General features: G+C 37.3%; 2 protein-coding genes across 2 annotated transcripts; one reads left to right on the top strand and one right to left on the bottom strand.

Annotated features, from left to right (window-relative positions):
- Window positions 1-37,543: 37,543 nt before the first annotated feature.
- LOC116521804 (vomeronasal type-2 receptor 26-like) lies at window positions 37,544-47,494 on the top strand. Its single transcript, XM_032236457.1, has 6 exons — window positions 37,544-37,716; window positions 38,110-38,398; window positions 40,512-41,369; window positions 44,476-44,703; window positions 45,917-46,043; window positions 46,584-47,494. The coding sequence occupies exons 1-6, from the start codon at window positions 37,544-37,546 to the stop codon at window positions 47,492-47,494; spliced, it is 2,586 nt and encodes an 861-aa protein (XP_032092348.1).
- Window positions 47,495-52,664: 5,170 nt separating this feature from the next.
- Window positions 52,665-68,048, bottom strand: LOC116521803 (vomeronasal type-2 receptor 26-like). The gene is made up of 6 exons (XM_032236456.1): window positions 67,534-68,048; window positions 58,551-58,728; window positions 56,755-57,612; window positions 55,518-55,745; window positions 53,883-54,009; window positions 52,665-53,575 (listed from the first exon to the last, which is right to left on the bottom strand). The coding sequence occupies exons 1-6, from the start codon at window positions 68,046-68,048 to the stop codon at window positions 52,665-52,667; spliced, it is 2,817 nt and encodes a 938-aa protein (XP_032092347.1).
- Between the last annotated feature and the right edge of the window lie 4,041 nt (window positions 68,049-72,089).

The following is a 72,089-nucleotide window of genomic DNA, read 5'->3' as shown; positions in this document are numbered from 1 at the left end:
ATTGGGTCTTTTCCTGTGTGAGATTGAGATTGTCTTGGCAACATTTCGGCGAGGTCTCATTCACCATCTTCAGGCTGGTGTGTGTGCGTGTGTGTGGGGGTATGTGTGTCTAGGTACAGGTACAGGTACAGGTACAGGTATAGGTATAGGTAGATAATAATCAGGTTATCTCTTAACGTTTTAGGGGATACATTCTACCAGCTTCCATAAAATTAAAATGTGTGGGCTTTGAATTTAAGAGCCAAATCTTAGAATGTCATCTGCAAATTAATTTTCACCTAGTATAATATTTAGCTTAGATGTTATACATCCTTTTTTCATTTATTTATTTTAATACTTGACATCAATATATTGATCTCAAGTATATGTACTATTGGTATTTTGGAAACAACTTGCTCTAAAGTCATTAAGTATAATAAATACCATCACTATCTATTTGACCATGTTGCAAGTAGCCGGGATATGGCATGCGTCTTTGGCAAATGATTTTTGGACATCATCCTCTTGATCAAAACTATTACTGTTTTTTCATTGCAAATGTATAGTGAACAACGTATTCACTAGTGATGTTTCCACAGGTGATTATTTCCCCTGTAATTATCAAATCAACCATAATTTTTCTACACCTTAAAAATCACTACAGATAAATAACAAGGTTTACAGACATCAAACACTCCAGGAGGTGGGATGAGAAAATGGACTAGCAAACACTTGGCCAGTTCCATTGTTCTTTCCTGTTCCTTTAGTCAAGTCTTGATTTATAGTGTATGATTGGTTACTGCTCCCCCCTTTCCAGATGTTGACATGCACTTCCTGACGGAAGAAATTATCCTGGAATGTAAAGAAGGATCTGATTCTATGTTTTACATTGTCCTGGGCTTTCTGGGCTTCTTGGCTACCATCAGCTTCACAGTGGCCTTCCTGGCCAGGAATTTGCCTGACAGTTTCAATGAAGCTAAGTTTATCAATTTCAGCATGTTGGTCGAGCATTTGTGTTTGTGCATCACCGCTTGCACGACCAGTGGGCAAGCGGTTATGTACATACTCTGTTTGCCTGAACGTTGGGCATGGGTGCCCACACTTCTCTTGCAAATGGAGCTGCACATGCATATCAGATGGATTTCACATCAATGTCTTTTCAATGAAGCTGGCCCATTGACTTTATGCATGGTGCACTCTCTTTTGCAGTCCACAGTGAGGAAGTGCTGGGATTCCATGAGTTTCTTCAGCACAGGAAACTCCCCTCTAAACAGGAAGATGGTTTTTCTAGGGATTTCTGGAAAGAGGCGTTTCAGTGTTTTTTCTCTACTGCTCCGGGAGAAACAATGGATGAAGACATCTGCACTGGAGAAGAGGACCTGAGTCAACTTCCCGGGTCAATTTTTGAAATGAGCATGACCAGCCATAGCTACAGCATCTATAAAGCTGTCCATGTAGTGGCAGAAGCCTTACATACTATGGTCTCATCTTCAGTAAGGAAAGGAACAAGACAAGATAAGAAAGAAAGGCAACTTCTTAATCAACAACCTTGGCAGGTATTTTTCCCTGAGATCAATAATATAGAAGAAGCCCTGTAGACAGAGTTTTGGTTTCTTCATATAATGTTGGAAAGTTATTACATCTTAGCACTTTTTTATTTGATTTGTGATATATTTATGGCTACCTAACTGGATGGAAAAGATTGTGGTCAACGTGGTGTGAATCAAGTTGGGTTTCAATGTCACAATTAATTTACTGTAAAAGACTCTTTATAGTGAAGAAAGGACAGATTAACAGAGAAAGTAGTTTTTTCAATATACAACATTGGTAGCTAGTGTATTGCAAGCAATAAAATGAGAATTCATGTAGGCACAGTTTTGCTTGCATCAGGCAATGGTGCTTAGTGGTTCAGACTCTGACTTCACTGCATAATTTTAGGCATTCAGACAATAAGAGTGCCATATTTTCCTTTGAGGACCTGCATACTGCACGAGTCAAAAAGAGGGCTGGAGAAATATTCACAGTCCCCTCACATCCTGGACATAAATTGTTTCATCTCCTACCCTCAAAACGATGCTATAGGGCTCTTCTCACCAGAACAACTAGACACAAGAACAGTTTTTTTTCCCCAAACACCATCACTCTGCTAAACAAATAATTCCGTCAACCCTGTCAAATTAGTTATTAAGACTGTATTACTATTACTGTTAATCTTCTCATCATTCCTATCACCCATCTCCTCCCACCTATGATTATATGACTATAACTTTGTTGCTTGTATCCTTACGATTTATATTGATTGTTTCCTAGTTTAATTTGATTGCTTATTTGTACCCTATGGCAATCATTAAGTGTTGTACCTTTTCATTTGTGATGAATGTATCTTTTCTTTTATGTACACTGAGAGCATATGCACCAAAGACAAATTCCTTGTGTGTCCAATCATACTTGGCCAATGAAGAATTATACTCTACTCTACTCTACTCTTCTCTACTCTACTCTACTCTACTCTACTCTACTCTGCTCTGCTCTGCTCTGCTCTATTCTATTTTATCTCACACCTTGTGTATAGGATTTCCTTAAAATAGGAAGGAAAACTGTTTAACTATTCCTAATAACTGGAATTAAGTAATTCTATTATAAGTTATTCAACTTCATTTCTTTTATTTACCTTTTATTTTTTTTTTCTTCATTTTATGATCTGGCAAAATAGATGAACTTGTTCATGTACTAGCAAACTATTGAATACTGTTTTGTTTTCTTAGTTAGAAAACATTAACTTTGCCCCAATCTTTTGATGATAAAAAGAGCCGAGTACTGCAGGTCACTTCAGCTGACTGGTATCTGCAGTTCGGCGGTTCAAATCTCACCGGCTCAAGGTTGACTCAGTCTTCCATCCTTCTGAGGTGGGTGAAATGAGGACCTAGACTGTGGGGGCAATATGCTGACTCTGTAAACTGCTTAGAGAGGGCTGAAAGCCCTATGAAGCGGTATATAAGTCTAACTGCTATTGCTATTGCTATTGCTATTGATGGTCCCAAAGGTGCTTTCTCAAGAGGCAACTGGACTTTCTGGTTCTCTGCTTCTTCAGTTCTCATTGAGAAATTATAGCTGTGCTTTCCTGCAGGATGCTTTCTGCCCTGTGTTCCTTCACAGGCACAGGCTGTTGGGATAAATATGTGCTGTCTGCATCTTAAACTGAAGAGCAAATGATTCCTGTAGTCTATAATTTTTTCTGGAAATCTATTCATATGCACACACCATTCAAAGGGTGTTCATCCCAAAATACATTGCTAAATATCTATGGAGATTCTCAGTCACCCTTCCATCATTTATAGTTTTTCATATAAGACATTTTGCTATAAGCGAAATGTCTTAAAAGAAAAACCATAAAGTCCAGTTAATTTTCTGTCATTATTCATTCAACTTTAATTGCTTCTGCTTGTAAAAAAAAAAAAAAAAAAAACTACCATATTTTTCGGAGTATAAGACACACTGGAGTCAAGGTGGCGCAGTGGTTAAATGCAGCACTGCAGGCTACTGCTAGATCAGCAGGTCAGCGGTTCAAATCTCACCGGCTCAGGGTTGACTCAGCCTTCCATCCTTCCGAGGTGGGTAAAATGAGGACCCAGATTGTTGGGGGCAATATGCTGACTCTCTGTAAACCGCTTAGAGAGGCCTGAAAGGCCTATGAAGCGGTATATAAGTCTACTGCTATTGCTATTGGAGTATAAGACGCACCAAGGTTTTGAAGAGGCAATATTTTTTTTAAAAAAGTACATAGGTAGATATAGGGATAGAGAGGGGGAGAAAGAGAGAGAAATACAGTAGGTAGGGAGAGGGAGATAGAGTGTACGTAGAGAGGGAGGGAGGGAGGGAGGGAGGGAGGGAGAGGGATAGTTAGAGAGAGAGTGAGAGTGAGAGTGAGAGTGAGAGTGAGTGAGAGAGAGAGAGAGAGAGAGAGAGAGAGAATAAATAGGTAGGAAGAGTGTGTGTCTGTGTGTAGGTAGGTAGGTAGGTAGGTAGATGTTTCCAGGTGTATTTATCCATGTGCTGGAGAAGGAAATTGATGACAATCTACAGCACCTAAGACTTTGTTTCTGCTGGCACAGTAGTTGCTCAATCTAATTCTCATCAATCAGTTAAACAGCTTTCCAAAAGGGAAAAAGGGGGGAAAAAAGTTTTTGCACTCTGCAAACCTCCCAAAAACGCCCCCTTTTTTCACAAAAATGGGCTTGTTTTTTTTAAAAAAGGCATGAATAGCCTGGGGAGAGGGGGGGCTTGCAGAGTGCTCCTTGGGAGTGTGGGGCCAAAAATGACCAAACAGAAGGCCATTTTTTCACAAAAATGGGCTATTTATAAGCCTTATGGAGGCTTATAGCTGGGGGCTTGGCCTGGCCGCCTAGTTTTTGCTCATTTCTGCCCTCCCCAGCCCCCAGGAGCTCTCTGAAAACCTCCATAAGGATATGCACAGCCATTTTGGTGAAGGGGGTGGGGTTTCAGGAGGCAAAAAATGCTGTATTCAGTTTATAAGAAGGGAAACCATTTTGCTGCTACAAATGCCATCGATGCCCAGAAGGAAAGATTTCTCATCCAAAGAGTCGGTGTTGTAACCCACCAGCAACCAGTGGAGCTAGCAACAGAGTTGGACAGTGACGAGGTTGGGAGGAACATGGGCCATCCTGGAGGCTGGGGAAGGCTCAGACAATGGCTTTGAATCAGAGGCAGAGATGGGGCCAAGGGCATCTGGCATTTCTGAGCTGCCTTCGGGGATAGACAGTAGTCAGGCAGAGGAAGAGCTGGAGTCTTTTCCCAGTGTGCGCATGCACAGATCTGCCAGAAGAAAAGAACAGCTCAGAAATCTGCGTCGACTTGGGAATAAAGCTGCAGTTGGACTGTGAATAGCCCCTCCCATAGGAAATAAAAGAGGAACAAAAAGGGAGTGGCTCTTGCAGGAAACAATTTTTTCATTCATTTCAGAAGTGTAAAGATCTGTCCATGAATCTTAGATATTCTGTGCCAAATCTTTCCTTGCATAGCATTGCATTTGGAAAATATTTACATGGCAGCTTTCCTCAGGTGTCTCTCAATAGGTGATATCTGGCTCAAGAATAGGTAGTATCTAGCTCAATAGTAGTAACCATGAGAAAGATATTGGAATCTTAGTGGGCTATCATTTAAATTTGAGCCCGCAATGTGCAATAGCTGCCAAAAACCCCAATCCAGTCCTAGGCTACATTAACAGTGGGACAGAAACAAGATCACCACTTTATGATGCTTGGGTAAATCCCCACTTGGAATACCGCACCCAGTTTTTGTCACCGTATTATTAAAAAGTTGACTCTACAAAGACTACAAAGATCAGCAAAGATGATTGGAGGCTAAAACATATGAAGAACAGTTACAGGAATTCTATATGTCTAGTTAAAGGAAAAGAAGGGCTAGGAGTGATATAACAGTAGTGTGCCAATGTCTTTTTTTAATAATTTTTTTTATTGTTTTTATTCAACAAAAACACAAGAAAAAAAGAATCATCTTTCGTTACATCTTGTAGAAAGCGTGTCAATTGGTTACAGATACATTTCGTGTGTTTCTTCCACAATCATTACATATACTTCATTCAAATTGAGTTGTACATTTTATAATTTATGTATTTTACTAGCACTGTACCACAATTTTCATTTGATTACAGTTACTTAAACGTGTTTTTATCTAAAATCATTTATATTTGAAGACACAACCACTTACTGGCATACTTTTGCAATCTCAATGAGTCTGCCATAACTTTACATCTTTATAACATATTCTAAAAGAAAGTCAGTTAGTAGGATATCTAACATTCCCTCTCCTCCCCCCCCACCGAACTCACAAATTAACACTTCTGTCCAACTTGCTTTTACTAGTATAACACACCTGTATATATTATTAAATATTATCCATTAACATTTCCTTGTTATTATTGTAGCTAACTAAAAATTATTTACTATTTATCTCATCTTTCCTCTCCTCAGACCCAAAGGAGATTATAGCTTTATAACCAGCTCTAAACATAAATTTATTAATAAGATTTATAGGTCTTTTCCCTAAGTCCCAGATTACAATTTATATCCAGTTTATTTTACTAATTAAAGTTATCATTTCATTATTATTATCATAGTTAATTACGTATTAACAATATAAACATTTAAAATCTAAGACAATATAAGAGATGTTAACATTTCTACTTAATAATCACCAAAAATATCCATTAACATTTCCTTTTTATTATCATAGTTAAAAGGAAAAAAAATGAATTGTTTGCTATTTGTATCACATCTCCTCTCTTCTGACCCAAATTAATTATACCTTCATAACAAGATCTAAACAAAAAATTGTTAATAAGATTTATAAGTCTTTTTGCCAGAGCCCAATTTATAATTTATGGCCCGATTATTTATCCTAATTAAAGTTATAATTTCATTATTAATATCATAGTAAATTATATGTTAATGAATAAACATTCAATGATAATCTAAAACAGTCTACAAAATACTAAAATCCCTACTCATTAATCATCAAAAATTAACTAACTTTTTATCATCAACTAGCATTATCAACCAGTATCTTTCCAGTAGCAAAATGGTCTTATCTCTCTCGCCAGCTGTTGTGTCAATTCTCTTTTCAGCCCCTTTCAGAGTTTTGAACTTCTCTCCACACTTTGTAGCTTAGACGATCTCTCATGTAGTTTCATTGCCCTTGAATTGTTATTAACATAAGCTTAACTTTGGTTATCAAACTTATTTCTGGATAGATTTGTCTTCTTAACTCCACCCTTTTCACTCTTTTTTTTCCTCCTGCATCTTGGGATTTGGGATAAAGCTCCAAATTTTCAAAGTCAGTTTTCCAGCTTCCCTTCCTTCCTCTTTCATTTACATTTATTCCATTAATGAGTTCTTCTATTATCTTGTCTTTGTTTTCTGTATTTTCATTCTCTTCTTTAATTTTTGGAGCTCCAACCCCATCATCTTTTACTGTGATACCCAATAGTCTGTCCAATTTCTTGCCAAATCTCTCAAATCCTTTTAAACTGTTTTGAAGTCCAGCCAAGATTATTTGAAATTTTAAGTTTTCCTCATCTGAATATTGATCCATTTTTCCAAAAGAAAAGAAAAAGAGGAATATGATAATCACTGCCACTCTAGCCTGTCAATTTTTTTTGAAGAATATATCTATATTTATTTAAAATCTTAAGCACAAGTTCTTTTGTGGTTTTCAAAGTAGAAGGGTTCTTGTCTTTTTCTTTCCTTTTCCCTCTCTTGCCAAAACATTTTCCAAGAGCACCTGTAAAACACTGTTCGTGCCTTTGAGTTTTTATCAGGTTTTATAAAAAAGTTCCAAACCCTTCCATTACAAAGTCAGTGAAGTCAAATAGAAATGTACAAAGGATACATTGTTTAAAAAAAAACCTTCAGACTCAGGCTTCCGAATGGCAGATTCAACTTTTTTTATACTTTTTCTTTAAGTATCTTTAATATAATTTTATAACAAATAGAAGGAGGAATTTAATAAAAAATTCTTTTTAATAAAAAAGAAAGGAGGAATAAAATTAGTTTAAGCTAAAAAAATTAAGGTAGTAAAGAATAGAGGAAAAAAAACCATCCATTCACTTCAAGCGGATAAACAGGAAACATTGCAATCACTTCAATCCACAAAATATCATTACAAGCAAGAGCAAAAAAATTTCTAAGGCAGTCCAATAAGGATTAAATTTGCCATTTTATTCTTACTTAGAGGACTAATTTATCTTAAAAAAATTTCTTAGGGCAATCTTCTGAAAGTAAAAAAAAAAAACCCTCACCAGATGATGAATGTATGTTGTTTGCTATTTTATTACATGTTGTCCTACTGTCTGTATTCCCCCCCTTCCCAGTTTTTGTGTGAGCCGCCCTGAGTCCCCTCAGGGAAAAGGGCGGCCTACAAATTCTAATAAATTCTAAACACATTCACTTCTTCTTTTCCTTCTGGAGCCATCTCCGACTTTGTCAGCCTGGGGGCTGCCTGTTTGCCGCCGGTTGGAAGCACTTCCCTTGGGTCGATCAGGGACTTTGCGGTGTCCCTGCGACAAGCAAGGTTTTGTCTTTCTAGTCACAATTTCTTCGGGACGGTTTAGGTCCTACTGGACTGTCCAGGGGCAAAAGTGTCATCGGCGGACTCGGACTGTCAAGTCCGCACGATGTATCATCGCGACGTTGGCTCCTCCTTCCAGCAGTGTGCCAATGTCTAATGGGCTGCCACAAAGAAGAGGGATCAACTTTTGCTCCAACACACAAAACAAGACAAGAAGTGATGGATGGAAAGGAGTCAAGGAGAGAAGCAACCGAGAACTAAGGAGGAATTTCTTGACAATTAGAACAATTAATCAATAAAACAACTTGCCTCCAGTTATGGATGATCAAGTTGTGGATGCCCAACACTAGAGGTTCCTCAAGGTCCTTTCCAATTCTTTTATTCTATTATTCTGTTAGGTCAGAGTTTGAGAAAAGTGTGCATTGTCATTATACTAAGTAAGGAGCACCTACATTTTCTATACATCTTGGCAGTTAAAACAATGTTTGCAGTACAAAATGAAAATAGTAGACAAAGTACTATGAAATGTTTAACATGGATTCTCTGTATTTTTTGGAATGAGAGGAAAAAACAAAACAAAAGCAAAGTTTTTAGGTACTTGATTGAAAAGAGAAAGAGCTTTAGCATTTGGTGACAACCCAAACATGATTATATATTTAGGTTTCTCTAAAAGTGAATTTATGATATGTGTTATTGTTCTTTATTTACTCCTTTTCTTTTTACACCTGATAACTGATTCAGCTGGATTCATTAACTTCTTTATATACATAATATCAGATGAATAAATGTACAATACTAATAGTAGATTCTTTCAATGTGGTAGAAGTTACAAGCAAAACAAGCAGGAGAGAACAGTTAGTTTCATTTTGGAGTTCAGAGCAGACAGAGACAAGACTAGTTTCAGTTTCAATTCTCAGCACAGACTCAGATTAATTTCATCATTGGTTGACTTGGTTGCTATGACTATTCATTGGCTGACCTTGTTCCAATGGTGGGATTCAGCCAGTTCGCACCACTTCGCGAGAATCCTACCACTGCCTTGTTACCATGTCTCTCCCAGTCATGAATATTCTAACATTTATTATGTGCTTCTAATACATACAGTTCTAGTGCATTAAATGGTACATTTGTTTCTTTCAACAGACTTGGATGACTGCTTTCAGTGTCCAGAAGATAAGCATCCCAACAAAGACCAGAATTGGTGCCTTCCAAATGATATCAGCTTCCTTTCATTTGAAGAATCTTTGGGAATCACTCTCACTCTTTTTGCCCTTTTTTTTCTTTCCTCACAGCTTTGGTGCTTTACATCTTCATTAAGCACCGGGAGACTCCTATTGTCAAAGCCAACAACCGGAACCTCAGCTACATTCTTCTCATTTCCCTTTTGTTTTGTTTCCTTTCCACTTTGCTCTTCATTGGACAGCCCACAAAACTGATGTGTCGCCTTCGACAAACAACCTTTGGCATCATCTTCTCAATAGCCATTTCTTCAGTTTTGGCCAAGACTATTGTTGTGGTCCTTGCCTTTATGGCAACCACACCAGGAGGTGGGATGAGAAAATGGTCTAGCAAACGCTTGGCCAGTTCCATTGTTCTTTCCTGCTCCTTTAGTCAAGTCTTGATTTATAGTGTATGGTTGGTAACTGCTCCCCCCTTTCCAGATGTTGACATGCACTCCCTGATGGAAGAAATTATCCTGGAATGTAATGAAGGATCTGATGCTATGTTTTACATTGTCCTGGGCTTTCTGGGCTTCTTGGCTACCATAAGCTTCACGGTGGCCTTCCTGGCCAGGAACTTGCCTGACAGTTTCAATGAAGCCAAGTTTATCACCTTCAGCATGTTGGTCTTCTGCAGTGTCTGGGTGTCTTTTGTTCCAACTTATCTAAGCACAAAGGGCAAATACATGGTAGCTGTGGAGATCTTTTCCATCTTGTCCTCCAGTGCTGGTTTATTGCTCTGCATCTTTTCCCCCAAAATTTATATTCTTGTACTGAAACCTGAGCTGAACTGCAGGAAGCACTTGAGGAGAAAATAAAAGTAAAAATTATCTTATCATCTTATCTTGTCTTGGCAACATTTGAAAACACCAACATGAAGATGGCGAGTGAGACCTCACCAAAACATTGCCAAGACAATCTCAATCTTACACAGGAAAAGACACGAATACAACAAGACCAGCATATGTGTGTGTGTGTGTGTGTGTGTGTGTGTGTGTGTGTGTGTGTGTGTGTAGGTACAGGTACAGGTACAGGTACAGGTACAGGTACAGGTATAGGTAGATAATAATCAGGTTATCTCTTAATGTTTTAGGGGCAAATACAAAGATACATTCTACCAGCTTCCCTAAAATTAAAATATGTGGGCTTTGAAGTTAACAGCCAAATCTTAGAATGTCATCTGGAAATTAATTTTCACCTAGTATAATATTTAGCTTAGATGTTATACATCCTTTTTCCATTTATTTATTTTAATACTTGACACCAAGATATTGATCTCAAGTATATGTACTATTGGTATTTTGGAAACAGCTTGCTCTAAAGTCATTAAGTATAATAAATAATAAATACTATCACTATCTGTTTGATCATGTTACAAGTAGCCAGGATATGGCATGCGTCTTTGGCAAATGATATTTGGACATCATCCTCTTGATCAAAACTGTTACTGTTATTTCGTTGCAAGTGTATAGTGAGCCTGCTGAGAGGAGGCTGACCACCACCACCCCATCATGTAACCCTGGCAAGTAGAGGTGCATCAAAGAGGGACCAGGATGGTTTGGCAGCCATACGAAGATGGCAAGGAGAACCCAGACTCCAGCTACCCTTATGAGGGTTAGGGCTCTGGGATTGGGACTGCATCTACATCACGTGAATCCCTCCCCAGCTGTGGAGGAGCTGGAGCAACCTACCTCTTCAGCCAACGTTCTGACATTGAGGTGATCAGGGTGGATATGGTGGTGCCCTGCCTATTTATCTGAATATGCATGCGTGGCTACCATGCATGCATCCACTTGGAGGGAAGAAGTGCAAAGTCCTTGACTTGCAACCGGTCTAAAGTCCTCAACCTAAAACCGTCCGCAAGTCCTCGACTTCCAAATAACAGCCCGGCAACCAAAGGCTTGCACCTTTTGGTTAAGACATGTGGCTGGAAGCGGGCTTCTTTCTGTGTTACTATTGGCCACTCTGTTTCACAGCTCTGGTATTAATAGCTGTCAAGCAGAGCAGGATGCTGAAGTTGTTACCTTGCTGTTTCTTGCTGTTCTGTTCAAATAAAGTTGTTGAAAGTACCTCAATGAGTCTGACTTCTCTTTCTCAGTCCAGTTTTCAATAACAATGGTTTAATTACTTACTGCGAAAAAAAAGTTTCTGTTGTAACTGCTGATATTTTTTTTTATTTTTTATTTTTTATGTAGGTTGGTTTTTTAAATTAAATTAAATTTAACATATTGCATATTTCCTTTTAATATTTTGTACATCCTCAACAGCTATGAGTCTGTGGTGGGATATCAAACAAACAAATAAGCAATATATAAATTAATATAAGGCCATATTGCTTTAAAATAAGATGGACTATTTTCCCCTGTCTTCATATAAATGCAGAAAATTTCTGTTTTCTTTTTAAGTTGTCATTGCTTTCAGTAATTAAAAACTGCTGTACAGTTGTTTACATGGCATGGTTTCCTAGGACTTGAATTCTCAATTGTTGATCTTTCCATTATCATTATCAATTCCCAGATCATTGTTTCAACTTCATCTCCTAGTGGGCAAGAGGTTGTTGTGGAGACAAGTGCAAGTAGAAATATTCTTAATGAGGGACAGCTTGGGAAACTTCCATTGGCTTAAGATCAAACACTTTTATACAATATGATGATACTTGCTGCCTTGGTCTTGGTGCTTTTCCCTGAAATGATATCCATGATTCCCAGTGCCATATGTAGGACTAACGACCCTCTGCCTTTTCTTCACAAGCAATACCAGCGAGGAGATTTCCTAATTGTGGGCATTTTCTCTCAGATCTACATCTACTATAGAATGATAGACTTCAAGAAACATCCATCTAAGGAGCTTTTTGGTACCACTGTGTAAGATGTTTCTACAGAGATATAGGAAAAGAGAAAGAAGAAAAATGAAAGAGAGGGGAGGGAGGGACAGTGTTTGTATGTAGGAAAATATATAGATGAACAATAGATTATAAATAATTAGATGAAGGATGGATGGAAGGATGGATGGATGGATAAATGATAGATGGTAGATTGATAGAAGATAGATAGATAGATAGATAGATAGATAGATAGATAGATAGATAGATAGATAGATAGATAGATAGATAGATGACAGACAGACAGACAGACAGACATTGCAAACAATAAACTGAGTTGACCAATACCATGCAAATTATTGTGGGAAGTATATATTTTCACAGAATGTATCATGCTTATTTTAGGGTCATAACTCCAATGTATCAGCACATCCTCACTTTAGAGTTTGCCATCATGAAAATCAATAAAGATCCCTCTTTTTTACCAAACCATACCTTGGGGTTCCATATCTATAATTCCTACTTTGATCCAACTTGGACATACCGAGCCTCATTGGAGCTCTTCTTTACAAAGGGCCAATTCATACCTAACTACAACTGTGATTCTCAAAACAGACCAATAGCAGTCATTGGAGGCCCTTCATCTGACATCTATCTATACATGACTGATATCCTTTCCCTGTACAAGGTGCCACAGGTATGTTTCTTCCTTAGAATTAAGCAGTAGGAGATAAAAATCCATATAATATTTTTTTATGTAAAAATCTTCAAGGAAAAGAAATATTGTGATTGTAATAAAATGGGTAGATTTTAGGAAATTCAGCTGCTAGAGACTAAATGTGAATTTTGGTGTGTTTCGGTTATGCCACAGTACCTTAATTCTTCAGCTTTTTGAGGTTTCAAGGGGCCCGGCAATTAATGGGGATATTATGCATTACCCGGAAGTAACATTGCATTGGTCATTTCAGAGAAAGAGTTGCTAAATCCATGGAGGAGTGTGGTCAACTGTATCTGGCAAAATCTATGCCTTCAAGATTGTTCTTTTCAAATGTTACTTAAAAAATGTTTGGAATTATAATACAATTATATTTTGCTGTATTTTTCAGCAAAATCAATATTTTCTAAAATGAGTATAATCAAGTTTCACCCAACCTATTTACAGAGTTAGTATTGATTTTGTTTCAGTTTCACTCTCGCCTACTAATGTTCTCCTTGGAAATAAGATGAACTTCTCTGGAAATATTGCATCAGCAGTACTTAAAAGAACTGGAGGATCTTTTTTTACCAATGAAATAATATAATGTGAATCAATATTTATCTTAATGATATTTAAATTGGAGAGTAAGTTTTTCTATGGTGGCATAACATGATATTATTCATCTCTGAATTGTGAACTGGTGTTCTAATGCAACTCTGAACCATTAACCTGTTGTGGTGATGCAGCTCAGCTTTTGAAGTGACGGCATGGCAATTTCCATGCACAGATGGAGATCTGCTGATTGAACTTATTTTCTTAAGTTATGACTAAAGCTGAACATTCCTGCTCCATTAGCTCAGCTTGCATATGAATGTAAAACTTACATGGAATTACATTTATTCCTCTGTTTCTAGATATTGTATGGTTCTGCTCCAGAAATTAGCACAAAAGAACAAGCTGCTTTTTACCAACAGATGTTGCCAAATATGAACATTCAGTACAGGGGAATTTCTCAGTTATTGCTATATTTCACATGGACATTGGTTGGGATGTTGTTAGTAGACAATGAGAGTGGTGAAATGTTTCTGCGCAGGGTGCTTCCCATGGCTACCCAGAGTGGCATCTGCTTTGACTTCATTGCAAGATTTCCCAAAACTGTTCATTCAGATAATCTGAAAAAGCTGATCGAAATAGGACTTAACATGTACAGATTGGTTATGAAAAATGATGTCAATGTGGTGGTAGTTCACGGTGAAAGTGGTAACATGATGACTCTAAGGTTTCTTTCCAGTAATTTGAAAGATAATGATTTTCCACTATGGACAAAGGGGAAAGTCTGGATTATGACAATCCAGATGGATTTTGCATCAAATCCCTTTCAAAGAAATAAGGATATGGTTTTCCTTCATGGGGCTTTATCTTTTGCAGTTCATTCAGAGAAGGTACTGGGATTCAAGCAATTTGTTCTCACAAGAAACCCTATCTTGGAAAAGGAAGACAGTTTTATCAAGACCTTCTGGGAAAATGCCTTTGGGTGTTCCTTCCGCACCTCTGTAATAGAAAAGGCAAATGGGGCCACTTGTACTGGAAAGGAGAAACTGGAGGTTCTTCCTACATCTGTCTTTGAAATGGAAATGAGTGGCCACAGCTATAGTGTCTACAATGCTATCTATATGGCTGCACATGCTTTGCATGACTTCTATTCATCTATAATGAAATACAGAGCAGGGGGGGAAATCAAGGGGAAACTTTTGAATCAACATTTATGGAAGGTAAAATCCCCAAAAGACAAATTGCAAATGTCTTACTATATCCTTTTTCTAGATTTCTAAAAAAACATTCTTCCAAGAATTCTTTTGTCCGATCTAGGTGAAACTGTGAAGTTTAGTAAATATAAATTTAGCTATTTATTTTTTGCAGTCCTAAAACCAAGTAAAAAATGTAAAATACAGTATGCCATCCATATGTAATATTATGCAAACATATAAAAAAGAAATATATAAAAATGTTGCTTGTGCCTTTCAAATACCTGCACATTGATAATTTAGTAAGACTAAACATGATTTATTTCTAGATGACAAGCGTATAATTTATTTTAAAACATTATATTCTATATATTTATTTGGCCCAAGACCAATATGTTACATTGCTAATTTGGTATTACTTTTTTTCCTTACATATTTTTTTCTTATATGTTTACTGAACCTGCTAATTTTGAGAAGTTTCTGAAATCCAAAATGGTACTCAAAATTCAATTTTTTTAAAGGAAATTCATGGAGACGTTTGTTTGTGATTTCTATACTAGAAACTTTTTTAAAATGTATGAACGTCCTTAACATTACAATCTTAACATTTTTAAAACTTCTGCAACATCCACTCCTTATGCTCTTTATATTCTTTTCAATGTAAACTTTCCTTTGCAATTATCTCAATTATTTTCTTTAGAAATCTGCTAGGAATAGTCTGCTTTAAATTGCTTTATAGTCAAATCTAGTTTTTTATTTTATTTCTTCTGTTTCATTATGGTGCTATGAAGATACTGTAACAGTGGTGGGATTCACATAATTTAACAACCAGTTTTCTGCTTTAATGACCAGCTGGGTAGGTGGGGCTCATGGTCATGTCACCGGGTGGGCATGGCCAACTTAGCATCACTCACATCGATGGTGCTTCACCTTAGCTGTTACAATGCAATAAGCTGTTACAATGTTAATAGGAGAGGCAGTTTCTGTAAGCAGGGCAATAAAGATTAGGCTAGAAACAACACCAGAATGTTTCCTTCCTTCCTTCCTTCCTTACAGGATTAGCCCTGTAAAGTGGAAAAAACCAAAAGGAGATTTCTTCCAACAACCGGTTCTCCAAACTGCTTAGAAAGTTAACAACCAGTTCTCCCGAATAGGTGCAAACTGGCCTAATCCCACCACTGTACTGTCATAATAGTTACAATCAGTAATGTAATTCATTATTGTGGTTATTATTATCTTTCATGTTTTACAAAGCTTGAAAAGATTTCTTGTCTATATACTTTAAAGGGGAGAAAGAGTGCTGTCCTACATCCTGATACATATCTCTCTTTGGCTTATTTTCTGATTTAGCTCAACTACATTATCCGAAGGATTGCATTTAATAATAGTGCTGGGCAACAAATTGGGTTCAATGAAAATGGAGAATTAGAGACTGGATTTGATATTATCAATTGGATCACATTTTCAAATTTGTCCTTTAAGAAAATCCAAGTGGGAGGCATAGAACACAAGGAGTCCAATGAAAAAATGGTCACCATTTATGAAGATGTTATTGTGTGGCCAAGTAGGTTTAACCAGGTATGGACCAGTAATAATATGTTCAATCCAGATTTCACTACCTCTAAAGGTCACTTAGAGCCAAACGATTCCACTGCAATGACACTTAAAAATAGAATTATATTGTCTCCCTGAAGCCTCTCTGGGCTAGTTTTCTGTGTTCATTCGTGTCAGAAGCATTACAGTTAAAGTAAGGCAAAACATTAAAAAATATAAAATGCAAGATTAAAATATGTACAAATTAAAAAGACTTTACCCAGAAACTACATTGACTGTATTCCAGTATGCTGCCATGAGTCCTCAAATGTACACTGATTGGGACACAAAGGGCAGGCATACATTTGTTTTGTTGTCTGAATGTCACCACAACCACAAAGAGTAGAAGCAACTAAATATCCCCATTTGTTTGGAGTGTTTCTGGATCTTGTTGTTCTTATGTACAGTCTACTCAATGGTTTCCATACATCTCAATTTTTGTCAGACCCAGATGTCAGCTCCTCCATTGGTTCCATCCAGTATTAGTTCTTTGTAGATTTCCATGTCTGCTTTCAAAATCTTCTAAGTCTTCCATCAACCTAAAAAGGTGGATTTTAGTCTCTGCTGAGATGGTTAAACGCTACTGAGAAGGTCTTGTCTAGATATTGATAATTTGAGTCTATCTGTCTGTGTGCTGCTGTTAAGACATTCAGGTGTCTCTTTGACAATAGCTGAGTAATCCCTTCAGTCCAGAAGCATCCAAAGCACAGTGAGGTGCTCATTCCTACTTGTGACACTAAGTGTATCTAGCCTAGCTGATAGATTTAGAAAGTCATTCATTTGTGATCCAAAAAAGGTATCTAGGGTAGGTGGGTAATGGAGAGAAAGGAGTAGGGCATAAATAAAGTTCACACTTAGCATGTAACTTCTATGTGAAAACTTTCCCATTCACTAAAAGCATTACAGATGTTCAAAAGCAAAGAAAGGCAAGCAACATTTGTAAATCAATGCCTCTGTAAAATGATATTTTCATTTGGTGCCAAATTAAGTATTTTGGTCTATATGTTTGCCCTGAGGATGAAAGATGGTCAGATCTTTTCAAGCCAAAACCAGGCTTTGCTGTCTCACATTATTATATGAAAAGAAAAATATAATGGAAAGATGCTTCTAAAAATAATGAAAGACACTGAGATGCTAAGTTTCCAAAGACAAACCTTTTCTATTTTTTATTTTTAATTTATGAACAGACCCACCCACTTTCTCTGTGTAATGGGAAGTGCGATTCAGGCTACAGTAAGATTAAGATAGAAGGGAAACTATTTTGCTGCTATGACTGTCTCCGGTGTCCTGAAGGGAAGATTTCCAACAGGGAGGGTAAGAGATATTGTATATATCTATCTCACCGAATGAATTGGGTTGTGATATGTACCATGGGAAAATTTTCTGTTTTTTGCCAACTGCTTGACTTGCCCAATTAGACTATAAAATAGGGATAAGTAATTGAATTGTAAATATGTTCATCATTGGTAGCAAGAACTGGATTTATGCAAATACAAATTGATGTCAACTAACTTAATGTACAGCATATATTTTTTCAGAAATTAATTGGTAGTCCTCACTTTGAACACTTGTACAGTCTGCTTTTATTCTTTCAATTGCAAGTTCAACTTCTATATTTCCTTTCCTAGACATGGATGAATGTTTTCAATGTCCACAAGATCAGTATCCCAATGAGAAGCAGGTTTTGTGTCTCTCCAAAGTTGCAACATTCTTGAACTACAAAGAAACCTTGGGAACAGTTATGGCTAGTTCTTCTCTTTTCTTCTCTCTAATCACAGTTGGAGTCCTTTGGATCTTTGTTAAGCATCAAGACACTCCCATTGTCAGAGCTAACAACCAAAACCTCACATATGTCCTCCTTATTGCTCTCCTGTTATCATTTCTTTGTACTTTGTTATTCATTGGGAAACCTCACAAGGTAACATGTCTCCTTCATCAAACTGCCTTTGGAATCATCTTCTCAGTGGCCATTTCTTGTGTTTTGGCCAAAACCATCATTGTGGTTCTAGCTTTCATGGCTACCAAGCCAGGGTCCAAGATGACCAAGTGGGTTGGGAAAAGACTTGGCACGTTTATAGTATCCTGCTGCTCCATTATTCAAATTAAAATTTGTGTTATATGGCTGATCATCTCTCCCCCATTCCCAGATGCTGACATGAAGTCAATAGCAGAAGAAATCATTCTGGAGTGCAACAAAGGATCTGCCTTCATGTTTTACGGTGTCTTGGGTTATATGGGCTTCCTTGCCATTGTCAGTTTCACACTGGCTTTTTTAGCAAGGAAATTGCCTGATGCTTTCAATGAAGCCAAATTTATCACCTTCAGCATGTTGGTCTTCTGTAGTGTTTGGTTGTCCTTTATTCCAGCATATCTGAGTTCAAAGGGAAAATATATGGTTGCTGTGGAGATCTTCTCCATTATAGCTTCCAGTGCTGGATTACTGCTTTGTATCTTTTCTCCCAAGCTGTACATCATTGTGCTGAGGCCTGATTTGAACAAAAAAGATCAGCTCAAAAGAAAAGAGAAAAGGGCAGAATAGCCTAAATTCTTATTGCTGCTGCCTATTTTACATCAGGAATGAGGAAGTATGGAGCCATTTTGGTTCTGCAGTTAAGGCATAAGCTAGAAACTAGGAGAGTGTGAGATTTACTTCTACCTCACAAATGTTACTCTTGTTGGGGAAATTTAAGGAGCAAGGAATATTAGATATGTTTTCTGCCTTTATTTATTTATTTATATAAAAATTAAGGGGCAGAGAAATTAAAGAAATAAATATTGTTTAATGAATCTCTTCAAAATTCATATTTTGCCTTTTTTACTTGAAATTGTTCTTTTTTTTAAAAATGTTTACTATATGTACATAATATAGGTTGAGTGAATTTTTTTTTTAAAAAAAATAGGTAGAATGGTAACATGGTTCAAACAACCACATCTTAAAGAAATGTCTTAGATGCAAACCACATAAGCATTATCTGGTTCATTTAAAGAACAACATAAATATCTACAAATCTGCCTCAATGGTCCAAGTTCCAGACTGACCCAGTAGGAAAATGCTACACGATGAGGAAATAAACTGCGTTTATTCAGCCGGACTCTGACACATAATGAATTAAACAGCAGCAAAACAGTCAGTAACCCAGCCTGTTAGCAAGCTTGTCAGATTCAAAGTCGGGGCTGGGAGCTTCCGTCTCCCAGCGCCTTTAAGTAGGTGAGCCATGCCTCCTGTTAGTGCTGTCCTTTCGTCTGACATCTGCCGAAACCCCGGCCCAGCTGATTGTTGGGCTGGAACAGTTGTTCTCCACACTGCTATGCCTCTGCACCTCACAGCTTCTCCTACTGCTGTCTCTGCTAAGGCTGCTAAGCTGATCATGACAAAGAGCGGCCATCTTCACCACCCTTCCCTGTCGCACAACTGGGCAATCTCCGTTGCTGCTTCAGCTGACACCCCCCCCCCTTTACCCGTGCTCTGTCCCACCTCACTGTGGCAAGCCCGGGATGCAGCTTGACAGGTGGCTACCCTTTTCAGGGCAACATCTGGAAAACAGTAAGCAGAAACAGTGAATTATCACAGTTGTCAGCATTCCAGAAAACTCAAACTCCAGTGAAAATTCCGAGACAGGCATTTATCAAAGCTCCCATTTATTAGAGTAGGTATACAGGGTCATTTGGCAAAACCAGAATCTGATATTTCTGGGCTTTTCCTCAGTAAGTCAAAAGACCAAACCCATTCCCCGCACCCATTAATCCATCACATCGTCCAATCACAGTCTGTCTCAACTTGAGACATCACTTTAACCACTCCTTCTCCATGTGCAGGAATACCATGACCTTGACCAAAAGGAAGAATGCTATTAAGTCTAACTACATTCCCTCTACTAATTCCCCCCTCCTAATTTCCCAAGCACAAGCATGTGGCAGCATGGAAGCTGCTGGTGTTAATATGACTTCCAAAGCTGACAATAGTATCACGTTCCGGTCCCCACCCAGTTTGCTGGGATGCTTCCTGTGAAATCAAACAAGCACTCTGTCTGTATTTACATCATCCTTTGATACCCATGAGGCTTCTGTGAGGGGGTAACCCTGCCAGCAAACCAACTCCTGGCCCCGATGTAGCCAGGAGTCCAATACTTTGTCAATCTCGTAATGGGTTCCCCCCCACATCTATCAGGTTGGGTGGCGCACCTGCAGGTGGTCAGATGTGGTCCTCCCTTACTGACTTCAGCAAACTGTTGGGAAAGACAGGGTGCACTTTACCCAGCAAGCAAGGTAACTTTCAGTCCACTGTTACTGGGTTAATCACCCATACAATCGGAAATGGACCCAGGAACTTCAGGGCTAACTTCTGGCAGGAAACCTTTAATTTCAGATACTTGGGCAACAGAAACACCTTCTGCCCCACCTGGAATTGTTTCTGTGGACTTAGGTTTTTCTCTGCCTACAATTTCTGGGTCTCTGCGGGGACACTTTCACCACCCTCCACACCACCTCCACACCTGGCAAGGTGTCTACTCATTCCTTTAGAAGGGCGTAGTGGTTTCCCTCTATTACCCAGTATGGAAACCAAGTCTTGTCCATGCGCCACATGGAAAGGGGTAAAAATTGTACTGCTATGGACTACATTATTGTATGCCACCTCCCGAAAGTGTAAAATACCTGCCTAGTTAGACTGCAAGAAGGTGACATAGCATCTCAAATAGCATTCCAGTATGTCGTTAGTTCTCTCCATTGGTACTTGGATGGAATGCCAATCTTAACTCTTGAGATGAGCCTAGTATCTTAACAAACTCCCACAAAATTGGGCCGTGAACTAGATTCCTTGATCTGAAATTATCCTCTGCAGTGCACCGTGGAAGTGATATATGTGTATGAGGAATAATTTATCTAGCTTCTGTGCCAACGGCAAGCCAGAGCAGGGTATAAAATGGGCCTATTTCAAGAACAGATCGATGACTGTCCAGATGATGGTCTGGCCATTGCTCTCCGGTAACTCCACAATGAAATCCATAGTTATCTTCTCCCATGGTCGAGTGGGGTTACCCACAAACTGTAGGAGGCCATCAGGCTTTCCTGTGCAAGGTTGTGTGGTCATGCACACTGGACAGGACTTCACAGACTTCTCCACATTGTGTACCATCATGGGCCACCAGAACTGTCATTTGGCTAAATACAGAGATTTGAGGAAGCCAAAATGTCTAGCTTATTTTGCTTCATCACACCATTGTAGTACTTGTTGTTTTAGGGATTGGGGTACATACAGCTTACTACCCTTCCATGCGATCCCATCCCAGTGGGTGAGCAGAGCTCGGTGTTCCAAGAACCAAGGGTCTTTTATGAGTTCCGTTCAGAGGCAGTGGGTCAGGTCATCTGCATGCATGATCAGCTGCCGGGCAGACAGTTATGCAGCTTGTTGCAGTGCAAGGGTAATAATGATGTGCACCACTTCTTCCTGGAGGCTGTTGTATTGTGGTATTTGGGATAGTATGCCCACCAGAAAGTTATTCCACCAGGGATGTATTTCAACATAAGCTGGAAACGTTGGAAGTACTGCGCCCACCGTACTTGTTTGGGTGATAATTGTCGTAGGGCCTGGAGGGCTTTGAGGTTTTTATGGTCTGTCCAGACGTCAAAGAGCATAGGACATGGTGCCAGATCATGAGCGCCAACCAGACGTTGAAATCATCTTTTTCCCCAGATAGCCCACCAGCGTTCTGTTCCGGTGAGCTTGCGGGAGGTATATGCACATGGCTGTAACACACCCTGCGTGCCAGCCTGGAGAAGTACTGCAGCCACTGCCACATCACTGGCATCCCCTTGGACCATGAAGGCCTGTTCAAGGTCTGGATGTTTCAGCACCAGCTCTTTGGTGAACAGGGTTTTGAGAGCTTCGAAGTTGGCACTCTAATGTCCAGGAGAGTGGTTGACCTGATTGGGGCTTTATCTGTGTGTGCTTTGTTTTTAGAAGGGTTAATGGCAAGGGAACTGTCACAAACAAGGGGATGAACTGCCAATAAAAATTACCAAACCCCAGGAAGCTCTGCAACAATTTCTGCATCATTGGTACCTGCCAACTCAGGACTGCCTGGACTTTTGCCAGGTCCACCTTACCCCAATGCCTGACACCTGATATCCCACATAATCCAACCATGTTTGATGAAAGTCACACTTTGGCAATTTAACCTAAAGGTTGGCAGTCAGCAACTTCTTCAACACCTGCTGAATCAACTGAATGTGCTCATCCATAGTCTGGGTGTAAATAAGGATGTCACTGAGTACACAAGCACCCCTTGATACAAATGCTTGTGTAACACCTCGTTGATTAGTTGCATAAAAACAGATGCCCCCTGCAGGATAAAAGGCACCACCCAGAATTGGAAACTACCCAGTGGACAATTGAAAGCAGTCTTCCACTCGTCCCCCTCCTTGATCCTTACATGGTAGTATGGCTCCTGTAGATCTAATTTCATGACTATCTTCCTTTTTGTCAGACGGGATAACATGTCTCTCATAAGGGATAGCGGATACATGTTTTGCAAGCCCTGGAAGTCTATGCACAAGTGCATTGTGCCATCCTTCTCCTTACAGAGGACAGGGGCCATGATACATGAGCGGGTTGAATGAAACCCCGGGCTAAGTTCTACTCTATGTATTTCCTCAGCTCGTCCATCTCCTTGGGCTTCATGGAATACATCTTGGGTTTCGGTAACTTAGCTTCAGGGAGGATCTCAATTGCACAGTTGGTTAGACAATGTGCACGTCACTCTCTGTCTCACTAAAAACCTCTGTCAAGTCTTTGTAGACATGCGCGAACGCGGTCTGGGATGGAGACTGGACAGAAGGGGACTGATCATGTATCCCTCCTACCTGTTCATACGGGGGAGGACGAGGACCCATTCCTATCCTCAACTTTTGGGACCCGCCTTCCCATCAGGTCATAGGGCCCCACTTGTCCAACCTGGCTAACCCCAGACTTTCATTAATGTAGAATATCACCTATATAAAAATTCAATTTTCTTGTGAATGCAATTAAATTGTAATGGTATGTATTGTATTTATTATAATACTAAAACCTGAGAAGAGGACATCAAGCTTTTACAGTAAAAAATACTACAGTGATCATATCATATAGAGCATTAATGCTTATAAGGGTCAAGACTAGAGAAAACAGAAGCTGAGGAAGATAGATTTGACATTTCTATGTTGAGGTTCTCCATCAATGCCAATAGTGTCTCTGGATGGGTAAGGGGGAAGAAAATGTTTGTCATTTGGAGTTTCCTTATGGACTCACAGTTGCTATTGGAAATGTAGGTGGAAGCCATGACTATAGGACTCAATTTCTGTCTGCTGCACCAGTTCTTTATTTATCTGATGCAGGTGAAGCTGGCTACACAAACAATTCTATGGATTTGACATGGGATAACATTTAAAGACTCCTCCAAAGTTACATAATCCAAAATATTGTAGTCTCTGAGATAATAGAATTTTAATGTTATGTTTTGATAGCACTTATATTGATTACCAATTCAGTTTTCAATAAACTAAAAGCAAATAAGATAAATGGATGGATGGATGGATGGATGGATGGATGGATGGATGGATGGATAGATAGATAATAAACAAACAAATAGATATATAACTGAATCTGACTTATATCAAATGCCAATGAGATATAAACATCCATTGAATTTCTTAATGAATTATAGAAGGTTATTTTTTTAAAAAAATCATTAATTTACAACATAATTTTTTAAATAATTATTTTACTATTATCTGACTTGAGGCTGATATTTGTTTTGTTATTTAGAATGTATTTTATAGTAATTTAATGTAACATATTGTTTATTTCTTTTTAACATTTTGTGTATCCACAACTGCTATGAGTTTATGGTGGGATATTAATCAAACAAATAAGCAATTTAATTTGTAAATTAATGTAAGGCCATATTGCTTTAAAAACAGGAATAGCTTCTTCCCCTGCCTTCATACAAACCGGGAAAAGTTCTTTATTTCTTTTAAGTTTTCATTGCTGTCAATAATTACTCGTTACTGTACATGCCATGGTTTCCTAGAACTTGAATTCTGAATTGTTGATGTTTCTATTGTCATTATCAATTCCCACATCATTCTTTCAACCTCATCTCCTAGTGGGCAAGGGGTTGTTGTGGAGAAAAGTGCAAGTAGAAATATTCTTAATGAGGGAGAGCTTGGGAAAACTTCCATTGGCTTAAGATCAGGCACTTTTATACATTATGATGATACTTGCTGCTTTGGTCTTGGTGCTTTTGCCTGAAACGATGTCCATGATTCCCAGTGCCAGATGTAGGACTAACAACCCTCTGCCTTTTCTTCACAAGCAATATCAGCGAGGAGATTTCCTAGTTGTGGGCATTTTCTCTCAGATCTACATCTACTATAGAATGATAGACTTCAGGAAACATCCATCTAAAGAGCTTTTTGGCGCCACTGTGTAAGATTTTTTTACAGAGACATAGGAAAAGATAAAGAAGAAAAAGGAAAGAGAGGGGAGGGAGGGAGGGAGAGATGCACAGTGTTTTATGTAGGAATATATATCAATGGACAATAGATTACAAATGATTAGATATTGGATGGATAGATGGATGGATGGATGGATGGATGGATGGATAAATGATAGATGGTAGATTGATAGAGGATAGGCAGATAGATAGATAGATAGATAGATAGATAGATAGATAGATAGATAGATAGATAGATGATAGATAGATAGATAGATAGATAGATGATAGACAGACAGACAGACAGACAGACATTGCAAACATTAAACTGAGTTGACAAATACCATACATGATATTTTGGGAAGTATATATTTTCACAGAATATATCATGCTTATTTTAGGGTCATAACTCCAATGTATCAGCACATCCTCACTTTAGAGTTTGCCATCATGAAAATCAATAAAGATCCCTCTATTTTACCAAACCACACCTTGGGGTTCCATATCTATAATGCCTACTTTGATCCAACTTCGACATACCATGCCTCATTGGAACTCTTCTTTACAAAGGGCCAATTCATACCTAACTACAACTGTAATGATCAAAACAGACCAATAGCAGTCATTGGAGGTCCTTCATCTGACATCTATCTATACATGGCTAATATCCTTTCCCTGTACAAGATGCCACAGGTATGTTGCATCCTTGGAATCATGTGGGAAGAGATAAAAATCCAAATAAAATTTGCTCTAAAAGTCTTCAACGAAAAAGTATTTGTGATTGTAATAAAAGTGATGCATTTTAAGAAATTCGGGCTTCTAGAGACTACAAGTGAATTTTGTTGTGTTTTGGTTATATTATGCCACCTTAATTCTTCAGATTTTTGATGTTTCAAGGGGCCGGACTATTAATGGGGATATAATACATTGCCCAGAAGTAACATTTTATTAGTTACTTTAGCAAAAGTGTTGCTAAACCCATGGTGGAATGTGGTCAGAATTGCAAACTTGGTCTTGGAACACTTGAAGCTTGAATATTATGCTTTTCAAGTTTTACTTAAAATATGTTTGAAATTATAATTATAATACGATTATATTTTGCTGTATTTTTCAACAAAATCAATATTTTCCAAAGTGAGTATGATCAAGTTTCACCCAGCCTAGTATTAGGGATTTATTTATGGAGTGAGTATTGGTTTTGTTTAAGTTTCTCTTTGGCTTGCTAATGTTCGCCTTGGAAATAAGATGAACTTCTCTGGAAATATTCCATCAGTAGTATTTAAAGCAATGGAGCAGTGGTGGGTTCCTACCAGTTTGCACCAGTTCAACTGGCAGAGACCCAGACCTGCCACATCCCTGAACAGGTTCTTCTACGCTGCAGCTATCTAGATTTTTGGTTCTGCACATGCAAAGAACAATTTTCGTTGTACAAATTGAATTTTTCTAACATTTTTATGTTTTGCACATGCACAGACCTATTTTTGACCATATATACACAAGTACCGAGTGTGCATCTGGCACGTGAACGAGTGAAGCAAGGGCACACATGTAAAATTTTTGCACTAATTGAACCAACAGTAATGCCAGGAGCAACCCACCTCTTAATTGGAGGATCTTTTTTACAAATTAAATAATGTATGGTAAATTATTATTTATCTTAATGATATTTAAGTTGGAATGTACAAAATGCCTTACTTAAATATTTAAGTGATAAAGTTTGTCCTCCATGAACCAAATCTTGTGTCTTGAGATATTTTGGAAATCCAAGACATAAGAGTTAATTCTGTAAGTTTTTCTATGGTGGCATAACATGATATTATTCATCTCTGAATTGTGAACTGGTGTTCTAATGCAAGTCTGAACCACTGACCTATTGTGGTGATGCAGCTCAGCCTTGGAAGTGACGACATCGCAATCCCTGTGCACAGATGGAGATCTGCTGATTGAACTTATTTTTTTAAATCAGGAGAAAAACTGAACGTTCCTGCTCCATTAACTTAGCTTGAATATGAATGTGAATCCGGCTTCAGTTTCAAATTTAGTGGACAAAATAGGGAAAGAATAGGATTGCACACCAACCTTTTACGTTACAGTGATTATTTTCTTTTTATTATTTATCTCTCTGTTTCTAGATATTGTATGGTTCTGCTCCTGAAATTAGGACAAAAGACCAAGCTCCTTTTTACCAACAGATGTTGCCAAATATGAACATTCAGTACAGAGGAATTTCTCAATTATTGCTCTATTTCGCATGGACATGGGTGGGTATGTTGTTAGTAGACAACGAGAGTGGTGAAATGTTTCTGCGCAGAGTGCTTCCCATGGCTACCCAGAGTGGCATCTGCTTTGACTTTGTTGCAAGATTTCCCAATCCTGTTCATTCAAATAATCTGAAAAAGATGGTCGAAATAGGACTTAACATGTACAGATTGGTTATGAAAAGTAATGTCACTGTGGTAGTAGTTCACGGTGAAAGTGGTAACATGATAACTCTAAGGTTTCTTTCCAGTAAGTTGAAAGATAATGATTTTCCACTATGGACAAAAGGGAAAGTTTGGATTATGATGATCCAAATGGATTTCACATCAAATCCCTTTCAAACAATAAGGATATGGTTTTCCTTCATGGGGCTTTATCTTTTGCAGTTCATTCAGAGAAGGTTCTGGGATTCAAAGTAAGACAGTTTTATCAAGACCTTCTGGGAAAATGCCTTTGGGTGTTCCTTCCACACATCTGTAATAGAAAAGGCAAATGGGGCCACTTGTACTGGAAAGGAGAAACTGGAGGTCCTTCCTACATCTGTCTTTGATATGGAAATGAGTGGCCACAGCTACAGTGTCTACAATGCTATCTATATAGTGGCACATGCTTTTCATGACTTCTATTCATCTATAATGAAATACAGAGTAGAGGGGGAAGTCAAGGGGAAACTTTTGAATCAACATCTATGGAAGGTAAAATCCCCCAAATGTATACAATGGTGTAAGACTAAGTAAATGAAAAATACAGTATACCATTAATATATCCATATGTAATGCTATGTAAATATATAAAATGAAGAACCCCTATAAAATTAGGAATTCATTAGAGTCACAAAACTCTATAACCTAAATTTATATATAAAAATGTTGTTTCTGCCTTTCAGACACCTGCATATTTATAATTTAGTAAGACTAAGCATGATTTATTTCTAGATTACAAGCATATAATTTATTTTAAAACATTGTATTCTATATATTTATTTGGTCAAAGACCAATATGTTATTTTGCTTATTTGGTATTGTTTTTCCTTATATATTTTCCTTATATGTTTACTGAACGTACTAATTTTGAGAATTCAAAAACGTACTCAAAATGTACTCAAAACTTACGCAAAATGTACTCAAACGTACTCAGTATCTTTTAAAGGAAATCCATGGAGATGGTTGTCATTTCTGTACTAGACACTTTTAAAGAGTGTAAAATGGTCCTCATCAATACAGTTGTAAGATTTAAAAGATTTCTGCAACGTTCACCCCTTATACTCTTTTTTACTCTTCTCAATATAAACTTCTTTCTCAATTATCTCAATTATTTTTTCACAAACCCGCTAGAAATAATTAGTCTTTTTTAAATTGCTGAATAATCCGATCTAGTATTTTATTTTATTTCTTCTGTTTCATTGTGGTGCTATGAACATTTTCTAATCATTGTTACAATACGTAATGTTATTATTGTGGTTTTTATTATCTTTCATGTTTTATATACATTGAAAGGATTTCTTATTTATATACTTTAAAGGGGAGAAAGAGTGCTGTTTTACATCCAGATATATCTCTATTTGGCTTATTTTCTGATTTAGCTCAACTACATTATCAGAAGAATTGTATTTAATAATAGTGCTGGGCAACAAATTGGGTTCAATCAAAATGGAGAATTAGAGACTGGATTTGATATTATCAATTGGATATATATAAGATTTTTACAACCCCTGGTAAGCCCCAATTATGGGAGGAAGCTAACTGCTTCCATCATCTGTCCTTCGGCTCGTCACAAGAGTCCATCACGACAGAAACCCAATATTTTTACTGTTGCCTTTGTTATATTTGTGTTTTTTTTTTGTTTTTTTTTTGTGTGTGCTGATAAATAAATAAAGGGAGACTAGTATAGATCTATTTCAAGCTATTTAGCTCTCATCAGCTAGCCATACCCTTACTGGGATTTGAACCTGGGCTATATGGCATACTAGGCACACTAGGCAGAGATCTTAGCCATTAGGCCACAGGCTCTTATCCGTTATCAGCGACACACAAAAAATATATTTATCAGCACACACACAAAAAAAAAACACAAAAAAAACACAAATATAACAAAGGCAACAGTAAAAATATTGGGTTTCTGTCGTGATGGAGTCTTGTGACGAGCCGAAGGACAGATGATGGAAGCAGTTAGCTTCCTCCCATAAATGGGGCTTACCAGGGGTTGTAAAAATCTAATAGATACCTTTCACCCTGGCTTCGCTGATAACGGATAAGAGCCTGTGGCCTAATGGCTAAGATCTCTGCCTAGTGTGCCTAGTATGCCATATATATATATATATATATTAGATTTTTTACAACCCCTGGTAAGCCCCAATTATGGGAGGAAGCTAACTGCTTCCATCATCTGTCATTCGGCTCGTCACAAGAGTCCATCACGACAGAAATCCAATATTTTTACTGTTGCCTTTGTTATATTTGTGTTTTTTTTATTTTTTTTATTTGTGCTGATAAATAAATAAAGGGAGACTAGTATAGATCTATACTAGTCTCCCTTTATTTATTTATCAACACAAATAAAAAAAACACAAATATAACAAAGGCAACAGTAAAAATATTGGGTTTCTGTCGTGATGGACTCTTGTGATGAGACGAATGACAGATGATGGAAGCAGTTAGCTTCCTCCCATAATTGGGGCTTACCAGGGGTTGTAAAAAATCTAATAGATACCTTTCACCCTGGCTTCGCTGATAACGGATAAGAGCCTGTGGCCTAACACACACACACACACACACACACACACACACACACACACACACACACACACATATATATATAATGTATATATATATAATATATGTGTGTATATATATATATATATATATATATATATATGTGTGTGTGTGTGTGTGTGTGTGTGTGTGTGTGTGTGTGTGTGTGTATGTATGTATGTATGTATGTATGTATGTATGTACATTTGGTTTTAATACTTTCAATGCAACTTCAACATCTATAATTTCTTTCATAGACATGGATGAATGTTTTCAATGTCCAGAAGATCAGTATCCCAATGAGAAGCAGGTTTTGTGTCTCCCCAAATCTGTAACATTCTTGAACTACAAGGAAACCTTGGGAACAGTTATGGCTAGTTCTTCTCTTTTCTTCTCTTTAATCACAGTTGGAGTCCTTTGGATCTTTATTAAGCATCAGGAAACTCCCATTGTCAGAGCTAACAACCGAAACCTCACATACATCCTCCTTGTTGCTCTTCTGTTATCATTCCTTTGTACTTTGCTATTCATTGGGAAGCCTCACAAGGTGACATGTCTCCTTCGTCAAACTGCTTTTGGCATCATCTTCTCAGTGGCCATTTCTTGTGTTTTGGCCAAAACCATCATTGTGGTTCTAGCTTTCATGGCTACCAAGCCAGGGTCCAAGATGACCAAGTGGGTGGGGACAAGACTTGGCACGTTTATAGTATCCTGCTGCTCCTTTATTCAAATTAAAATTTGTGTAATATGGCTGATCATCTCTCCCCCATTCCCAGATGCTGACATGAAGTCAATAGCAGAAGAAATCATTCTGGAGTGCAACAAAGGATCTGCCTTCATGTTTTACGGTGTCTTGGGTTATATGGGTTTCCTTGCCATTGTCAGTTTCACACTGGCCTTCCTAGCAAGGAAATTACCTGATGCTTTCAATGAAGCCAAGTTTATCACCTTCAGCATGTTGGTCTTCTGTAGTGTTTGGTTGTCCTTTATTCCAGCATATCTGAGTTCAAAGGGAAAATATATGGTTGCTGTGGAGATCTTCTCCATTATAGCTTCCAGTGCTGGATTACTGCTTTGTATCTTTTCTCCCAAGCTGTACATCATTGTGCTGAGGCCTGATTTGAACAAAAAAGAGCAGCTGAAAAGAAATGAAAAAAGGACAGAATAGCATAAATTCTTATCGCTGCTGCCTATTTTGCATCAGATATGAGGAAGTATGGAACCATGTGTTCTTGCAGTTAAGGCACTAAGATAGAAACTAGGAGAATGTGAGCTTTACTATCACCTCAGACTTGTCCCTGTTTTGGGGAAAATTTTAGAAGCAAGTAATATTAGACATGTTTGCCACCTTGAATTATTTATTTATATAAAATTAATAAAAGGGCAGGGAAATTAAAACAAATAAATATTAATCCTCTTTCAAAATTTATATCTCGCTTTTTTAGTTGAAATTTTACTTTAAAAAAACAATTGTTTCTTATATGTACATAATGTAGGTTCACTGAGAGTTTTAAAAAGTTATTTAAGTAGAACGGTAATGTATTTCAAATAACCGCATCTTAAAGAAATGTTTTAGATGCATAGGTCTGTTATCTCGCTTATTTAAAGACGAAAGTAAATATCTACAAATCTGCTCATCTTGATTTCCATTGGGGGAAGGTACACTTCCCTATTCTCTGTCCAGAGAGAATGAGAGATTGGTCCCTTTACTGATGAAACAATTTTCATGTTTGTCCTATGATGATGGAAAAGAGTAGAATAGAAGAAAGAAAAAAAGAATAGGAAAACTTGTTGTTTTTGCATGCATTTTAATCAGTAGGAGCAATTATTCTGACAAGTGAAATATCCAAATCAACCATTCAAAAAGAGAGTGCTACACACCAGATGGTAGTACAAACCAAGTAAATGAAAACTGTGCACAATGTGCATCTGATAGAAAAACAAAGCTGAAATGAAATCCATATATATATTAAGAATCATATGGCTCATTTTTCTCTAACTCGACATTTTATTCCCTCCCATTATTAAATGCAAAGCGAAAACAATTTACAAATAATAGTAGGCAAGCAAAGGAAAATGGCACTCCTAAGTTGTGTGTAACCTCTGAAAATTAATTTGTCAAAGGACTGCAAATTAATTTGTCAAAGGAAAAATAAAGCATTATGTTTTCCATTTAATGAGATACCCATCCTCTAGCTCTGTGTAATGCACTGCCAATATTAACATGTTCATTTGGAAAACATCAAGAGGCTTCCAGAATAGACCTCCAAAATAAGGACAAGATTGACTTTCCAGCAATCATTCTAATGTTACTTTAGTGGGGAATGTTTTTATCTCTATTGCACCAACCTAGGAGTTCTTTGTCAGAGAAGGTTGCCTGCAGCTACAGATCAATTCCACAGCTGGTCATGCAACTCATGAGGAATATTAAATAATTAACCAGACCATTCAAGGGGTGAGGTAGACCAGACAGGAAACATGGCCGGATGATTTAACAACTAAGCAAAAGTATCTGAGAAAGAACAAAGCAACATTCCCTTGACTGTTGCAACTTGGAGATATTTACAGTCTGGTTTCTGATCTTGAATATTTGGCACTATAAACTAGTAGCACACTAACCAAGACTGTTAAAGATGAATCTCAAAGACAAACTGCTATATTCAACGCGCTGGAAGCCATGTTTCTAATGAATTTGGGTCAGGTTGCATATAAGATTCCCAATTCTAAATGCTGTATCAGTGACCTTCTGCCTTTTCTTCATAAGGAATACAAACCAGGAGACCTCAACATTGTAAGCTTTCTATCTAAGATTTACATATTTTATAAACTGATGGACTTCATTGAATCACCCTCTGCTGTTGGCAGCAGATTACTGCAAGGTTTTTTTCTCTTGCAACTATTATCACATCTCAATTTGCCAACAATCCATGGAGGGAGGGAGAGAGAGATAGAACATATCCCAGACAGCAAGATGTCAGCATGGGAACCAAGGACATTCCAGCAAATGTTTACAGAAACTGAAAAGACTTCCCCACACCAATATCCAGAGACCGTATTGGACAATGTGACAAGCTAATTGGGGGGGGTGGGTGGTAGGATTTGAACTTTAACTATAGGGAAAGATCTAGACCTGGTTTTGTCATTAAACATGCCCAAATGATGTACTCAATAAAGTTTTGCATAGAGAGGCTAGATCGTCTTGATCATATTTGATTTGGTTGTATTCATCCGTAGGAACCTTGACATAATCTTTTGGATTATGTTTGCATTCTGTAAATTTATTTCAGTATTCTTCTTAAGTAATACAAGCCTCTAATTTTCTTCTTGAATTATTTTCTTGCGATTCATCTTCCCTCAAACTATATTCAGCAAGTAATCTTGTCTTACTTCTTCGATGACCTGGACTAGTGTTGCAGCAGATTGTGGTTAGTAATCTACTTACAAAAGATCAGGACTTGAGACCATGAAAGTGAGAGAAACAGGTTTATTGGATGCATCGAGTTCAGCGTGTTCACACACCAAAATCTGAACTGAACTGAGCTCTGCCCAGGATCCTACTTTTATGCCGTGTTCCACACAATACATTCTCAAGGCGTTTCCATACACGAGACAAGCATGACATTTCAAAAGGGGAAGTTCACTTGGATTGTTACAGCAAAGTACATAGGAGAAATATAAAAAAGAGAAGTTCCTATTTCATCTTAAGCTGTCAGCAGCTTTTACCTCTGTTCTATCTCTCACTTCCTGTGCTCCCACTTTACAGGGTCTTGCCACACTGTTCAGCCCTATTTGTAATACTTATGAGGAAGTTGGGGAGAAGCTTCACTCCAGCTAAAAGTCAACTTTGGGACTCCAGGGCACTAGAATTAAAGCCAAACTAAAATGAATTTATAAGGTCCATTCTATTAAGACCACCTAACCTGGCCAGCCACTGGTGGGTTTACCTGTGCAACCCATGCTGCATCATTAGGACCTCTATGTCTTGTCTAGACTATGGATTCCTTGCACATTTAATTTTTGAATGAGTATAAATTTTTTGGGGAAGCCTCGTCGCCTAAAGACATTCCATACCTTAAAATGGTCAACACAATTAAAACTCTCTGAATAATCAATGAATCACATACTGATTGTTTTTTTTTTTGGGGGGGGTGTATTTTTGGGTTTTTTTCTTTATCTATGATGCATCAATATTTCCTCAACATTTTCCAAAACCATCTAGAATAAAAGGCATTTCCTTTTATACCTTGGATGCATTGAATAATCCTAGGGATTATTTTCCTGGCAAATGGAAATAAATATATTTTATATACATTCTATTAAGTCTCCTTTCTTAAGTCTCCAAACTGTTGCCTTTTGTGTTATTCTCTGGATTTCCTGGCATTTTTTTGGTTATAAACTTACAGGTTCTTCTTATGTTGTTTGTGATATTTGTTAATTCTTGTGTCCTCTTCAATTTGTAATGACCAGAGTAATGCTATAAACTTCTCTTCTATTACTAGAGGTTTTGTAAGTGATGAATTTCTTCCAAGGGATCTTGGAGTCTATCATATCTACAGCAGATAATTTCTTCTTTCCATCTTTTTCTTTTATTCTTCCTTGAATCTATGCATTATGGTCCATTTGTGTTATTTAGCACAGGCATTTGAGGTTGGAATCTCCTTTTACATTTGAAAATCTTTGCAAAGGTTCTATTCCTTTTTCTCTCATGGATGTCTTTACAGATTCCTTGTAATATTGCTTCTTATCTCTTCTAACAGCTCATTGGAACCATTTGTTTAATTAATTCCTGAGATGCTTATGTTTCTAGGGTTTGCCTTCTTCCTTTTTTTCTTGCAGTAATTTCTAATGTCTCTTCTGATATTCTTTAGGTTTCCACTGTTGCTTGATCTTTAAAAGTTTCTTTTCACATTCATCCTTAACAACAGATATTCCCGAGGAAACTTGAGGAAATAACATTTTCTTAGGTAGTAAGAGAAATCAATCTCTTAATCAAACTTTTCAAATATTGTGCAAAAAAAAAAAAGATGGGAAAAGCTGGATTGAATTTGAAAATAATTGTTGATGGTCATTTGTTTTCATAAAAATCATTTGGAGCTTTCTGAATTGAGATATTCCAAGAATGGAATAATCCATATATTTACTTCTTTCAAGGTCAGGATTTATTTATTTATTTATTTATTTATTTATTTATTTATTTATTTATTTATTGTCAACAAGTACAAGGAAACAAGTATCAGTATAGACATAGACATGGACACATGAAAAAATGACACAAATAAATGGATATAAATAAGCAAAACATAGCATAAACGCATAAAATGAGTAGATATAAATGGGGACAGTAGGACAGGGATGGTAGGCACACTAGTATGCTTATACACGCCCCCTTAAGGATCTCTTAAGAAATCTGTAAGGTCCATGGTAGACAGTTTAAGATAAAAGGTATGGGGGTTAGAGGAAGTAACAATAGGATTAGGTAGAGTGTTCCAGACATTTACTACTCTATTGCTGAAGTCATTTTTCCTGCAATCAAGATTAGAACGAATTACATTTAGTTTGTATCTATTGATAGCCCTTGTGGTACTGCGGTTCAAGTAAAAGTAGTCATTAACTGGTAGGATGTTATGGCATATCATCTTGTGTACGAAGCTTAGATTGAAATGTAGATGAACGGTGTAGTTCAAGGTTATCCAGACCTAAATTACAAGTATAAGGAATTTTATTACGAGCATAGGAGTTGAGTACTCTTCTTGTAAAATACCTCTGGACCTTCTGTAATGTATTAATGTCCAAAATGCAGTGTGGGTTCCAGGCAGGTGAGCAGTATTCAAGTATAGGTCTGGCAAAGGTTTTTGTATGCCCTAGTTAGCAGCATAGCATTACCAGAGAGAAAACTTCATAAAATAAGGTTGACAACTCTGAATGCCTTTTTGGCAATGTTGTTACAGTGAGCTCTGGGGCTTAGGTCTTTTGAAATGAGTACTCCTAGGTCTTTGTCAGAGTATGGATCATCTTTATGATCGATATACATATCATCTATATGATGATATGTACTCAATGTGGGTTAAGATTATATCTTAAAGAACTGATATTTTCCACCTTATTCCAACTTTTATTAATATATAATAGCACCTATGTAGATATTCAATTTTCTTGTGAGTGTAATTAAGTTCCAATGGCATGTAAAACCCAAGAAGAGGACCTAAAACTTTGACATTAAGATACTACAAAGAATGATTAATGAAGCCAATTTAAGCAGGAGAAATGACATTAAGAAGAAATCATTTGTTGTACCCTAAAAGGATGTGGACCTTTTCTTTTTTTGGAAAAAAGTTGTTGAGACTATGGTAGCACCTATACAGACATCGTCTAGACCCTTTTCAGTCAATTAATAGCCTATATATTATCCTGAGATCATTGGTCATTCTACTGAATGACCTTTATCAGGACCTGCATGGAATTAGTGCTCAATTCTTCCTTTAAAAAAAAAAAAAGTCTCTTCTATGACCATTTTTGGGAAAAATGGTATTTTGCTCCTTAGTAAATGATTCTAGCCTGTTGTTGTGTGAGAGTTTTTTAAAAGGACTTCTTGGTGGTTCCTGGTTTATTAGAGTAATTGATCATTTCCCCCCATTCTTTTTCAATTACATGAATTCACCAGGACATATTGGATATTTGGGTTGCTGATAATACCCAATTTTATGCCAAGACATCGGCTTTAAAGGAGAAGCTATCAATGTTCTAACATGTAGAATACTGATGCCTGTAAGGAAGAAAGATTTGATATTTCTATGTTGAGGTTCTCATCAATGCCAGTAGTGTCTTTGGATGGGTAAAAGGGGGGAAAGGTTTGTCATTTGGAGATTCATTATAGACTCACAGTTGCTATTGGAAATGTAGGTGGAAGCCATGACTAAAGGACTCCATTTCTGGCTTGTGCACCAGTTCTTTCTTTCTTTGAGGCAGGTGGAGCTGGCTACACACACAATTCTATGGATTTGACATGGAACAATGTTTAATGCCTCCTGTAAAGTTACACCTAATCCAAAATGCTGTAGTATTTGAGATAATGGAATTGTAATGTTATGATGGTATAATAGCAAATTGAGAGCACATATATTGATTATGGATTGAGCTGTGATGACAACTAAAAACACTGATTTTAACATGTAAATCCTTTTATGGCTTAGCACCACCTGAAAGAAAGGGCCTTTTTGAGAAACTTTCCAACATTTGGAAGAATATGGTAGATGAAAGGTGATTGGCACCTTTGGTATCAAATGCCAATGAGGTATAAACTTCCACTGAAGTTCTTGATGAATTATAGAAGGTTATTTTTTTTAAAAAAAATTCATTGGTTTACAGTATCATTTTTTAAATAATTATTTTTGATTATCTGACATGTGGCAGATATTTTTCTTATTTTTGTTATGTAAAATGTATTTTATTTTATTGTAATTTAATTTAACATATTGTATATTTCCTTTTAACATTTCAGGTATCCACAACAGCTGTGAGACTATGGTAGAATATCAATCAAACAAATAAACAATTTGTAAATTAATGTAAAGCCATATGGCTTTAAAAACAAGAATAACTTTTTCCCCTGTCTTCATATAAATGTGGAAAAGTTCTTTATTTCTTGCTATACAGTTGTTACATGCCATGGTTTCCTAGCACTTGAATTCTGAATCGTTGATCTTTCAATTGTCATTATCAATTCCCACATCATTGTTTCAACTTCATCTCCTAGTGGACAAAAGGTTGTTGTGGAGACAAGTGCAAGTATAAATACTCTTATTGAGGTAGAGCTTGGGGAAGCTTCAGCTGGCTTAAGATCAAACACTTTTACACATTATCATGATATTTGCTACCTTGGTCTTGGTGCTTTTGCCTGACATGATGTCCATGATTCCAAGTGATAAATGTAGGACTAACGACCCTCTGCCTTTTCTTCACAAGCAATATCAGTCAGGAGATTTCATAATTGTGGGCATTTTCTCTCAGATCTACATCTACTATAGAACAATAGACTTCAGGAAACATCCATCTGAGGAGCTTTTTCACACTATTGTGTAAGATGTTTTTACACAGAGACAGGAAAAGAGAAAGAAGGAAAGGATACAGAGTGGAAAGAGGAAGACAGGGAGAGATGGACAGTCTTCATATATAGGAATATATATCTATGGACAATAGTTTATAAATAATTAGATGAAGGATGGATGGATGGATGGATGGATGGATGGATGGATGATAGATAAATGGCAGATTGATAGAGGATAGATAGATAGATAGATAGATAGATAGATAGATAGATAGATAGACAGACAGACAGACAGACAGACAGACAGACAGACAGACAGACAGACAGACAGATGTAATGAACATTATACTGAGTTGACCAATATAATGCATGATATTTTGGGAACTATGCATTTTGACAATATAATATATAATGTTTATTTTAGGGTCATAACTCCAATGTATCAGCACATCCTCGCTTTAGAATTTGCCATCATGAAAATCAATAAAGATCCCTTTATTTTACCAAACCACACCTTGGGGTTCCATATCTATAATGCTTACTTTGATCCAAGTTGGACATACCGGGCCTCATTGGAGCTCTTTACAAAGGGGCAATTCATACCTAACTACAACTGTGATGCTCAAAACAGACCAATAGCAGTCATTGGAGGCCCTTCCTCTGACATCTATCTATACATGGCTAATATCCTTTCCCTGTACAAGATGCCACAGGTATGTTGTTTCCATGGAATTAAATGGCAGGAGATAAAAATCCATAAATATTGTGATTGTAATAAAATGGGTAGATTTTAGGAAATTCAGGCTGCTAGACACTAGAATTTTGGAGTGTTTTGGTTGTACCACAGCACCTTAATTCTTCAGCTTTTTGATGTTTCAAGGCATTGTGCCATTAATGGGGATATTATACATTGCCCAGAAGTAATATTTCATGGGTTATTTTAGAGAAAGTGTTACTAAAAACATGGTGGAACATGATATCCTTTCCCTGTAAAAGATGCCACAGGTATGTTGCTTCCTTGGAATTACGTGGCAAGAGATAAAAATCCAAATAATATTTTTTCTTTAAAAAGAAAAAAGTAATAATAAAGTAATAAAAGTGATGCATTTTAGGAAATTCAGGCTTCTAGAGACTACAAGTGAATTTTGTTATGTTTTGGTTATATTATGCCATCTTAATTCTTCAGATTTTTGATGTTTCAAGGGGCTATTAATGGGGATATTATACATTGCCCAGAAGTAACATTTTATTAGTTACTTTAACAAAAGAGTTGCTAAACCCATGGTGGAGTGTGATCAGAATTGCAAATTTGGTCTCAGAACACTTGAAGCTTGAAGATTATTCTTTTCAAGCTTTACTTAAAATATGTTTGTAATTATAATTATAATACAATTATATTTTGCTGTATTTTTCAACAAAATCAATATTTTCCAAAGTGAGTATGATCAAGTTTCACTCAGTCTAGTATTAGAGATTTATTGACAGAGTGAGTATTGATTTTGTTTAAGTTTCTCTCTGGCTTGCTAATGTTCTCCTTGGATATAAGGTGAACTTCTCTGGAAATATCAGTAGTATTTAAAGCAGTGGAGCGGTGGTGGGTTCCTACCGTTTTGCATCGGTTCAACTGGCAGAAACCTAGGCCTGCCACATCCCCGAACAGGTTCTCTATATAATACCCTTTCCATGTACAAGATGCCACAGGTATGTTCCTTCCATGGAATTAAGAGGCAGGAGATAAAAATCCATATAATATATTTTCTGTAAAAACGTTAAAGGAAAAAAATGTTGTAATTGTAATAAAAGGGATGCATTAGAGGAAATTCAGTTTGCTAGACACTACAAGTGAATTTTGGCATGTTTTGATTATGTCACAGCACATTATCTTTTCAGCTTTTTGATATTTAAAGGGGCCAGGCAAAATTAATGGGGATATTATACATTGCCCAGAAGTAATATTTCATTGGTTATTTTAGAGAAAGTGTTGCTAAAACATGGTGGAGCATGATCAGAATTTCAAACAGGGTCTGGAAAAACTTGAAGATTATGCCTTCCAAACTTTACTTAAAGCATGATTGCAACTATAATAAAATTGTATTTTGCTGTATTTTTCAGCAAAATCAATCTTCTCCAGAGTGAGTACAAGGTTCATTCAATCTAGTATTCAAGATTTTTTTAAGGACTTGGTGTTCATTTTGTTTCAGTTTCTTTCTGGGCTGCTAATTTTCTCCTTGGAAATAAAATGAAATTCTCAGGAAATATTGCATCAGTAGTATTTAAAAGAACTAGGGGATATTTTTACAAATTAAATAATATATTGTAAATTAATATTTATCTTAATTTATAATATCTAATTTGAAGTGTACAAATTGAATTAAATATTTAAATGATATAGTTTGTGCTCTTCCGACTAAATCTTGTGTCTTGGAAATCTCAGACATGGAGTTTATTCTATAAATTTTTCTATGGTGACATAATATGATATGATTCATCTCTAAATTGTGAACTGGTGTTCTAATGCAACTGTCAACCACTGACCAATTTTGATGATGCAGCTCAGCCTTGGAAGTTATGGCATGACAATCTCCATGCACAGAGGGAGGTCTGCTGATTGAACTTATTTTCTTAAGTTATCACTAAAGCTGAACATTCCTGCTCCACTAGCTCAGCTTGAATATGATTGTGAAGCTTACATGGAATCTGGTTTCAGTTTCTAATTTAGTGGACAAAATAGGGAAAGAATATGATTGCAACTTTACAGTGATTTCACTTTAAAGTGATTTTTTACAGTGATTTCTTTTCTTTTTATTGTTATCTCTCTGTTTCTAGATATTGTACGGTTCTGCTCCTGAAGTTAGCACAAAAGAACAAGATGCATTTTACCAACAGATGTTGCCAAATATGGACATTCAGTACAAGGGAATTTCCCTGTTATTGCTATATTTCGCGTGGACATGGGTTGGGATGTTGTTAGTAGACAACGAAAGTGGTGAAATGTTTCTGCGCAGGGTGGTTCCCATGGCTACCCAGAGTGGCATCTGCTTCGACTTCATTGCAAGATTTCCAAAATCTGTTCATTCAGATAATCTGAAAAAGTTGATTGAAATAGGATTTAACATGTACAAATTTGTTATGAAAAGTGATGTCACTGTGGTAGTAGTTCATGGTGAAAGTGGTAACATGATAACTCTAAGATTTCTTTCCAGTAAGTTAAAAGATAATGATTTCCCACTATGGAAAAAAGGGAAAGTCTGGATTATGACAATACAGATGGACTTCACATCACATCCCTTTCACAAAAATAAGGACATGGTTTTCCTTCATGGGGCTTTATCTTTTGCAGTTCATTCAGAGAAGGTACTGGGATTCAAGCAATTTGTTCTCACAAGAAACCCTATCTTAGAAAAGGAAGACAGTTTTATCAAGACCTTCTGGGAAAATGCCTTTGGGTGTTCCTTCCACACATCTGTAATAGAAAAGGCAAATGGGACCACTTGTACTGGAAAGGAGAAACTGGAGGTTCTTCCTACATCTGTTTTTGATATGGAAATGAGTGGCCACAGCTACAGTGTCTACAATGCTATCTATGTAGTGGCACATGCTTTGCATGACTTCTATTCATCTATAGTGAAATACAGAGCATTTGGGAAAGTCAATGGGAAACTTTTGAATCATCATTTATGGAAGGTAAAATCCCCCAAAAGACAATTTGCAGATGTCTCACTAAATCTTTCTTCTAGATTTCTTTAAAAAAATCATTCTTCCAAGAATTTATTTGTCCAATCTAGGTGAAACTGTGAAGCCTTTGTAAATATAAATTTAGCTATTTACTTTTTAACGGTCTGAGACCAAGTTAATGTAAAGTATACCATTAATATATCCATGTGTAAAGTTATGTAAATATATATAAAAAAGATGAAACCCTATAAAATTAGGAATTCATTAGAGTCACAAAACAGTTTCAATAAGCTAAATTTATGCATGAAAATGTTTCTTCTGTTTTTCAAACACCTGCGTATTGATAATTTAGTAAGATTAAACATGATTTCTTTCTAGATGACATGCACATTATTTTAAAACATTGTATTCTATATATTTATTTGGTCCAAGACCAATATGTTATCAAGACCAATATGTTATATAGGTCATTTGGTATTAATTCCTTATGGGTTTTTCTTATATGTTTACTGAAGCTGCTAATTGTGAGACATTTCTGAAAACCAAAAACGTACTCAAAATTCAATTTCTTTTAAAAGAAATCCAAGGAAATTATTGAGATTTCTGTACTAGAAACTTTTAAAAAATATATGGAGGTCCTCATTATTACAACTTTAAAATTTTAAAGCCTTCTGCTTACATTCAGCCCTTATACTCTTTTATACTTGTCTCAATATAAATTTGTTTCCCCATTATCTCCATTATTTTTTTTACAAATCCGCTAGAAATCTGCTTGAAATTGCTGAATTGTCCGATCGAGTATTTTATTTTATTTCTTTTGTTTCATTGTGGTGCTATGAAGATTCTGTAATCATAGTTACAATCAGTAATGTAATTTATTTTTATAAATTTTATTTATAAAATGGTAATTTATTTGATAGTTTTTTATAATCTTTCATGTTTACCAAACCTTGAAAGAATTTCTTGTCTATATACTTAAACTAAACTACAGTCATTGAGCAAACACAGTCCCAGCACTTGATATGTATTTTGGGTGTAGAGCCAAGAACATTTGCTGCAACCATTAGAGATGAATTGGGAATTCATACAATTCATGCGCTATCCAAAATTAGTGCATGTAACTATTGTTGCAAAGTCAATTAAATGGAGACTGATAGCCTCCCCCAGTTATGTCTACTATTACAATTACAATCACAAATCTCCTGGATCACCAAACTAACAATTTTTGTAAGAAGCTGTGGCCTTCACGTCTCTTGTGTAACAGGAGAACAATTCAAGAAAAGAGCTGCCCAAAGAATTAAGGATATAGAAGCACAAAATGATATAGCTATCCTTAGTAAGGTGGGTTAGATGAAATGGCTGAGCAACTACAAATGTATTTTTCAAGTAGACACCTTCTGAAGTTACAACTGCCAAAACATCTTAGGCAGATATTTATGTGAGCGAGATTTGAACAGCTTGAAACAATGGTCAGATATGGGAGATTCCATTTCATACCCTACAATGAACATTTCTGCATTTGTGGAGTGGAAGAGGTAGAAGATATTGCTCATATCCTCTTTGATTGTTGCTTGCATAAGGGGGTGAAAGATAGGTACCTTGGTCTATTTACCAAATGAATAACCCATTGGAATCCCCATATCAAAAACACTTACTCTATGTGAGGTCAGAAGCTGAAAATAAAATTTAACACAGAACAGTACTTAAACAAAATAGTTCTGTTGAGATCTTCATACGTGGAACTAATTGGGGTAGATTGTAAGGATGACACTGAAATATTTTATGTCACTTTATTCTATTTTACATATTTATGTATTAAATTATATTGTATCTTATCCTATAACTATTGTATTTCACCCCATTCTTATTTTAAATTGTTTGTATAGGATTTTATTGGTGATATATGTTTGAACCTTACATTTTTATATGGTCTATAGGCTAATATAATACATGTAAGATTGAGATTGTCTTGGCAAAGTTTCGGCGAGGTCTCACTTGCCATCTTCAGGCTATTATTTTCGGCTTTGTGTTTGTATGAGTAAAGCGTGGTCAAAGCTGCCATCTTTCTATAAATTTTGGTGTGTGTGTGTGGAGTACTGCCTTTGTTTCATTAAGTGGATTGATTGGCTGTGGGGAATAAACTATTCCTTCCCTGAAGAGCTGGCTTGCGTGTCCTGTTTTTCTACAACAGTGTGGTTGTACCATGATTGGTAGATTGGTGCTCATTGGTGCTGGCTGTGTGTCCATTGTTGTTTTGTGTTGTAACAGCTTGGGTGGTGGGTGGGACTTGTTTATTGACCAGATCTGGTTTCCAGATGTCTGGTAGGCAGGAGGTATCATCATGTTTATTCATGTTGTGGGGGTGTTTCTCTATTTCGATGGCTTCCATAATTATTCTCTTGTTGAAGTGTTCAGTTTTGGAGATTAATTTGGTTCCGTCAAAATTAATTTCATGTCCCCTGTAACTTTAAGGTGCTGGAAAAGGGAGGAAGTTTTTTTCTTTCTTTTTACTGCGTTCATGTGTTCTGCGATGCGTGCATTTATTCTCCTATGAGCCATCTGCTCAGGACATTACATCACAGAACTCAGGAGGTTACAACGCAAAGGCTCAGGATATAATAATGCAGCCAATCACCCAGGAGGTTGCAGCCCAGTACTCAGGATATCACTACAATAGAGCTCAGGATGTCATCACACAGCCCACTGCCCAGGTCATTACAACACAAAAGAACAATAGGCACACAGCCAGTAACTCAGCCACACAGAACATTACGAAACAGCCGACTAATATGCAAACATCAACTTCATCAACCAATCAAGATATTACAACACAACCAAAAAATCCGCTTACAGCAACAAAGCCAGCACTACACACACACACAAACACATGCACACACACAAACACCAATATTTATAGAAAGACAACAGCTCCGATCACGCTTTGCTCGCACAAGCACGAAGGCACCAGCCTGAAGATGGCAAGTGGGACCGAATTGAAATATCGCCAAGATACTCTCAATTTTGTGTGTGTGTGTGTGTGTGTGTGTGTGTGTGTGTGTGTATCATACATAGTGATATATTGATATATTTCTATTTGGCTTATTTTCTGATTTAGCTCAATTACATTATCCGAAGGATTGCATTTAATAATAGTGCCGGGCAAAAAATTGGATTCAATCAAAATGGAGAATTAGAGACTGGATTTGATATCATCAATTGGATCACATTTTCAAATTTGTCTTTTAAGAAAGTCCAAGTTGGAAGCATAGACCTCAAGGACTCCAATGAAAAAATGATCACAATTTATGAAGATGATATTGTGTGGCCAAGTAGATTTAACCAGGTATGGACCACTCACATTGAGCTCAGTCCAGATTTCACTACTTATAAAGCTCACTTTAGAGCCACACTATTTCACCACAATTACCTTCAGAAATAGAATTATATTCTCTTCCTGAAGCCTCTCCAGCCTAGTTTTTTTTTTTATTCATGTCAGAAGCATCATCGTTAAAAAAATGGGGACCATTTAAAAATATAAAATACAAGGTAAAAATATGTACAAATTAAACAGACTTTGCCCAGAAACTAGCAATATTCATTGTGTTTCCTAACACTGCCATGAGGTCCTCAAATGTACACTGAATGAGGCACAAAGGGGAGGCATACATATGTTTTGTTGTCTGAATGTCACCCCAGACACAAAGAATAGAAGCAACTGGATATCCCCATTTGCTCATGGTGTTCCTGGATATTGTTGTACCCATGTGCTGTCTACTCAATGGTTTCCATACATCTCAGTTTTTCTTAGACTCAAATGTCAGCTTCTCCATAGCTTCCACCCAATATTAGTTCTTTCTAGATTTCCATAAATCTGCTTTCAAATCCTTCAAAGTCTTCCATCAACCTAAAAAATCTTTTCTTGTAATTTCCTGGAATTTAGTATCTGCTGAGATAGTTAAAGGCTACAGAGAAGGTCTTGTCTAGATAGTGATGATTTGAGTCTGTCCCTCGGTATGTTGTTGTTAAGACATTTGGATGTCCTTGGACAACAGCTGGCTAATCCTTTCAATCCAGAAGTATCCAAAACATAGTGAGGTGCTCATTTCCACCGTGACACTATGTGTTTGTAGTCTAGCTGATAAACCTATAGGAAGTCATTCATTGGTGATTCCTTGGATACCTTCTAGGGTAGGTGGGAAAATGGAGAAAAAGGAGTAGGCAACAAAGAGAGTTCATACCTTGTATGTAAATTCTATGAGAAAAATTTCCCATTGGCTAATTCCTTACAAATGTTCAATAGAAAAGAAAATCAAAGAACATTTTTAAACCAATGCCTCTGTAAATTGATATTTTTATTGGTGAAAAACTATGTATTGTGGTCTATATGTTTGCACTGAGGCAAAAACTGTTTTAATCTTTTCAATCCAAAACCAGCCTTTGTTGTCCAACATTACTATATCAAAAGAAAAGTATAATGGGATGATAATTCTAAAAATACTGAAAGACTAGTTTCCAAAGATAAACCTTTTCTAATTTTTTTTTAAATTTATGGACAGACCCAGCCACTTTCAATGTGTAATGGGAAGTGCGATTCAGGCTACAGTAAGATTAAAATCGAAGGAAAACTATTTTGCTGCTATGACTGTCTCCGATGTCCTGAAGGGAAGATTTCTAACAGGGAAGGTAATAGCAGTAGTAGACTTATATACCGCTTCATAGGCCTTTCAGGCCTCTCTAAGCGGTTTACAGAGAGTCAGCATATTGCCCCCAACAATCTGGGTCCTCATTTTACCCACCTCGGAAGGATGGAAGGCTGAGTCAACCCTGAGCCGGTGAGATTTGAACCGCTGACCTGCTGATCTAGCAGTAGCCTGCAGTGCTGCATTTAACCACTGCGCCACCTTGGCTCTTAGGTAAGAGATATTGTATACCTCTACCTCACCAAATGAATTGGGTTGACAAATGTACCATGGGAAAATGTTCTGTTTTCTGCCAGTGGTTTCACTTGGCATATTAGATTATAAAATAGGGATAAATAATTGAATTGTAAGCATGTTCATTATTGGTAGCAAGAAATGGATGTATGCAAATATAAGTTGAGGTCAAGTAACAATGTTTGATATACATTTTTCAGAAATTAATTGGAAGTCCTCACTTTGAACACTTGTACAGTCAGTTTTTATTGTTTCAATGCAACTTCAACATCAATATTTTCTTTCATAGACATGGATAAATGTTTTCAATGTCCAGAAGATCACTATCCCAATGAGAAGCAGGTTTTGTGTCTCCCCAAAGTTGCAACATTCTTGAACTACAAAGAAACCTTGGGAACAGTTATGGCCAGTTCTTCTCTTTTCTTCTCTTTAATCACAGTTGGAGTCCTTTGGATCTTTATTAAGCATCAGGACACTCCCATTGTCAGAGCTAACAACCGAAACCTCACATATGCCCTCCTTGTTGCTCTCCTGTTATCATTTCTTTGTACTTTGCTATTCATTGGGAAACCTCACAAGGTGACATGTCTCCTTCATCAAACTGCTTTTGGCATCATCTTCTCAGTGGGCATTTCTTGCGTTTTAGCCAAAACCATCATTGTAGTTCTAGCTTTCATGGCTACCAAGCCAGGGTCCAAGATGACCAAGTGGGTGGGGACAAGACTTGGCACGTTTATAGTATCCTGCTGCTCCTTTATTCAAATTAAAATTTGTGTAATATGGCTGATCATCTCTCCCCCATTCCCAGATGCTGACATGAAGTCAATAGCAGAAGAAATCATTCTGGAGTGCAACAAAGGATCTGCCTTCATGTTCTATGGTGTCTTGGGTTATATGGGCTTCCTTGCCATTATCAGTTTCACACTGGCCTTCCTAGCAAGGAAATTGCCTGATGCTTTCAATGAAGCCAAGTTTATCACCTTCAGCATGTTGGTCTTCTGCAGTGTTTGGTTGTCTTTTATTCCAGCATATCTGAGTTCAAAGGGAAAATATATGGTTGCTGTGGAGATCTTCTCCATTATAGCTTCCAGTGCTGGATTACTGCTTTGTATCTTTTCTCCCAAGCTGTACATCATTGTGCTGAGGCCTGATTTGAACAAAAAAGATCAGCTCAAAAGAGAAAAGGACAGAATAACATAAATTCTTATCACTGCTGCCTATTTTGCATCAGATATGAGGAAGTGTGGAGCCATGTGATCTTGCAGTTAAGGCACGAAGTTAGAAACTAAGAGAATGTGAGCTTTACTATCACCTCAAGCATGTTGCTATTCTTGGGAAAATTTGAAAAGCAAGTATAATATTATATGTTTGCTGCCTTGATAAAGGCAGATGCCTGATATTCAAGATGGTTTTGGAAAAGAAAATAATGATTGCTGATGCATTATAGATAAAGAAGAAAGCCCCAAAATATCCCACCCAAAGTCAGTCTGTGACTCATTGATTATCCAAAGATTTTTAATTGTGTCGACCATTTTTATGTATGGAATGTTTTTAGGTGACTAGTCCAGATAAGACATAGATGTTCTGGTCCAGGTCAACGAAGGAATGAGACAAGATTGCTGAATATAATTTGAGGGAAGATTAATTGCATGAAAATAACTGTAGTATAAAATTAGACTCATGTATTAGTTAAGAATACAGAAATAAATTTGCTGAATGTCATCAAAAAGCCTATGTTAACCCAAGTAAATCAAACTTGTCCGGTAATATTGTACTTCAAATAGGGCTTACAAAACCTTTGCTAGACCAATTCTTGAATATAGTTTTTCTGCGTGGAATCAGCACAGTATATTGAATATTAATACAATTGAGACAGTCCAGAGGTGTACCACTCCTCTGCTCACAATAGAATACCCTATGCCACTTGACATTTTGGGCTTGGAGAACCTAGAACTATACCATCTGTAGTCTGACCTAAGCATAAAATTATTTTCTACAATGCCCTACTTGTTAACAACTACTTCAGCTTCAACCTCAATCATACATGGGCAAACAATAGATACAAACTCAAGGTAAAGAGCTCTAAACTCGATTGCAGAAAATACGGCTTCAGCAACATAGTGGTCAATGCCTGGAATGCACTACTTGACTCTGTTGCTACATCCCTGAGCCCCCATAATTTTAACCTAAGACTGTCTAACATGACCTCACCCCATTCCTAAGAGATCTGTAAGGTCAATGCTTAAGCGCACCAGAGTCCCTACCATATTTGTCCTATTGCCTCCATTTATTTGTACCCATTTACTGTGTTCATATTTAACTTTATACTTATACCTGTAACATTGTACATGTTTACAATTGGAATTGGAATTGGAATTGGTTTATTTGTATGCCGCCCTTCTCCCTGAGGGGACTAAATAAAACAAACTAAATAAAACAAACAAACAAACAAACAATCAAGACAATCCAATCTCTCTATGCAAAACTTTACTGAGTACATTACTTGGGCATGTTTTATGGCAAAACCAAGTCTGGATCTTTGCCTATAGTTAAAGTTCGAATCCTACCACCACCCCAATTATCTCAGGTCCCATCGTCCAATATGGTCTCTGGATATTGATGTGGGGAAGTCTTTTCAGTTTCCGTAAACACCTGTTGGAATATCCTTTGTTCTTACGCTGACATCTTGATGTCTGGGACATATTCTATCTCCCTTTCCCTCCCCACATGGTTCGTTGACAAGCTGAGATATGAAAATAGTTGCAACAGAAAAATCTTTGGACGCTTGACAGATTACTAGAGGTTGGTTCAATGAAGTTCATCATGTTATAAAATATATAGATCTTAGACAGAATGCCTACAATGTTGAGGTTTCCTCCTAAGAGGATGAACAAAGTGAGATGTGTACCACTTGTTATTCTATATGGTAGATTAAGGGAACTGTAATGAAAATTGAACAGTAAGGATTGTTATTTAAAGACAATTAAGGATAACCTAAGCCAAAATATGAAAAAATGGAGAGGGAACATGAAATATATTTACAATGGGAAATTATTGAGATTATAAAGACAAAATCACAAATGTGGGGCTTGTAAGGATGTATAATTATATAAATATAATGATGAGAATAGCTGGGAATTGTAACCAGGGCTACATCTCAGCCAAAAATAGGCTAGGAGTGGTGGTTTTAAAAATACAATTACTATATATGTATACTTTTTTCTCTTTTTTAAAAAAGGAGGAAGATATATGTCAAAAATAAACATGCATATTGAAAAGGAATTATAAACACCATCAACATAAAATGGAGCTCGTTCAGAGGCTGAAATACACCAAGTAAATGAGATGAAGAGTGTGAAGTAGAGGAGAGAGGTAAGAGAAGAAGAGAGGGACAGGAGAGTGGGCAGGCGGGAAGAGAAGGAGAGAAAGAAGGAGTGGGAAGGGGAGAGAGGAGGAGAGAGAAAGGGGAAGTAGAGAAAGAAGGATGACAGAGATAGGGGGGAAGAGGAGAGAGGGAGAAGAAAGTGATGGATAAGGTACCAATATGGTGTATGGAGAGCAAAGGAGCCAATAATTGTTTTTGGGAGTTGATGGTAAGACGAATTGATGTAAACACTTAATAATATAATACAATGTTGGTTATGTAATAGTATACATGGGTTATATGTTATAAAAATGACATAAAATAAAAACTTTACATATAAAAAATGTTGAGGTTTCCTCGTTTGTATTCCTTGTGAAGAAACGGAAGAGGGTCACTGATGCTGCATTTAGAATTGGGAATCTTATATAAAACCTGACCCAAATTCATTAGAAACATAGCTTCCAGCACGCTGAATGTAGCAGTTTGTCTTTGAGATTCATCTCTAATAGTCTTGGCTAGTGTGCTATAGTTGCTAGTGACAAATATTCAAGATCAGAAACCAGACTGTAAATATCTCCAAGTTGCAACAGTCAAGGGAATGTTGCTGTGTTCTTTCTCAGATACTTTTGCTTAATTGTTAGATCATCTGGACATGTTCCTGTCTGGTCTACCTCACCCCTTGTATGGTCTGGTTAAGATTTTCATATTCTTTATGAGTTGCATTACCAGCTGTGGAACTGATCTATAGCTGTGGTCAAACTTTTCTGACAAATAAATCTTAGGTTGGTGCAATAGAGATAATGTTATGACCTAGACTTCCTGAGAAAGCATAAATTACAATCTTAGTCCCCAAAACCATATTTTATTCATACAGCTAGGAATTATGGTCATTCGCACCCTGCAAGGCTTCACAAACAATCTGTGAAGATTCTGACATATGTTTGCTCGAGTTGCCACAGTCTTTCATCAGAATGTTGATAAACACCCACCTTATCTCCCTGGGAATGCTTTCAGAGACCTAATTGCCAAATTAGTTTTACAAGGCCAAACGTAGCACAGTGAAACAGAACTTTTCAAAGCTTGCCCCAACCTGATGAACTAATTGCTTCCTGCAAAAGCTCACATCTCGTTCTCTCCTCTTTTATGTCTTATGGGGGAGGGGCAATCAACTCCAAGCCTTACTCCCAAGTTGAGCCTGTTTTCTTAAATGTTCTTGCCTTCTGGAAGCTCTGCACACACTGGGAACAGGCTCCTGCTGTTATTCTGACTCACTGATGTCAGGATCTGAGCCTCCTGAGGCAGCAAATAACTACCAGATAGCCTGTGTCTTTGCCTCAGACACAGAGCCCTCATCCAAGCCTTCCCCACACTCCAGGGCCCATGTTCCTCTCCAACATCCTCACTGTCTGACTTTGCCGCCAGCTCCACAGGCTGACAGTGGACCACAACAGATAAAAAACATTCCCCACTGAATTAATGTTAGAATGATTGCTAGAAAGTCCACCATGTCCTTATTTTGGAGGTCTGTTCTGGAAGCTTCTTAATGCTTTCCAAATGAACATGTTAATATTGGCAGTGCATTACATAAAGCTAAAGTTTCTCCATAAATGAAAGGACATAATGCTTACTTTTTTCCTTTGACAAATTAGTATGCAAGGGTTACACAAAACTTAGGAATGCCATTTTCCTTTGCTTGCCTACCATTATTTGTGAATTGCTTTCTCTTTGGCTTTAGTAACAGGAGATAATAAACTCTTCAGCTAGAGAAAAATGAGCCATATGATCCTTAATACTGTATATAGATATATTTTATTTCAGCTTTGTTTTTCTATCAGATGCACATTGTGCAGAGTTTGCTTTTACTTGGTTTGTACTACCATCTGGTGTGTAGCATTCCCTTTTTGAAAGGTTGATTGGGATCTTTCAGTTGTCATAATAATTGCTTCTACTGATTAAAATGCATGCAAAAACAACAAGTTTCTCCACTCTTTTTTTCTTTCTTCTATTCTACTCTTTTCCATCATCATAGGACAAACATGAAAATTGTTTCATCAGTAAAGGGACCAATCTCTCTTTCTCTCTGGACAGAGAATAGGGAAGTGCACCTTCCCCCAATGGAAATCAAGATGAGCAGATTTGTAGATATTTACTTTGGTCTTTAAATAAGTGAGATAATAGGCCTATGCATCTAAGACATTTCTTTAAGATGCAGTTATTTGAAATACATTACCATTCTACTTAAATAACTTTTTAAAACTTTCAGTGAGCCTATATTATGTACATATAATAAACAATTGGTTTTTTAAGTACAATTTCAACTGAAAAAGTGAGATAAATTGTTAGAGGTATCTCCGTTGGGGGACAGAAAGTAGCACAGCGGAATGTACAGCTGGAGAGAAGGAACGTTGCTAGTAGAAGGAACACACGAATAGAGTCTCAGACACTGCTAGTAAAAAGAAGTAGCTTTACTACTAACAATAGCTTCACAAGCAGTGATAGTAGATGTGCGTCCAAACACAATTGAAAGAACAAACAATTGCTTACAATCGCAATTCACGTTCCAGTCATCAAGCGAGCAAGTAGTCATCAAGCATAGGACAAGTAGAGAGAAAGAGTGAGCTTTCCTGACTCCCTCTTATTGCAAAGTTAATTACAGCTGTTAAGTACATTCACCCATTTAAAGAAACATCAATCATTTGTTATTGTATATGAATCTATATTGCCTACCAAACACTAAGAGTTACTCCCAACATAAATTGTGAAGGAAGATTAATTAATCAATATTTATTTGTTTTAATTCCTCTTCCCATTTATTATTTTATATAATAATTCAAGGCAGCAAACATCTAATATTACTTGTTCCTCAAATGTTCCCAAGAACAGCAACATGCCTGAGATGATAGTAAAGCTCACACTCACTTGCTTCTAACTTAGTGCTTTAACTGCAAGACCACAGGCCCCACACTTCTTTATATCTGATGCAAAATAGGCAGCAGCAATAAGAATTTATGCTAGTCTGTCCTTTTCTCTTTTGAGCTGCTCTTTTTTGTTCAAATCAGGCCTCAGCACAATGATGTACAGCTTGGGAGAAAAGATACAAAGCAGCAATCCAGCACTGGAAGCTATAATGGAGAAGATCTCCACAGCAACCATATATTTTCCTTTCGAACTCAGGTATGCTGGAATAAAGGACAACCAAACACTGCAGAAGACCAACAAGCTGAATGTGATAAACTTGGCTTCATTGAAAGCATCAGGCAATTTCCTTGCTAGGAAGGCCAGTGTGAAACTGACAATGGAGAGGAAGCCCATATAACCCAAGACACCATAGAACATGAAGGCAGATCCTTTGTTGCACTCCAGAATGATTTCTTCTGCTATTGACTTCATGTCAGCATCTGGGAATGGGGGAGAGATGATCAGCCATATAACACAAATTTTAATTTGAATAACGGAGCAGCAGGATACTATAAACGTCCCAAGTCTTTTCCCCACCCACTTGGTCATCTTGGACCCTGGCTTGGTAGCCATGAAAGCTAGAACCACAATGATGGTTTTGGCCAAAACACAAGAAATGGCCACTGAGAAGATGATGCCAAAAGCAGTTTGACGAAGGAGACATGTCACCTTGTGAGGCTTCCCAATGAATAGCAAAGTACAAAGGAATGATAACTGGAGAGCAATAAGGAGGACGTATGTGAGGTTTCGGTTGTTAGCTCTGACAATGGGAGTGTCCTGGTGCTTAATAAAGATCCAAAGGACTCCAACTGTGATTAAAGAGAAGAAAAGAGAAGAACTGGCCATAACTGTTCCCAAGGTTTCTTTGTAGTTCAAGAATGTTGCAATTTTGGGGAGACACAAAATCTTCTTCTCATTGGGATAGTGATCCTCTGGGCATTGAAAACATTCATCCATGTCTATGGATGATAGAAAATATGTATGTTAAAGTTGCCTTGAAAGAATAAAAACCAACTGTACAAGTGTTCAATTAATTTCTGAAAAATGTATGTCATACATTCAGTAATGAACATATGACATGCATGTTTGTCAAATGTATGCTTCCGTACATTTACCAATAATGAACATGCTTACAATTCAATTACTTATGCCTATTTTATAATCTAATGTGCCAAGTGAAACCACTGGCAGAAAACAGAAAATTTTCCCATAGTACATTTGTCATCCAATTCATTCGGTGTGGTAGATATATACAATATCTCTTACCCTCCCTGTTTGAAATCTTCCCTTCTGCACATCGAAGACAGTCATAGCAGCAAAATAGTTTCCCTTCGATTTTGATCTTACTGTAGCCTGAATCGCACTTCCCATTACACAGTGAAAGTGGCTGGGTCTGTCCATAAATAATAAAAATAAAAAATAGAAAAGCTTTATCTTTAGAAAAATGGCGTCTCAGAGTCTTTAACTATACTTTTTTTCTTTTGATATAATAATGTGAGACAGCAAAGCCTGGTTTTGGGTTGAAAAGATTTGAACAGCTTTTTGCCTCAGTGCAAACATATAGACCACAATACTTAATTTGTCTCCAATGAAAAGATCACTTTACAGAGGCTTTGATTTATAAATGTTCTTTGCCTTTCTTTGCTTTTGAACATCTGTAAGGCCTTTAGTGAATAGAAAGATTTTTGCACAGAAGTTACATCCAAGGTGTGAACTCTCTTCGTTTCCTATTCCTTTTTCTCCATTTACTTATCTACCTTAGATGGTACCCATGTGATCATCAATGAATGACTTCGTAAGTCTATCAGCTAGCCTACATACACATAGTGTCACAGGTGGAAATGAGCATCTCACTATGTTTTGGAATTTCTTAGTCTCGTATTTATTTTGAATATAGTCAATCCATCTTCTCCACTCCAGTTTATGTTTCTCATCTGAGTGATCCTTAAGGTATGCTGATATTTTAGCCAACTCTGTTAATTTTGTTACTTTTAATGTCCATTCTTGAATAATAGGCAAATCTTCCTTCTTCCAGTATTGCACCAACAGTCTTGCTGCCGTTATTAAGTGCAAAATCAAGTTAGTCTCTATAACAGTACAATCAGTAGTTATACCTAACAGGAATAACTGAGGGGTAAACTTTATCCTCTTTTAAAAAATATTTTGCATAATCCACCATATTTTTATCCAGAATGCTTTAATCTTTTTACGTCCACCATATATGGTAATATGTAGCATCAACACAATCACATCTCCAGCATTTAGGTTGTAAATTCAGATACATACAAGCCAGTTTTTTAGGATCTAAATAACATCTATAAAATATCTTATAAAAATTCTCTCTTAGATTTTGGGCTTGCATGACTCAAATTATCAATATCTAGACAAGACCTTCTCTGTAGCCTTTAACCATCTCAGCAGAAACTAAAATCCAGGAAAATCTTCTTTACGTCAATGTATGATTTTGAAGAATTTGAAAGCAGATTTATGGAAATCTAGGAAGAACTAATAATGGGTGGAAGCAATGGAGGAGCTGACATCTGTGTCTGACAAAAATTGAGAAGCATGGAAACCATTGAGTAGACTGTACATGGGAACAACGAGATCCAGAAACACTCTGAACAAATGGGGATATCCTGTTGCTTTTACTCTTTGTGGCTGTGGTACTTGTTTCTGGGCAAGGTCTGTTTAATTTGTACATATTTTAACATTGGACTAAATGTTTTGCCTTATTTTAACTGTAATGATTCTCATGCGAATAAACAAAAAAACTGTCTGGAGAGGCTTTAGAGAGAGAATTTAATTCTATTTCTCAAGGTAATTGTGGTGAAAGAGTGTTGCTCTAAAGTGAGCTTTAGAAGTAGTGAAATCTGGACTGAGCTCAATGTGAGTGGTCCATACCTGGTTAAATCTGCTTGGCCACACAATATCATCTTCATAAATAGTGACCATTTTTTCATTGGAGTCCTTGAGGTCTATGCTTCCAACTTGGACTTTCTTAAAAGACAAATTTGAAAATGTGATCCAATTGATGATATCAAATCCAGTCTCTAATTCTCCGTTTTGATTGAACTCAATTTGTTGCCCAGCACTATTATTAAATGCAATCTTTCTGATAATGTTGTTGAGCTAAATCAGAAAATAAGCCAAATAGAGATATGCATCAGGCTATAAAACAGCACTCTTTCTCCCCTTTAAAGTATATAAGCCGGAAATCCTTTCAAGGTTTGTAAAATATGAAAGATAATTATAACCGCAATAATAAATTACATTACATTTTGTAATTATAATTACAGAATCTTCATAGCACCACAATGAAACAAAAGAAATAAAATTAAATACGAGCTCTGACTGCACCGCAATTTAAAGCAGACTAATTATTTCCAGCAGATTTGTAAAAAAAATAGTTCTAATAAAGGAGAAACAGATTATATTGAGAAGAGTATAAAAGAGAAAATGGAAAAAAATGTTGCAGAACCTTAAAAAATGTTAAAATTGTAATGATAAGGACCTCCATAAATTTATTAAAAGTTTTTAGTACAGAAATGACAACTAATCCATGGATTTCTTTTAAAAGAATTTGAATTTTGAGTATGTTTTTGGATTTGAGAATGTTCTCAGAATTAAAAGGTTCAGTAAACATATAAGAAAAAAATATATAAGAAAAAAAGTAATACCAAAAGAGCAACATAACATATTGATCTTGGATGACCAAATAAATATATGGAATACAATGTTCTGAAATAAATTATATGCATGTCATCTAGAAAGAAATCATGTTTCTTACTAAATTATCAATATGCAGGTGTTTGAAAGGTAGAAGCAACATTTTTATATCTAACTTTAACTTATAGAAACTATTTTGTGACTCTAATGAATTCCTAAATTTATATGGTTTCTTCTTTTTTTACATATTTACATAATATTACATATGGATGTATTAATAAAATGTATTTTACATTTTTTTTACTTATTCTTAGATTGTAAAAAAAAATAAACAGCTAAATTCATATTCACCAAAAAACTGCATCGTTTCACCTAGATTGTACAAATGAATATTTGGAGGAATGAATTTTTTAAAGAAATCTAGTAGAAAGAAAGATTGAGACATCTGTAATTTGTCTTTTGGGGATTTTACCTTCCATAAATGTTGATTCAAAAGTTTCCCCTTGATTTTCCTCCCTTCTCCGTATTTCATTATAGAGGAATAGAAGTCATGCAAAGCATGTGCCACCACATTGATAGCATTGTAGACACTGTAGCTGTGGCCACTCATTTCCATATCAAAGACAGATGTAGGAAGGACCTCCAGGTTCTCCTTTCCAGTACAAGTGGTCCTATTTGCCTTTTGTATTACAGAGGTGCAGAAGGAACACTCAAAGGCATTTTCCCAGAAAGTCTTGATAAAACTGTCTTCCTTTTCCAAGATAGGGTTTCTTGTGAGAACAAATTGCTTGAATCCCAGTACCTTCTTTGAATGAACTGCAAAAGATAAAGCCCCATGAAGGAAAACCAAGTCCTTATTTCTTTGAAAGGGATTTGATGCGAATTCCATCTGGATTGTCATAATCCAGACTTTCCCCTTTGTCCATAGTGGGAAATTATTATCTTTCAAATTACTGGAAAGAAACCTTAGAGTCATCATGTTACCACTCTCACCGTGAACTACCACCACAGTGACATCACTTTTCATAACCAATCTGTACATGTTAAGTCCTATTTTGATCAGCTTTTTCAGATTATCTGAATTAACAGGTTTGGGAAATCTTGCAACAAAGTCAAAGCAGATGCCACTTTGGGTAGCCATGGGGAGCACCCTGCGCAGAAACATTTCACCACTCTCGTTGTCTACTAACAACATCCCAACCCATGTCCACGTGAAATATAGCAATAACTGAGAAATTCCCCTGTACTGAATGTTCATATTTGGCAACATCTGTTGGTAAAAAGCAGCTTGTTCTTTTGTGCTAATTTCAGGAGCAGAACCATACAATATCTAGAAACAGAGACATAAACAATAAAAGGGGAAAAATCACTATAAAGTATAAAGTTGATGTGCAATTTTGTCCACTAAATTAGAATCTGAAGCCAAATTCCATGTAAGTTTCACATTCATATTCAAAGTGGAATATTAATAGAGCAGGAATGTTCAGCTTTAGTCATGACTTAAGAAAATAAGTTAAATCAGCAGCTCTCCATCTGTGCATGGAGATTGCCATGCAGTTACTTCTAAGGCTGAGCTGCATCACCAAAGTAGGTCATTGGTTCAGAATTGCATTAGAACACCAGTTCACAATTCAGAGATGAATCATATCATATTATGTCACAATAGAAAAACTTAACACTCCAACTTAAATATCAAGATAAATATTAATTCACAATATATTATTGAATTGGGAAAAAGGATCCTCCAGTTCTTTCAATATTATTAATGCAATATTTCCATAGAGGTTCATTTTATTTCCAAGGAGAACATTAGTAGGCCACAGTGAAACTGAAAGAAAATAAATACTAAGTCCTTTAAAAAAAAATCTGAATACTAGGTTGGGTGACCCTTATACTCTGGAGAATATTGATTTTGCTGAAAAACACAGCAAAATACAGTTTTATTATAGTTGTAATCATGCTTTAAGTAAAGTTTGAAAAGCATAATCTTCAAGGCACAAATGTTACCAGACCCAGATTGAAATTCTGGTCACACTCTTTCTTGTGTTTAACAACTGTTTCTCTGAAATAACCAATAAAATGTTACTTCTGGGCAATGTATAATTTCTCCATTAATTTCCCAGCACCTTGAAACATCAAAAAGCTAAAGAATTAAGGTTCTGTGGCAAAACCAAAACACTCCAAAATTCACCTGTATGTGAATATTTATACAGAAAAAAAAAATATTATATGGATTTTTATCTCCTTAATTCCAAGGAAGCAACATACCTGTGGCATCTTGTACAGGGAAAGGATATTAGTCACGTATAGATAGATGTCAGATGAAGGTCCTCCAATGACTGCTATTGGTCTGTTTTGAGTATCACAGTTGTAGTTAGGTATGAATTGGCCCTTTGTAAAGAAGAGCTCCAATGAGGCACGGTATGTCCAAGTTGGATCAAAGTAGCTATTATAAATATGGAAACCCAAGGTATGATTTGGTAAAATAGAGGGATCTCTATTGATTTTCATGATGGCAAACTCTAAAGCGAGAATATGCTGATACATTGGAGTTATGACCCTAAAATAAGCATTATATATTCTGTCAAAATACATGCATGGTATTGGTCAACTCAATTTCATTTTCATAATATCTGGTGTCTGTCTGTCTGTCTGTCTGTCTGTCTGTCTGTCCGTCCGTCCGTCCGTCCATCCATCCATCCATCCATCCATCTATCCTCTATCAATCTACAACCTATCTACCAGTTCCATCCATCCATCCTTCCATCCATCTATCCATCCATCATCTAATTATTTATAATCTGTTGTCCATCCTACATACAAAGACTGTCCTTCCTTCCCTCCCTCTTTCTGCTCTATATCCTTTTCTTCTTTCTCTTTTCCTGTCTCTTTGTAAAACATCTTACACAGTGGTGCCAAAAAGCTCCGTAGATGGATGTTTCCTGAAGTCTATCATTCTACAGTAGAGGTAGATCTGAGAGAAAATGCCCACAATTATGAAATCTCCTGACTGATATTGCTTGTGAAGAAAAGGCAGAGGGTTGTTAGTCCTACATCTAGCACTGGGAATCATGGACATCCTTTCAGGCAAAAGCACCAAGACCAAGACTGCAAATATCATCATAATATGTAAAAGTGTCTGATCTTAAGCCAGTTGAAGATTCCCCAAGCTCTACCTCATTAGGAATATTTCTATTTGCACTTGTCTCCACAACAACCTCTTGCCCACTAGGAGATGAAGTTGAAGCAATAATCTGGGAATTGATAATGACAATTGAAAGATCAACAATTCAGAATTCAAGTCCTAGGAAACTATGGCATGTAAACAAGTGTACAGCAGCCTGTAATTATTGACAGCAATGAAAAATTAAAAGAAATGAAGAATTTTTCCACATTTATATGCAGACAGGAAAAAAAATCTTCTTTTAAAACAATATGGCCTTATATTACTTTACAGATTATTTGTTTGTTTGATATTCTACCATAGTCTCACAGGTGGTGAGGATGCACAAAATATTAAAAGAAAACATGCAATACGATAAAATTAAATTAAAATAAAGTAATATATAATCAACATAAGAAGAAAAATAAAAAATAAAATATTAGCCACATTCCAGATAATAGTAAAATAATTATTTTAAAAATGATGCTGTATATCAATACTAAAAAAAACCCCAACCTATAATTCATCAACAACTTCAGTGGAAGTTTATATCTCATTGGCATTTTATACCAGTCAGATTTGGATATACTGTATGTCTATCTGTCTTTCTATAATCCATCCATCCATCCATCCATCCATCCATCCATCCATCCATCTATCTGCTTTTAGCTGAACCCAATCAATATAGGTGCTGTCAAATATCCATTATATTATCATAACATTAAAAGTCCATTATCTCAGAGACTACAGAAGTTTGCATTAGGTGTAACTTTAGAGGAGTCTTTAAATACTGCCCCTTGTCAAAGGCATAGAATTGTATATGTAGCCAGCTTCACCTCCATCAGAAAAGAATTGGTGCACCAGCCAGAAATGGAGTCCTTTAGTCATGATTTCCATCCACATTTCAAGTAGCAACTGTGAGTCCAGAATGAATCTCCAAATGACAAATCTGTTCTTCCCTTACCTTTCCAGAGACACAAGTGGCATTAATGGAGAATCGCAATGTACAAATATCAAATCTATCTTCCTCAGCTTCTGTTCTCTCTAGTCTTGACACTTACAGGCATCAGTATTCTACATGATAGAACACTGATAGCTTCTCCCTTAAAGCCTATGAGTTGGTATGAAATTGGGTATCATCAACTCAGATATCAAATGATATTTCCTGGAAGGTTCATGTATTTGAAAAGGAATAGGGGGGAAACGATCAATTCTAATAAGCCAAGCTTAAAAGAGACTTTTCATCTCCTACTACCACAGAGTAGAATCATTCACTAAGGAAGGAGCAAAATACCATTAAACAGTGGTCAAAGAAGAGAGGTTTTCTTTTTTTTTCTTTTTTTAAAGAAAGACTTTGGGCACTAATTCCATACAGGACTTGATAAAGTTCCTTCAGTAGAGTAACCAATGATCTCAGGCTATGATATGGGCTATTACTTGATTGAAAAGGGTCTAGATAATCAATGAAGATGCTGAGCTTGATCAGAAAGGTCAGCAGTTCGGCGGTTCAAATCCATAGTGCCACGTAATGGAGTGAGCTCCTATTACTTGTCCCAGCTTCTGCCAACCTAGCAGTTCAAAAGCATGTAAAATGCAAGTAGAAAAATAGGAGCCACCTCTGGTGGGAAGGTAATAGTGTTCCGTGTGTCTTCAGCATTTAGTCATGCCAGCCACATGACCACAGAAACATGTTTGGTCAGCGCTGGCTCTTTGGCTTTGAGACGGAGATGAGCACTGCCCCCTATAGTCAGGAATGACTAACGAGAAAACCTTTACCATTAATTAGGTGCTCAACAATTTTCCCCCACCAAATTTTTTTTGGAATTTGGCTAGCTCACATCTTTTTAGGGTACAACAAATGATTTCTTCATCTATCAAAGTGCCTCATGGAAATTCTTAATGTAATTTATCTTGCTTAAATTTGCTTCTTGGGTGTTAGTATTATAATAAATACATGCCATTATTTACAGGGGGTGTTATTCTACATTAATTAAAGTTTGAATCTGGTGGAAAAAATCAGTTCTGTAAGATTTAGTCTTAATTGATTGTTAGTAAATATCATGGAATAAGCCCATGAGAGTTCAATAATGATTTAATGAAGTCTGATTTTGATTTATCACACATATATACCACATTATGTGACTGTGGGTGCCATAGAAACAACTTTTTAAAACATTCAAGAAGTAAAAAAATTAATAATATTATAAAAAGCTATAAGAGAGCATCACATGAGTAATTACAAAATTGATAAAGAACAGAACAGAGCAAAGTAGAATAGGGTAGTTCAGGGCAGGGCAGGACAGGACAGAACAGAATGGAATGAACCAAACAAAACGGAACAGAACATAATTTTTTATTGGCCAAGTGCGATTGGAATTTGTCTCTAGTGCATAAGCTCTCAGTGTACATACAAACTACAAACATACAGTAAACATACAATGTACATACAAACATAAGGTTTCAGTGTAAAGCACATAAGCTTTCAGTATTTTTTGCACAGTAATGCCAGAAGCAACCCACTCCTGGTCATATATGATAGATCATAGTTACAATCATAAATTATAATATACAACAAGTGCAGTGGTGGGTTCCAGATCCCGGTGCAACCGGTACGGTGCAACAGGGCCCAGTGTCCACCACATGAACGTACCCAGTGCGCACATGCATCTTTATCTCCTCCGATGGGTCTGCAAGCCTCCATGATGCTCCAGCTGCTCAACGGAGCATCGTGCAGGTGCCGTACACACTGTGCGCATGCACCAAGTGCCAAAGAGGTCAAATACAGGTAAGGAAGATGGGCGGGTGGGCGGGCCTCTGGAGCATCGTACCAGAACAGTGCCCAGTGCTCCTGGCAAGCACCGGTACTCCCGTAACAGGGTATACCGCCTGCAACCCACCACTGAAGAAGTGATAAATCATAGATACCAATAAGAGAAGGTAGTAGGAAAGATGAGAAGGATAATATCAATACAGCGTACTAAATGGATAAATATATTTAGGTCTAAGACACTGCTGCAGGAATTTGGTATTTAGCAGAGTGATGGCATGGGACAAAAACCTTTGTGTCTAATTGTTTTGGCATGAAATGCCCTATAGTGGCATCCAGAGGGGAGAAGTTGAGAAGTTGTTCAGGATGTAAGAGGTCTGCACATATTTTCTCAGCCCTACTTCTGGTTTGTGCAATGTGCGGATCATTGTAACTTCAAACAATGGTTAAATGATTGGTTGTAAGTCAAGAACTCCTTGTACTTTGGGGGTCTGGACTTAGTGGATTTTATCTGAGGAATGCTCTCCCAATTTTTTTTCTTTTGGATTCTTCTCTTTTGGATTAAGGGGACCTTTAGTTTTCCCTCTGGTAAATAACAGGCAAGCTACTTAAAATTATCACAAAGGTAACCATGCAAGATATAGCTGGGATGCAAGACATGTAGGTTTTTATAGGTCAGAGGTCGGCAACCTTAAACACTCAAAAAGCCACAAAGGTCCTAACCAAAAGTCCCCAATTAAATTCTGGAGCCGACTGGAAATCAGGTTCCCCCACAATAAGTCTCCTCCTAGCATGGCATCCTTTTCCTTCTACCTGTCCTAACCAAAAGCCCTAACCCTATCAATTGTGGAGCAGGTTGGTGACAGGGAGCTGCAGCAGAGCCACATGTGGCTCCAGAGCCGCAGGTTACTGACCCCTGTTATAGGTGAATATCAACACTTTGTGTTGTATTTGAGAACTATTGGAGATGAATGCAATAATTGCAAGAAGGATGCAATACTGACCAAAGCAGAGAGTCCAGAGTTAAATAGGGGTTTCTTCTGTGGGTATAGCACTACAATCAAATTAAAAATGATTAAAGGGCTACATATGTCCTTCTATATCTCTATGGAGATTCTTAGTCATCTGGGTCATGGTTGTCCCAAAGGTGCTTTTTCAAGAGGCAACTGAAATTTTGTTTTTCTTTGAAGATATTTCACTTCTCATCCAAGACCTAAAGAAGCTTCTTGGATGAGAAGCAAAACATCTTCAAAGAAAAAACAGTTGCCTCTGAAAAAGCATCTTTGGGATGTCCTTCTATAGTTTTTTCTAGTTTTGTTAGTTGCTGTTTCCTATTCAGGTCAGGTCTCCAAACAATGATAAAGCATTTAGGAGAAAAGATGCAAATTAGCAATGCAGCACTGGAGGCTATAATGGAGAAGATCTCCACAGCCACCATATATTTCCCTTTTGTGCTCAGATAAGTGGGAAGAAACAATACCCAGACTGAGCAAAAAATCAACATACTGAAGGTAATATGCTTGGCTTCATTGAATGTATTAGGCAATTTTCTTACTAGGAAAGTCACTATGAAGCTGACAAAGGCAAGCAACCCCCAAAAGCCCAAAACACAGGAGAACATGAAGATTGAGCCTTCATTACATTCCAAGATGATTTCTTTGGTGGTTGAATTCATGTCAACATCTGGGAATGGGGGAGAAGTTGTCAGCCATGTAGTACAAATCATAATTTGAATAATAGAGCAGCAAAATACTATGGAAATGCCTAATCTTAAAAATGATGTGTCTCCTTTGACAAACAACCTTTGGCATCACCTTCTCAATAGCCATTTCTTCAATTTTGGCCAAGACTATTGTTATGGTCCTTGCCTTTATGGCAACCACACCAGGAGGTGGGATGAGAAAATGGTCTAGCAAACGCTTGGCCAGTTCCATTGTTCTTTCCTGCTCCTTTAGTCAAGTCTTGATTTATAGTGTATGGTTGGTCACTGCTCCCCCCTTTCCAGATGTTGACATGCACTCCCTGATGGAAGAAATTATCCTGGAATGTAATGAAGGATCTGATGCTATGTTTTACATTGTCCTGGGCTTTCTGGGCTTCTTGGCTACCATAAGCTTCACGGTGGCCTTCCTGGCCAGGAACTTGCCTGACAGTTTCAATGAAGCCAAGTTTATCACCTTCAGCATGTTGGTCTTCTGCAGTGTCTGGGTGTCTTTTGTTCCAACTTATCTAAGCACAAAGGGCAAATACATGGTAGCTGTGGAGATCTTTTCCATCTTGACCTCCAGTGCTGGTTTATTGCTCTGCATCTTTTCCCCCAAAATTTATATTCTTGTACTGAAACCTGAGCTGAACTGCAGGAAGCACTTGAGGAGAAAATAAAAGTAAAAATTATCTTATCATCTTATCTTGTCTTGGCAACATTTGAAAACACCAACATGAAGATGGCGAGTGAGACCTCACCAAAACATTGCCAAGACAATCTCAATCTTACACAGGAAAAGACACGAATACAACAAGACCAGCATGTGTGTGTGTGTGTGTGTGTGTGTGTGTGTGTGTGTGTGTGTGTGTGTGTAGGTACAGGTACAGGTACAGGTACAGGTACAGGTATAGGTAGATAATAATCAGGTTATCTCTTAATGTTTTAGGGGCAAATAAAAAGATACATTCTACCAGCTTCCCTAAAATTAAAATATGTGGGCTTTGAACTTAAGAGCCAAATCTTAGAATGTCATCTGGAAATTAATTTTCACCTAGTATAATATTTAGCTTAGATGTTATACATCCTTTTTCCATTTATTCATTTTAATACTTGACACCAAGATATTGATATCAAGTGTATGTACTATTGGTATTTTGGAAAAAGCTTGCTCTAAATTCATTAAGTATAATAAATACCATCACTATCTGTTTGACCATGTCGCAAGTAGCCAGGATGTGGCATGCATCTTTGACAAATGATTTTTGGACACCATCCTCTTGGTCAAAATTATTACTGTTATTTCATTGCAAATGTATAGTGAACAACGTATTCAGTAGCGATGTTTCCACAGGTGATTATTTCCCCTGTAATTATCAAATCAACCATAATTTATTCTACACCTTAAAAATCACTACAGATAAATAACAAGGTTAATAGATACCTACACAGACATCATTTCATCTGTCTACTAACATAATTGTCCAGAGAACTTTTCAGAAATAAGTTAACTAAAGTCAGTGTGTCTGATTTAAATATCAAAGTAAATATACTTGTTTTGGAATCTAGATGGACAATATAAATGCAAGAGGGTGGAGATTGTGGCATGGATTCTACTAACATTGCCATTTCAAATTGTTCAGAATAGGTCTTTTGTGAAATGTCTCATGAGCCACCTTCTTTCTTATCTTCACAAATACTATTATCCGGGTGACTTCACCATTGGTGGCATTCTTTCTCAGATTTATGTATTTTCCAATCTATTAAACTTTAAAGAAGATTCTGCGCCGAGGTGGTGCAGTGGTTAGAGTGCAGTACTGCAGCCACTTCAGCTGACTGCTAGCTGCAATTCGGCGGTTCAAATTTCACCGGCTCAGGGTTGACTCAGCCTTCCATCCTAAAATGAGAACCCAAACTGTGGGGGCAATATGCTGACTCTGTAAACTGCTTAGAGAGGACTGAAAGCCCTATGAAGCGGTATATAAGTCTAACTGCTATTGCTATTCTACTGAAGTATTTGATTTTACCAAGTACTGTAAGGTAGGCCATATTTTCCGTTGGTTTAGAACCACATGATATCCTTAGTGAGCCAGCCTAATGAACACAAATATGAATTCTGAGTTATTTGCAATCCTGTCTGTCTATGAAACTCTTTGTTTTTCCTTTCCACAGTCATTATGTTAATGATATCAAAATGGGGATTTTCATAAAGACATCAATTCATATAGGCTATTGGTGGTGGTCATACATGCTGATCATCTCCTATTTTATATAGCTGTTATGTCATGCAAAAAGATTGCATTGAATAACAACAATGCAGCATGTGTCTTTAGGCTTCATGTGTTGTTGAGAAGAGACTCCACCGACTAGAGTGAGATTTATATATTTTCCTAAAACTTTGGGGAAAAAATCCTTCTTCTGTAGTATTTGATTTCATCAAGGAAGATAGACAAGGTTTTCCTTTGGTTTCAAATCCTGTGACAATATTTGATTAAAAGAAGATTAGAATGGCTAGAGATGACAGGAAGCAATAGAAAGTTGGTTTATTTGATCAAGCTTAAAATAAAATATATAGTTACTTTTAGATGCCCTTTTTGGATTTTTTAATGACACCCGGACTGAAAAGATTATGTTATAATGTATTTATAGATAAGAGATGAGATGTGGGATGAAGATATAAATGTTTGTAACGTTAAAGAGGGTAAAGAGTTACTAAATTTGTTTATAGTTATTGTGATGAAGGTTGGAAGTCACATTTTTATATACATTTTTTTCTCTTTATTATATGATTACTTTTTCTTCTTCTTTTTTTCTTTCTTCTCCCAGAACTTTTACTTTTTTCCCACTAAAATATCTGCCATTGTTTTTTTAGCAGAGCAAAACCTTCACACCTTCAAAGTTAAGCAGGACTATTAAGAAAATCATGGAACCTCTTTGCACAAATATCTGCAATGAACATGTGGAATTATTCTTCAATTGGGTTATGTATGGAATTATTTCCTGAGTGATGTCTTAGGGTGGTATATTTGACTTTCCTTGGGAAGAAAGTCTAGAGAATAATTTCATATTTGTAAATAGTTTGCCCTTTAGATGCTAACCACAGTTGACAGATTGAGTTGTGTCTACATTATTTTTTTTTCTGCCAAAGTGGCAAACTCCATGCATTTTAAGTTATTACAGCCATTACCTGCCACAGCTTTTGCTTCAATTCGGTTACAGGTTTTCCTGCTCTGTAATTCAGTACAGGTGAAAAGAGATCACCCAAAGCATGTGCCACCACATAAACTGCATTGTAGATATTGTAACTCATATGGTCATATGCATTTCAAATATAGATGTAGGAAGAGTCTCCAGTTTCTCTTCTCCACTACAGGTGACCCTGTTTTCCTCGGCTGTCATGGAATTAGGAAACGAGCATTCAAATGCATTTTCCCAGAAGACCTTAATAAAGCTATCATTTTTTGCCAAGGTGGGGTTTTTTTGTCTGAAGAAATTCCTGAAATCCCAAGACTTCCTCTGTGTGAATTGCAAAAGATAAAGCACCGTGCAGGAAGTCAATTTTTACAGTCTTCAACAAAGGAAGTGATGTGAATTCCATCTGGGCCGTTAAAACCCATACTCTGTTTTTTCTCCATACTGGCATTTTTTTCCAATTGGGATATAAATGGAAAAAAATCTCAAAAAAATCATATCATCAATTTCACCATGAACTACATTAGCTGTGCTGGTCATAACCACTTTATATGTTTCAACAGCTTCTCCTATCAATTCATCAAAGCTGTTTGAATAAGTCATTCCAGGGAACTTTGCAGTAAATGCAAAGCATATCCCTCTCAAGGAAAACATAGGCACGACATCATGTATAAACTTTTCACCATTCTCATTATGTGTATACAGTGCCCCCATCCATGTCCACTTGAAATGCTGTAGTAATTGGAGAATCCCATCATATTGGTAGTCCACATTTGGAAACATCTGTTGTGTGAGAACCTGATGAGACTCTGAAATTTTCTCTGGAGCTGAACCATAAGTAAGCTTATCAAAGAAAGACAGAAATAATGGAAAGGGGAAAATGTCATTTACAAATATTTGCTTGTAGTGCCTGATCTTCCAGAATAATTTCCCAATTCCCATTTCCAATTTATATGTAGCTATGTTCTGGAAACATTAATGGAGAATTCTTCCGTTCTAGGTTGTGTTCTGACCTAGACTTCCCCAAAAAGCATGAAGCAGAATCCTGGTCCTGACAAAACCTTTTTTATTAAACGAATGTGAATTCCTCTCATTCACATTCAGAAAGGCCTGGCAAAGTCTTTCAAAGGAGTAATTATGACTACAGACCTTATCTATCATGAAAAGCTGCCATGTAAATATTTCCAAATGAGGTGCTGTGCAAAGAAAGACAGTGTCTCTGAGACTCACAGATGGATTTTCACACTCCTGAAATGCATCTAACGACCGAATAATCAAATTATTTTCTAAAAAAGCCCACTCCCCTTTCACTCCTCTTTCATTTCCTAAGAGAGGGGCCAATCACCTTCCACCTGCGACTTTACCCCCAAGTTGACCCTGATTTCTGAGTTGTTCTTTTCTTCTGGCAGCTCTGTACATATGCACACTGTGAACAGGCCCTGGCTGTTCCTCTGCCTCACTGCTGTCTAGCTCCATAGGCACCTGATCACTGCCGGACGGCCTTGGCCAGGGACGTGCAGTCAGGGGAGGTAGGGGAGGCAGAGCCTCACCACTGACATCATGAAAAGAAAAAAAATGTAAAAGGAAAAAGGCAAGCGCTGAGGTCAGGCTGAGCTAGTTGCTGCCAGAGTCACCGTGGATGACTCTGCTTAACTGTTTAAAAAAGCCTCTAAAAAACACCCTCTACAGGAGGAGGCAGGAGAACGACATTCCTCATCTAGTCTGACTTTAGGTGTTTTATGATCACTCGAGCAGAGTTAAGCAAGACGTAGGTGAGGCACAACGTTCTCCTGCCTCCTCCTGTAGAGGGTGCTTTTTAGAGGATTTTTTAAACAGTTAAGCAGTCATCCATGGAGACTGGCAGCAACTAGCTCAGCCTGACCTCAACTCTTGCCTTTTTCCTTTTACATTTTTTTTTCTTTTCAGGCAAGAGCAGAGTTGAAATCCTCCCTGACCCACCTTGAAAATTTATGTGTGGGTTGGAGGGAGGGGGAGGAATTCAAACTTCATCTTCAAGTGTAGATCCCTCCCCAAGTGTAGTTTGATTGCAGGCAGAGCCACATTGCCTTTTCAAACACACAAACACACACACACACACACACACACCTGGATAAAACTATATAAGCCCAGCTTCACTGATTACAAGTTTTAAAAGGCAACGTGGCTCCTCTTGCAATCAAAGGCTTGAATCAGAAGGCAGCAGGGGAATGGGTGGGGGGTATGCAGGGGAGCTGCTTTCAAGCCATTGGAAAATATATCTAATCCAACTTCTGTGTTTGTGTTTGTTTGAGAGAGAGTGAGTGAGAGAGGGAAGGGGGTAGGAGAGTTAGTCCAATCCAACTTCTCTGTGTGCATGTATCTGTTTGAGAGAGGGGAGAGGGAGGGAGAGAGGGAGGAAGGAGGGGGAGGGAGAAGAAAAAGAATGAAGGGCACTTTTTTGCAAAGGAGAAAAACAAATGCTGCCACCACGGCCCCATCATGTAACCCTGGCAAGTAGAGGGGCATCAAAGAGGGACCAGGATGGTTTGGCAGCCATACGAAGAGGGCAAGGAGAACCCAGACTCCAGCTACCCTTATGAGGGTTAGGGCTCTGGGATTGGAACTGCATCTACGACACGTGAATCCCTCCCCAGCTGTGGAGGAGCTGGAGCAACCTACCTCTTCAGCTAACGTTCTGACATTGAGGTGATCAGGGTGGATCCGGTGGCACCCTGCTTATTTATCTGAATATGCATGCGTGGCCACCATGCATGCATCCACTTGGGGGGAAGGAGTGCAAAGTCCTTGACTTGGAACCAGTCTAAAGTCCTCAACCTAAAACCAGCCACAAGTCCTCGACTTCTGAATAACAGCCCGGCAACCAAGTTTAAGTTTAATAAACCTATATGCTGCCCAATCCCGAAGGACTCCGGGCGGCTTACATAAAAGACAATTTAAAAAGTACTAAAAAGTTTAAAAGTAAAAGACAAAGCAGGTTAAAACACAACACACACTCAACCATAGTGGGGCTGGACCTCATTCAAGAGGTAAACAGCCCCAGGCCTGCCGGAAAAGCCAGGTCTTAATAGACTTTTTGAAGGCCGCAAGAGTGGGGAGGGCCCGGATCTTTGGGGGTAGATCGTTCCATAGGGCCAACCAAAGGCTCACACCTTTTGATTAAGACATGCCTGGCTGGAAGTGGGCTTTTTTCAATGTTATTATTGGCCACTCTGCTTCACAGCTCTGGTATAAATAGCTGTCAAGCAGAGCAGGGTGCTGAAGTTGTTACCTTGCTGTTTCTTGCTGTTCTGTTCAAATAAAGTTGTTGAAAGTACCCCAATGAGTCCGACTTCTCTTTCTCAGTCCAGACTTCAATAACAATGGTTTTCTTTAGTGAGGTAGGAAGGTAAGATGGAAGCCTTTAATTACTTACTGCAAAAAAAAGTTTCTGTTGTAACTTAAGAAAGGTTTTTAATTTTCCTGAATTTGTAATAGGTAATAAAGAAGATATTTTTCCACCTTGTTTTTAATGTTTCACATACAATTCTGAGAAATGGTATTCTTCTAGACCAGGGGTGTCAAACTCGATTTCATTGAGGGCTGCATCAGAGTTGTGTTTGACCTTATGGGGCTGGGCTGGTGGTGGCCAGCTTGACTTTATTTGAGTCAGGGGCACCTGTGGTGGCCCTGAGCACTCTGCCAGCTCTATTTTCAGCTGGCCTCCTGCAACCCTCTGTCAGAGAAAACGGAGCTCAGGAGGGCAGCCCGAGGTCAGTTTTCACTGGCAGAGGCACCACAGGCAGGTCCTTTGCTGTTTCCATGGCAGCCCCACAGGCCAGATCTAAGTATCCTGTGGTCCAGATCCAGCCTCTGGGCCTTGCGTTTGACACCCCTGTTTAGATTTAGGTTTTATTAGGATTTGTATGCCGCCCACTCCCTAGAGACTCTGGGCAGCTTACAGACAAAAACGGGGAGGGGCATATAAAAATTAAAAGAACAAACATTAAAATTTCACAACATACATACAGCTTAGAGTGGGGCTGGATAAACTCAACAGCCCCAGGCCTGCCAGAACAGCCAGGTCTTAATCGCTTTGCGGAAGGCCGGAAGAGTAGTAAGGGTCCGGATCTCCATGGGGACATCATTCTATAGGGCCGGAACAGCTACAGAGAAGGCCCTAGACAATATAGACAATCAAGACCAGGCATGAACAACTTGAGGTTGTATGAATATGTGAGGGTTCCGGGGTTGTGCATGAAACAAAACAAAAAAAAATCTCATTTGGTTGCAACCAAGAACAGAGTGCTTTGTAAAATTGTTTCAGAGTAACCACAGCTAAAATTAAACCATCCATGATTGAAGGCCTGGTTATTTCCAAGTCTGCATCTGCTCATCTTGTAGGGTTTGAGAGAAAAGTTCTGTTGAAGTTCACATTTCTAAAGGACTTCCATCTATTGGGGCTCTAGAGGACAGCCTTCTCTATCATGATGCACTCACTCCTGTGGAACAACTTGCCCCCAGTATGAGCACCACTTTCCCTCTACTGGGTGAAAATTGGAGTTTAGAACAGAGCATTTTATTATTAGGGTTTTATGGTGTGTTTTTTTAAAGATTTATCATGGTGGTTAATGCTTCTCTCTCTCTCTCTCTCTGTGTGTGTGTGTGTGTGTGTGTGTGTGTGTGTGTGTGTGTGTGTAGTGTCACAACCCCTGGTATGCCCAAATATGGGAGTAATCATACTGCTTCCTTTCTCTGTCTATCGGTTCACCCCAGGAACCCATCCAGACAGAAAGTCATTATTTTTAATTTTGCCTTTATTACATTTGTGTTACATTTGTGCTGATAAATAAATAAAGGGAGATTAGTAAAGATCTATTTCAAGCTATTTAGCTCTCATCAGCTAGCCATACCCTTACTGGGATTTGAACCTGTGCTGTATTACATATTACATATTATTACATATTTATTTATCAGCACAAATGCAACACACACACACACACACAC

The sequence above is a fragment of the Thamnophis elegans genome, chromosome Z (genome assembly GCF_009769535.1).
Source record: "Thamnophis elegans isolate rThaEle1 chromosome Z, rThaEle1.pri, whole genome shotgun sequence".
In the NCBI taxonomy this organism is placed as follows: Eukaryota; Metazoa; Chordata; class Lepidosauria; order Squamata; family Colubridae; genus Thamnophis; species Thamnophis elegans.
Note: the sequence above shows the minus strand (reverse complement) of the source record. Positions and strands in the feature narration are given on the sequence as shown.

Coding starts and splice junctions, on each gene's coding strand:
- LOC116521804 (XM_032236457.1), top strand. CDS start 37,544: ATGTCCATGATTCCAAGTGATAAATGTAGGACTAACGACCCTCTGCCT. Junction 37,717..38,109: donor GAGCTTTTTCACACTATTGT/GTAAGATGTTTT, acceptor TGTTTATTTTAG/GGTCATAACTCCAATGTATC. Junction 46,044..46,583: donor GAAGATTTCTAACAGGGAAG/GTAATAGCAGTA, acceptor TTTCTTTCATAG/ACATGGATAAATGTTTTCAA.
- LOC116521803 (XM_032236456.1), bottom strand. CDS start 68,048: ATGGGAATTGGGAAATTATTCTGGAAGATCAGGCACTACAAGCAAATA. Junction 58,729..67,533: donor CAGTATGGAGAAAAAACAGA/GTATGGGTTTTA, acceptor TATTTATAATAG/CTACTTTGATCCAACTTGGA. Junction 53,576..53,882: donor GAAGATTTCAAACAGGGAGG/GTAAGAGATATT, acceptor TATCATCCATAG/ACATGGATGAATGTTTTCAA.